This window comes from Peromyscus californicus, unplaced genomic scaffold (genome assembly GCF_007827085.1).
Source record: "Peromyscus californicus insignis strain IS unplaced genomic scaffold, ASM782708v3 Scaffold_17__1_contigs__length_78620276, whole genome shotgun sequence".
NCBI classification, from domain to species: domain Eukaryota; kingdom Metazoa; phylum Chordata; class Mammalia; order Rodentia; family Cricetidae; genus Peromyscus; species Peromyscus californicus.
This window is the reverse complement of record NW_026294469.1, coordinates 31940566-32012654: the sequence shown is the minus strand read 5'-3', so window position 1 is coordinate 32012654 and position 72089 is coordinate 31940566. Positions and strand designations below refer to the sequence as shown.

The 72089-nt window shown below is 39.9% G+C and overlaps 2 protein-coding genes across 5 annotated transcripts; one reads left to right on the top strand and one right to left on the bottom strand.

Moving 5' to 3' along the window:
* Positions 1-7321: 7321 nt before the first annotated feature.
* On the top strand, positions 7322-10813 carry Gpr151 (G protein-coupled receptor 151). Its single transcript, XM_052742102.1, has one exon. It carries the CDS (start codon positions 8180-8182, stop codon positions 9791-9793), a length of 1614 nt encoding a protein of 537 aa, XP_052598062.1. The 5' UTR covers positions 7322-8179; the 3' UTR covers positions 9794-10813.
* Positions 10814-12598: 1785 nt separating this feature from the next.
* Tcerg1 (transcription elongation regulator 1) lies at positions 12599-68436 on the bottom strand. Of its 4 annotated transcripts, XM_052742100.1 has the most exons (23): positions 68315-68436; positions 61275-61500; positions 58187-58339; positions 56862-57327; positions 53048-53290; positions 48450-48512; positions 47208-47408; positions 46610-46722; positions 45665-45753; positions 39553-39713; positions 37965-38021; positions 37754-37820; positions 36654-36704; positions 35278-35413; positions 34403-34492; positions 27161-27279; positions 24440-24590; positions 21477-21641; positions 20861-21043; positions 17053-17232; positions 16325-16408; positions 14772-14872; positions 12599-13623 (listed from the first exon to the last, which is right to left on the bottom strand). In XM_052742100.1, the coding sequence occupies exons 1-23, from the start codon at positions 68371-68373 to the stop codon at positions 13422-13424; spliced, it is 3360 nt and encodes a 1119-aa protein (XP_052598060.1). In that variant the 5' UTR covers positions 68374-68436; the 3' UTR covers positions 12599-13421. The 4 variants fall into 4 exon arrangements, with proteins under 4 accessions (XP_052598060.1, XP_052598058.1, XP_052598061.1 ...); XM_052742098.1 differs by lacking the exon at positions 36654-36704 and having other exon boundaries at positions 68315-68435; XM_052742101.1 differs by lacking the exon at positions 48450-48512 and having other exon boundaries at positions 68315-68435.
* Positions 68437-72089: the final 3653 nt, after the last annotated feature.

Sequence of the window (72089 nt, the reverse complement as noted above, 5' to 3'; positions counted from 1 at the left end):
TATAGTTTCCTTAGCAACCTTTTTAAGATAACCTTACGATCTCCAAAATGCTCTCTATGACTAAAGACAATGAGGTACCATTGTCTGAGAAGCCCACGGCCACGCTTTCAGGTGTGTCTTATTTTCTCCCCAGGTGTCTTCATTCTCTTAAACCTTCTGCTTCCAAGCTCTTTTTCAAAATGTCTTCTAATAACCTTCAGCTCTACTTCATACTGGCTTGTGCTAAAATTTTCTTCTGCGTGGACGCAAAGGATCTGGTTTTACCTGAGCCAGGGTGCCTGATTCGGGGAACTCCTCAGGCTTGTGGGTGACAGCTGAGCTGGGTCTCTATCCCTGCTCCTGCTGCTGCTGCTGCTGCTGCTGCTGCTGCTGCTGCTGCTGCCAACAGTAGAGAGTGGGATCCCATCAAAAACCATGTACAGGGGTAGAATGTATTTGGAAATATGCAGATGGAGAGATCTGGGAGGCATCACATCTCATCTTTGCCACAGAGCCTCGCCTGACAGGTACTCTCCTGCCTCTAGGCATTTAAAACTGTTTTTCCTTTGTATTTTATTTTTACATACAATTTTTGAGACAAATCTCATCTAGCTCAGACCAGCCTTGAACTTCTGCCTCCGCCTTCTGCGTGCTGGGATTCTCGGCTTGTGGCACCAGCCCCAGCTGCTTTTCAAGATTCTAGGAACCACGCAGCCCATTAGTTTCAGAGAGGGACTTTAGGGCCACAACAGTAGATGAGTGGGACTTCAAAAACAAGAGCTGTGATTCCACCTCGACACCTGTTTCACGTGGTCTGGACCCCGACCCCCACCCCTTTATCTAAATAAATTTCATCCGGGGAAGAAAGAGTTGTCTCTGTTCGGCAACTAATCAGTTTGGTAGCTATAAGCAGGTCACCAGCTCTGTGGCACCTGTTTCTTCTATAAAATGCTTATCACCCCCTCCTCTATCTAATTAAAAAGGTAGGAGCCAGGCATGGTGATGCACACCTTTAATCCCAGCACTCTGGAGGCACAGGCAGATGGATCTCTTTAAATTCAAGGTCAACCCGGTCTACAGTTCCAGGACAACTAGGGCTGTTACACAGAGAAAATCTGTCTTAAAAAAACAGGCCGGGCGGTGGTGGCGCATGCCTTTAATCCCAGCACTCGGGAGGCAGAGCCAGGCGGATCTCTGTGAGTTTGAGGCCAGCCTGGACTACCAAGTGAGTTCCAGGAAAGGCGCAAAGCTACACAGAGAAACCCTGTCTCGAAAAACCAAAAAAAAAAAAAAAAAAAAAACAGAACAACAACAACAAAAAAAAAGGTTAGGAAGATAAAAAATTTTTCAATTATAAGAGGATAAAATAATGCACAAAGTAGAATGTTGGTGAAACTGTTAGACTTTTCTGTCTGCTTCAACACACACCTGTACTGAAAAAAAAAGAGCTCTTTCAAACTTGCTTTGTTTCAATGAACTCAGCAGAAAGGGCGATTAACAAACATTTTGTACCCAGGTGGAAACATTTAGCACGAGGTTCTACAGCTTTTCTTCTCCATCAGAATAACTATTCTTTCTTTGAATTTTTTTCTGATACATTTTGTTATTGGCAATGCTGAAAAATAATGTTACCTATGTAAATGAATGCCAATCAGTAAAAAATGCTTCTGAAAAAAAAAATTTATTCATGAGGTGGCCACAGGGAGAGATGGGAGAAGTCACATCTTCCTCCTTGAGCGTAGGGTTTAGGGCTATTCTGAGGCATGGAGAAACTTCATCAGTTAATACCCATGGCCTGCACAGCAGATGGCATCTCCAGGTCACAAATGGGACGCACAGTCATCTCAAAGAGGGGAGTGTAACTTCCTTCTCGTGCCACCAAGAAATTAAAGGAGTGAACACTGAACACTTGGAGCTTGTTAAGTCTGCGGATGATGGAAATGTGTGTCAAGATGCCAGGGCCCCACTGGGTTTGGTAACCATGGAAACAGCTCCAGTGTGCCGAAGAGATCATCACACAGGCTGGCCACTGTGGCTAGGAAGGATAGGAAACTGTAACGTTATGAAACCTGGAATTATACAATTAGATGAGTGAATGCTGTGATATACAAACTATAACTCACTGAGGCTACTGGAAAATATGGCAACAATTACTACACAACAGGGGCGTATCGATGGGCTTTTGTGATCTCTTTTGTTTGCTTTTGTTTTTGAGACAAGATTTATTCATCAGGGGGTGGCTCAGTACTTCAAGAACCTGCAGCCCAAGCCTCTGCAACCCCCATCGCATCCCAAGAACCCACAGAAAGATGGAAGTGGAGAACCAACTCCAGAAGGCTGTCCCCTGACCTCCGCACACGCTCCACGGTACTCGATGCCAACCACCATGCTCAGAGTAATAAAATACATTTTGAAATTTAACTTAAAGTACAAATAAAAAGATTTATAAAGAGCGTGGTGAGATGCCTCCGTGACTGAAGGGTTCTGCTGCACAAGCCTGACAACCTGAGTTCAATCAGTAGAACCCACATTAATGTGACAGGAGAGAACTAACTCCAAAGTTATCCTCTGACCTCCACAGCGGTGCCAAGGCACGCCTGCACATAGCACGCGCACACACACACACACACACACACACACACACACACACACACACACACGTGAAATCCACAATTACAACGGAAATGACAGGCATGCGCACACAAACGTGCTCTGCATGTTGTCTTGTGGAACGGGGCACAGTGGGAGGAAGCTTACCCCCCACCCCGAGCCTGTCCCAGAGATGTATGGAAGGGTAAGATTTGTTATTCTTGTCCATTTGGTGATGTAACTTCTTTCAGTTATTGTTTTAGTTTTAATAAAGGGCTCAGATTTGAAAGGAGGTGGTATGGGTTGGGGGAAAGCCAACAGAAGGAGGACGCAATGTGAGAAAAGTCTATTTTTGTATTTGAATAAATGCTCAATTTTTGATTCAATGTCAGAAAAATAGTAAGAGCTCACTATGTAGCCCCGGCGACTCTTGGACTTGCACTGCTCCAGCCTCCAGAGCGCTAGGAATATGACCATGTACCACATTGTTCCGGCTATGGGTTGTTCTTAACAACTAGATTGGCCTCCAAATGATAGAATATACGTATCATTCTAGTAAGGTCACAAATAGAAAAACAAGACACCTATACCCAAAAATAAGTTTATTAGATATGAACCAGGACCATTCTGGGCAAATAAAAACATCTTAGCACTTGCTGAGAAGGTCCTGTTCTCCTAGGACAAACCTAAAAGTGACCCATTTCTTCTTCAGTGTGGATAGACCCATCTCCAAACAAGAAGATGATGCCAACGCTCCGATTTTCTATCGTTTTATCGCCACTTCTCAATTTTCAAGGGTACTTCTTGGCAACATTGAGGTAGGTCATGGAAAAGTTACATGGTAGTGGGGCTGGAGAGATGGCTCAGTAGTCAAGAGCACTGGCTGCTCTTCCAGAGGTCCTGAGTTCAATTCCCAGCAACCACATGGTGGCTCACAACCATCTGTAATGAGATCTGATGCCCTCTTCTGGCAAAAAGTTGTTCATGCAGACAGAGTACTCAGATACATAAAATAAATAAATTTTAAAATGATTAAGCCAGAAAAGCCAGGCATGCTGTCTACCAATTCCCTTCCTTCTAGATCTTTCTCTCTCCTCATACTTCAGAATAAAATGTATCTTCTGCCTGGGGCTACTTTGCAATCTAAGAGCAAGAAAAATCTTTACCTCCACCCCAAATAACTATTTTCTTAAAAAAATAAAAATAAGCCGGGCAGTGACGCACACCTTTAATCCCAGCACTCAGGAGGCAGAGCCAGGCAGATCTCTGTGAGTTCAAGGCCAGCCTGGTCTACAGAGCGAGCTCCAGAACAGGCACCAAAACTATACAGAGAAACCCTGTCTTAAAAAACAAAAAAAAAAAAAAACTAAAAATAAATAAATATTCACATTAATTAAATTAGCACATTCTGAATAAACAATCAAAGGTAAATTGGTACATTTAATTGCTCAGAAAACTCCACAATACAATTTTAGAATATTCTCATTACCAAAAGAAGGCCCATTGTGCCTAGTTATAGCTCAGAGGATCTCTTCCATCATTGGCCCTATCCACCACAATCCACCTCCTAGGTATGTGGGAACAGAAGCAGAACCCTAAGCCCGGCACCACAGCCAGCTTTCTTAGCCGATGGACTGTTGAGCACCAACTCAGGGTTTCGTTTTCGTTTTTTTAAGATTTATTGGTTTTTATTTTATTGTTTGCCTGCCTGTATGTCTGTGACTTCCAGGGTTTTTGTTGTGCCCTTTTCTTTCCCTGGAAAAAAACTTCAGAATTAGTACTAGGACCCAGGGGTGTGACTCACAGCCTGGCCATTCTGACCACTACTACTAGAAGTGTATGAGCAGTCACACTCAAGTGGGACACTTCTCCTGCTCCCACCTGGCACTGTCCTGTAGGCCTTGGGCGTTTTAGGTCACACTTTCTCCGTGGGCCTGTTAGGGAAGTCAGTCTCAGGATAGACTGTACTGTCTGCTTAGGGAAGTCAGTCTCAGGATAGACTGTACTGTCTGCTGTTAGGGAAGTCAGTCAGTCTCAGGATAGACTGTACTGTCTGCTGTTAGGGAAGTCAGTCTCAGGATAGACTGTACTGTCTGCTTAGGGAAGTCAGTCTCAGGATAGACTGTACTGTCTGCTGTTAGGGAAGTCAGTCTCAGGACAGACTGTACTGTCTGCTGTTAGGGAAGTCAGTCTCAGGATAGACTGTACTGTCCGCTGTTAGGGAAGTCAGTCTCAGGATAGACTGTACTGTCTGCTGTTAGGGAAGTCAGTCTCAGGATAGACTGTACTGTCTGCTGTTAGGGAAGTCAGTCTCAGGATAGACTGTACTGTCTTCTTAGGGAAGTCAGTCTCAGGACAGATTGTACTGTCCGCTGTTAGGGAAGTCAGTCTCAGGATAGACTGTACTGTCTGCTGTTAGGGAAGTCAGTCTCAGGATAGACTGTACTGTCTGCTTAGGGAAGTCAGTCTCAGGATAGACTGTACTGTCTGCTGTTAGGGAAGTCAGTCTCAGGACAGATTGTACTGTCTTCTTAGGGAAGTCAGTCTCAGGATAGACTGTACTGTCTGCTTAGGGAAGTCAGTCTCAGGACAGATTGTACTGTCTGCTGTTAGGGAAGTCAGTCTCAGGATAGACTGTACTGTCTGCTTAGGGAAGTCAGTCTCAGGATAGACTGTACTGTCTGCTGTTAGGGAAGTCAGTCTCAGGACAGATTGTACTGTCTCCTTAGGGAAGTCAGTCTCAGGATAGACTGTACTGTCTGCTGTTAGGGAAGTCAGTCTCAGGATAGACTGTACTGTCTGCTTAGGGAAGTCAGTCTCAGGACAGATTGTACTGTCTGCTTAGGGAAGTCAGTCTCAGGATAGACTGTACTGTCTCCTTAGGGAAGTCAGTCTCAGGATAGACTGTACTGTCTGCTTAGGGAAGTCATTCTCAGGACAGATTGTACTGTCTGCTGTTAGGGAAGTCAGTCTCAGGATAGACTGTACTGTCTGCTGTTAGGGAAGTCAGTCTCAGGATAGACTGTACTGTCCGCTGTTAGGGAAGTCAGTCTCAGGACAGACTGTACTGTCTGCTGTTAGGGAAGTCAGTCTCAGGATAGACTGTACTGTCTGCTGTTAGGGAAGTCAGTCTCAGGATAGACTGTACTGTCTGCTGTTAGGGAAGTCAGTCAGTCTCAGGATAGACTGTACTGTCTGCTGTTAGGGAAGTCAGTCTCAGGATAGACTGTACTGTCTGCTGTTAAGGAAGTCAGTCAGTCTCAGGATAGACTGTACTGTCTGCTGTTAGGGAAGTCAGTCAGTCTCAGGATAGACTGTACTGTCCGCTGTTAGGGAAGTCAGTCAGTCTCAGGATAGACTGTACTGTCTGCTGTTAGGGAAGTCAGTCAGTCTCAGGATAGACTGTACTGTCTGCTGTTAGGGAAGTCAGTCAGTCTCAGGATAGACTGTACTGTCTGCTGTTAGGGAAGTCAGTCTCAGGATAGACTGTACTGTCTGCTTAGGGAAGTCAGTCTCAGGATAGACTGTACTGTCCGCTGTTAGGGAAGTCAGTCTCAGGATAGACTGTACTGTCCGCTGTTAGGGAAGTCAGTCTCAGGACAGATTGTACTGTCTGCTTAGGGAAGTCAGTCTCAGGACAGACTGTACTGTCTGCTGTTAGGGAAGTCAGTCAGTCTCAGGATAGACTGTACTGTCCGCTGTTAGGGAAGTCATTCTCAGGACAGATTGTACTGTCTGCTTAGGGAAGTCAGTCTCAGGATAGACTGTACTGTCTGCTTAGGGAAGTCAGTCTCAGGACAGATTGTACTGTCTTCTTAGGGAAGTCAGTCTCAGGACAGACTGTACTGTCTTCTTAGGGAAGTCAGTCTCAGGACAGACTGTACTGTCTGCTGTTAGGGAAGTCAGTCTCAGGACAGACTGTACTGTCTGCTTAGGGAAGTCAGTCTCAGGATAGACTGTACTGTCTGCTGTTAGGGAAGTCAGTCAGTCTCAGGATAGACTGTACTGTCTGCTGTTAGGGAAGTCAGTCTCAGGATAGACTGTACTGTCTGCTGTTAGGGAAGTCAGTCTCAGGACAGACTGTACTGTCTGCTTAGGGAAGTCAGTCTCAGGACAGATTGTACTGTCTGCTGTTAGGGAAGTCAGTCAGTCTCAGGATAGACTGTACTGTCTGCTTAGGGAAGTCAGTCTCAGGATAGACTGTACTGTCTGCTGTTAGGGAAGTCAGTCAGTCTCAGGATAGACTGTACTGTCTGCTGTTAGGGAAGTCAGTCTCAGGATAGACTGTACTGTCTGCTTAGGGAAGTCAGTCTCAGGATAGACTGTACTGTCTTCTTAGGGAAGTCATTCTCAGGATAGACTGTACTGTCTTCTTAGGGAAGTCATTCTCAGGACAGATTGTACTGTCTGCTGGTTATTCCTGTCTGAGTGATACCAGCTCTTCTACTCCCCTCCAGTATCCACTGCCTGGGACATCCCAGTTCATCTGAACTTTACTTCCCCCAACCATTTTGTTACTGTGTATTTTTTCTGAGATATGTCTTGTGGAGGACCAGTCCCCACCATTATTTACCCCAGGGACTCTTGAGGAATGAGGGATAAGAGACTTAGTTAGAAATAGAGGGGAGAGAAACAGAGAGAAATGCAGGATAGACTCAAGTGAGCCTGGATCCTTATCCAAACAGGTCCAGAACTTTATTCCAAAGGTCTATTTATAACAATGCCAAGGGGTGGAGCAAAAGACCTCCGCCTTGCTAGTTACAGCCAAGTGTAGACCCTTACAAACACCTGCACTCAGGCCCGTGGTCCAATCATCCTCTCTATGCAGACCCACTGGGTACCGCCACTAGGAAACCTGAAAATGGGCTCCCACAATGTCTGTACAGGTAGGTGTGTTACCGTGCCTGTGGAGGACGAGGGCAACTCTAGGGAGTCCATCTCAAGTGACTCGAGTTTGCCAAGCAACTGGTTTTACCAGCTGTGACACCTTGCTGGCTTTCCAACTTTAAAATGGTACTTTCTTTCAAATCTCCTAAATGTCTTCAACATAAACACTCTGAAAACCTTATCACTTGGCTTCCTCGCCATTACGTGTTTAAGTCTTCTCAGTATGTAAACCAGTTCAGAGTTCCAAAAGAACCTCTAGAAAATTCACAATAAACTTGGGTCATCCACAATAGGGTTGAAAAGTACTTCTCCAACTTTTTCACTATCCAGCTGTGCTTGCTATCAGCCAGTTGTTCATGGAACCGATTCGGTAGTGAGGGTTGGGGAAAGGAATGCTCCTGTCTGCAGAGGAAAGTGGGGAGGAGAGAGCACTGGTTAAAGTGAGGTGCCAGTGGCAGCAGTAGCAACACCCCATAGGAACTTGGTAGAAGACTCTTGGGCCCTGTCTAGACCAACAACATCAAGCTATCAGATCCTAACGCATGTGAAAACTCAAAGGACTTGAATTAGCTGGAGTGTCTACTGAATTACAGACCACAGTCTGTACTTAGAAATCCAGTCAAGATTTTAGAAATACCTGGTTGAAAATACCTTCTCTAATGATCTCCCCTCACCCCAGGGGAACATCCCGACTTACTTGTACATTTCTCCTCATCTATCATTTATGGGAATGTGTTATCACTTTATGAAGCTGGTATTTAGTATTAGACTTGCTGATGAGCGGTATCAGCACACTCCTGCTGCCTGTCAGTCCATGCAGTTACAGATACACTGTGTGCAGCACAAATATCAGCACACTCCTGCTGCCTGTCAGTCCATGCAGTTACAGATACACTGTGTGCAGCACAAAAGCTCAGCAGCCAGCCTTCCATTGTCAGCAAACAAGCAAGGGGAGGGTCCAGAGGTGTCGTCAGTGTGGACGACAGAGGGCATTTTTTTTTTCTTATGCAAAAGAGCAAAGAGAAGGATCAACCTAAACCAGAAGCTAACCTCTGCAGGGAGGAGCTACATGGGAAAGGGAACGCTGACAGCTGTCTTTGCTGACTCCAATTCCAGCATCATGAATGTGTCGTTTGCTCATCTCCACTTTGCAGGAGGGTACCTGCCATCTGACTCCAAGGACTGGAGGACCATCATTCCGGCTCTCTTGGTGGCTGTGTGCCTGGTGGGCTTCGTGGGGAACCTATGTGTGATTGGCATCCTCCTTCATGGTGTTTGGAAAAGGAAGCCATCCATGATCCACTCCCTGATTCTGAATCTCAGCCTGGCTGACCTCTCTCTCCTGCTCTTTTCCGCACCTGTCCGAGCCGCAGCATACTCCAAAGGTGTTTGGGATCTAGGCTGGTTCGTCTGCAAGTCCTCTGACTGGTTCATCCACATGTGCATGGCAGCCAAGAGTCTGACAACTGTTGTAGTTGCCAAAGTGTGCTTCCTGTATGCAAGTGACCCAGCCAAGCAAGTGAGTATCCACAACTGCACCATCTGGTCAGTGCTAGTGGCCATCTGGGTTATAGCCAGCCTGCTTCCCCTGCCAGAATGGTTCTTTAGCACCACCAGACATCACGGAGGCGTGGAAATGTGCCTCCTGGATGTGCCAGCTGTGGCCGAAGAATTCATGTCAGTGTTCGGTAAGCTCTACCCTCTCCTGGTGTTTTGCCTTCCTTTACTTCTAGCCAGCTTTTATTTCTGGCGAGCTTATGGCCAATGTAAAAAACGAGGTACGAAAACACAAAACCTTAGAAACCAGATTCGTTCAAAGCAACTCACAGTGATGCTGCTAAGCACTGCCATCACCTCTGCTCTTCTGTGGCTCCCCGAATGGGTAGCCTGGCTGTGGGTATGGCATCTGAAGGCTGGAGGTCCGCTGCCACCCCAGGGTTTTATAGCCCTGTCTCAAGTCCTGATGTTTTCCATCTCTACAGCAAACCCTCTCATTTTTCTAGTGATGTCTGAAGAGTTCAAGGCAGGCTTGAAAGGTGTATGGAAATGGATGGTAACCAGAAAGCCTGTAAGTGCCTCAGAGGTTCAGGGGGCACCAGCTGGAAACACAGAGGCCCTTCCTGACAAGATTCCATCTGCAGAGTCCCAAACATCCATTCAAGAGACAGACAGACATGGCTTTCCCAACTCTAGCAAAGAGAAAACTGACAAGGCAGTGGCTCCCACCCTCCCTGACGTCGAGCAGTTTTGGCATGAGAGGGATGCCGTCCCTTCAGCACCAGACAATGACCCTATACCCTGGGAACATGAAGGCCAAGAGACAGAGGGCTGTAATTAGTGGACTTAATTTTCAAAGAAAAAATGTGATTATTGTATTTACTTGTACTGTTGCTTAGCCATATTGCTGATTTATAAATTACCATTAGAAACTGCAAAGATTTCTTTCTGCATTCCCAAACTATACAATCTGGTAAGCAGAATGGCATGAGGTGATTATGCTTCAGAATTCTCTTGTCTAAAGAACTCATTAGAAGTGTTATGTAAAGTAATGATTGTGCTCACAGTAACATTCCCCCAGGGTAGCCCCTAAACACACCCCTGTACTGCACTGGCTGGAGTAGTTTATCACTGTTTCTTCCTGAAACTGCTGGCCTCACGTCAGCAAGTTATATTTCACCTAAGCATAGCTCAAAATCTACATCTACTTTGGCTTTTGTAAAGTGTAAATTTGACTTGTAAGTTCTCATTTGCTAAGTACACGTTAATATACTTGATGAAAAGTCCATATAATTTTCCTGAGCAAAATTTACAAAATAATGAATACTTCTTCTATTCTGGACTAATTTCAAACCATGGTTCTTTGGGGCCAAATTTAAGTAAATTCAAGTCTTGCCTTACAGTATAAAAGCTGTTTCAATCCTTAAAAATCTACCTGAATTAAGTTTTGGATTCAAAGTCTGAGAATATTAGTAGCCTAACATGATATTCTACATCATAATGCAGAGAATTTTCAAACAAATGTCCCTTCTCTTCCAAAAGAGTATTCCCCAAGCTTAAATGTATTCTCCTTGCTCTCTGTTCTCTAAGGCAGACTGTAAGCTGAAGATGATACAGGTATTAACTATTGATTAATAGATATAGGCAAGGACAAAGGAGAATGATGGGACTTTTCTTGTATCATCAAACTTGGAACACCCTGAACTTTAAAAATATCACAGGGCTTCTAAGATATAAAAATAATCAAATGTAACAAAGTGTGGAATAGCACACATTGGGGGGGGGGGAGAGGGGAAGAGAGAGAGAGAGAGAGAGAGAGAGAGAGAGAGAGAGAGAGAGAGAGAGAGAGAGAGAAGGAGAACGAGAATGAGAACACCCAGCAGATACTAACAGGAAATTTAGAAAATAGAATGGTCACAAGGACAATGCAAAGCAATGGACAATATAAGAAGCTTCCGAGTTCCTAGATGTGGAAAATTTGAGTATAGCAGAATGCAGCCCTGCCAATAATGGTGCATTCCTCCCCTTTAAATATAAAAAGCATTATACACTTATGATTTGTAATTGCTTTGTTAATGGAATTTGGGGGTGTTCTCCTGTTGGGTACCTCTGAGAAGAAAAATGCCTCTAAAACAAGCAATGGAGGAGTTTGGAGACTAATGTGTACAGTACAAAGAGCTGTTTTACTATAAAGGTTGTTCAGCACAGCAAGACAAAGCTGCCTTCCTTTTCACTTGTTCCAGTACAAATTGTATTTGAAGTTCTCATATTCAAATAAATATTAGTTTAGCCGAAGAATCCAAAATAACTACTTTGTGAATCCAGTTACATGAGGGGTTGCCACCGACAGTGAAAAGCAGGAAGCAAGCTTTTGTTTTATAGACACAACATGTAGAGTATAAGCTTCAAGTATATGACATCTCAACCGGTAAAGAAATAAAAGCAATGTTTTACTTCTGACAGGTGTTAGAGACTTAAAGCTGTCTGTGTCTTGAATTAGCATTTCAAAACCATCACTCAGAACAAGAGAGCTTTATGAGGCAGCCTGAGGATGACAATGTCCCAGGTTTCTGGGTAAACTGCAGATAAAGTAACACCTTAAGCTACAGATAAAACAACATATAATTATAATGAATCATTCATTAAGAACATGAGTCCTGCTCTGATCTAAAACTCTGCAAGGGAAAAACTGACTTGTTCCTTCTAAGAACAGTCCACACAAAGAATTTATGCCCTAAGTAGGACACAGGAATGCCCGTCAAGACTTCTTTACTCTTTTCTACTGTGACAGATGGATAAATGTGCAGACACTACCACATGGAGCTCAGAATGAAGGCCTCAGGGAAGGCAGACATCTGTAATAGTTTTCCTTTTGACAAGCATTTCAATTGCACTCCTAACAAAACTTAAAAACACATAGTAAGTTTATAAATGTAAATTTCAAAAGAGGGGATACAAATCCTATCTGTTTACCAGCTTCAGACCTTAGTCTGCTCATCAGTACCAGTCTTCAACAGGTCCCATAATTTCTATGACACAATGTATGGATATGACTTCTACAGAACACAAGCACAGGTCAGTCACTATTTCTTTCTAAGTGTTGTTGCCATCATGGCAGGTGGGAAGATAAGCATATCTTCTCACACATCTTATTCATGTGGCACTCTGGTACCGGCAACCTATGAGAACAACATAGGATTTACAGAGAGAGAGAGCAAGAGAACGAGAGAGACAGAAAAGGAAAAGCCAGGAAAACTTAACTGAGCAAAGGTAAGTTCATGGTACATACATGACAGGTTGAAAGGAAGCCCAAAAGGCACAAACCTTTGATATGTTAATGAGAAAGAAACAAGAAAACAAAACAAAAATTACAATATTCTCGCTATTAAGCAACAGGTAACATTAAAAGACTGAACACACAGGCACACAAAGGAAAAAGGAAGAACAGGCTTTCTACAAAATTTCTTGTCTTTTATATTGGAAATACAATATTATAGTCAAGCCTTTAAAAACTATATACTATCCAAGATTCAGTTGTCTTAAATCGCATATGCTGCTTTCTTAAAAAACAAAAACAACAAAAAAAAAACAGGTTTAAGAGTTTTTATAAAATATATTGTGTAACAATAATCATTTACAATCCACATATATAAAAGGGTTGGTTTATTGTAGTTCAAATACATAAACTGAACATTCAAACATCTTAAAATTAAACTTTAGAAACAAAAGTTCAACATTCAAACAGGAGTAGTTTACAGGGAACACCCAGAAAGGTAATTTTGTTGTCTAATTGAGAATTTCGGTAAAGATCACTCAGTGGAGAATAAAGTATGTCTAACCAGGACTCAATTCTGGCCACCATGTTAGTTATGAATGTGTTCATACCTGAGGAGAAATTACTAAAGCAATCTTCTCCTGGGCTCCACAAGACTTGGCCTCTACTCAGAGGGGGAATCAAAGCACGGAAGCAAACACACAACTAAGCTGTTCCTTAGAGACAAAGGATGGCCACTAGAATAGTCATCGTCTCCCCAAGAATTCAATTCAGTGTTTTCTCTTTTACCCGCTTCAAAACGAAATCAAAACAAACCCCAACTTCAGTTTTCTTGGAGTCTGTGGTATTTGCAAGCTCCAACCACAAATGCTCCTGTCTTGCTGAGTAACACTGCTAGTAAGAACACCACCAAGTCACTGACTTCCACACCTCATAAAAGGATGATTTTTAGCTTCGAGATTTTAAATTTACTAGACAGCCTATATTTGAGTATGTACGTCAGTCATGCCACACAAAGAAAAGCATTAAATATTTTCAAAGTGTTCTGTTCAGAGACTGCTCACAATTGCTTCTCCTTCTGTTCATCAGGTGGTTTTGCAATAGGTTGACTAATGCACATATATGTAAAAACCTGAACTTTTGGCTCATGCAAGCGTTTTCAATTAACAGAGAGCCCGTGGAAGGGTATTTAGAATTATTTTGTTGATCGTCTAGTGGGCTCTGATGCTGTGGGAGGTGGTGGTGGACCCCGGCGATCCAGGTCATCAACGTATGCCACGATCAGTTTCCTCCTCTCCTCTGGTACACAGTCCAGTACTAGATATCGTTTGTCATTCTGCAAAATTTTTTCTACATCTTTCAGGTGCTGATCAGATTCTTGGATTAGCTTTTTGGATCTGAAATAAGAAAAAAAGCACAAGAATTACTGACTGCTGTTCCCTGGTCTTTCAGAAATGAGCTGGAAATGTCCATCTAGTTCCTAATTGTGTTTCCACTTTTTAAAGAAAAACTTCACTGCAGCAGTCACCTTTGTAAATCGCCTCAGCAAAGACTCCAACGAGTGAAAGGGCCTCAGAAGCTGAATTACCCTCCCACCCCTACTGGTGGTCCCTCCAGATCAGGGCTGAGGGTGGGTAGGTAAATCTTGCCCGTGCTGTACCTGTTCTGTGGATGAACAGAGGACTTCAGTCTGCGGGGCTGCCAATCCCAGCATCTTTCACAAGCTTTCACTTTCACATCTTTCACTAAATTAACTATAAAAATGTAGAAAGAAGTCTTACTTCACATCTAATTTAAAAGCCCAAGCTGATGCAAAACATTAAGGATCCTGACGAAAAAATCCAAATGACAAAACACCTGAGAACCACACCCTCAGCGCTATCTATCCTCCCGTGCACACCCTTCATCAAGGTTGTCTGTAAGGAAGAAATGCTGGAGCGGGAAGCGTACTGGTTCCCTGCACAGCACAGGACTGTAGGCAATACCACACTGTCTTCCTGATGGAAGGTTGCTAGTGGTGATGGGCTGGGTGTGCTACACCAAAAACTTCTAAGGGCTCTGAGTTTTCATTTTTTTAAAAAATAAGTGTATCCAGCAAATAGCTTTCCTGAGGGGGAAAATAATTTTTCTGCCTTAACAAGATGATTTCAGGCATTGACGATCTAATCACACTCAATAGTCCTCAGAAGAGGCAAAAATAATTCATAGTGAAGGATTCATTTAAAGTCTCTTTGCGAATTACAATTCTTCAAAGAGTTGAGGGTCCTCAAAAAAAAGCAGTGAAGTAAAAACAAAAGTGTATTTTAAAAACTGGATGTAGATAACACAAAATACAAACTGACATCTGGGCCCTTTCTTTAAAAAAATAAAAAATAAAACCAAAAAGGTACTGTGATACAGCCTGTATCTGCCCTCGAGGAACGCTGGCATCTTCTGACTCCTCAAATTCACAATGTCAACATGTGTGTGAGTGGAAAGTATGCTCTGGCCGCTAGAGCACAGGCTAGTGGAGACAGCTGCCAGTGGGACACCCGACGGCACTCACCTGTACGTTATAAATTTGGTCTCTTTCAACAGCGTCCTGAAGTCAGCTTTGGCAGTGATGTATTTGTCTCTGATGTACTCTTCAAACTCCCTTTGTTTTTTCTGCAGGGATGGGAAAAAAAGATTAAAGGGAGAACCCAGACAGACTCTTAAAACAAACGACTTCTTTATTAAAGCAGTAACCTGTGAGTCCTGTAATAAGAGTCAGAATAAAAAAAAAAAAAAACAAGGCAGGGTAGGGTTTTCTTTCTATACAACTTACTGTAGTATATAACCTGCAAAGCACATTTTTTTAAGGAGAAAAAAAGTCACAAGAATGTGAAGCACATTCAGCTAAAATGAAATCTGTCTTCCTAATGTCCTTAGGAGGTAAGCACAAGAGAACCACAGACTAAGGATCAAACAATCTTTTCCTACACTGTATTATCTTCCAGCTCAAAGACTGTAATGCTACATAATGTATGGATATACAAAGCAAGAGAACACTCAGAACATAAGTACATACTGTGCATTTGGCTTTCTAGTGAGGAAATTGTAATGAAAGTTCTATACTATCTATATAGACCCTGCTATCAATTCCTTCTAAGTAGTTAGGTAAATTGGGAACTGACAGTGGGTCTCCTTGCTATCAGTCTATCACTCTCACAGCCCTACATATTTTGTGGTTCACATCAAAAATGCAACTTAACAGAGTTTGAGAAATTTAGTCTTTGGGATCTCTTGGTCTGACATTGAGAAGCCCAATCAGTGACAAGACAACAAGGACAGCCAAAGGGACAGAATGGTGTTTTCCAGGAAACTATTTTTTGTATTATTCCCTGTATCAGACATTAGATGGGCTTGTTTCCTATACAGAGGCCAGTGTGCAAGAACTGGGCTCTGCTGTTAAAATCTCATACATTGGAGACTGTTGCTGTAGAGGCTCCTCTACAAGAACTTAGGACCTCACACCTTTGCCAGTGTGACTTAATAGGAAGGTCCTTCCATACCTTAGTACCAACTGCCAGCCTGATGTCCACCTAGCAGAAACTGGCTGTAGTTACATTCAATTGGTAAGACCTTAAACACAAACTTAACCTTTAGATTACCACTTTCTTGTTAATGTATGGAACACAATTTTTTAAGACATGTACTTAAAAGCCAGTTGTGGTGGTGCATACTTTTAATCCCACAACTAGGAAGGCAGAGGCAGGTGGATTTCTAGGAGTGCGAAGCCAGCCTGGTCTAAAAAGTGAATTCCAGGAGAGTCAGGGAATTTACAAAGGAATTCTGTCTCAAAAAACAAATAAATAAATGAAATGTACTTAAAGTCCTGGTTTATATTTCATAATGTAATTCACCTAAAATCATGTTTGGTAAAAATGAGTTTCATATTTGGTCAAGCTACTAATGACATGATTATGTACCCATGAGCCTTTATAAACTTCAGGGTGTAATAGTGCACATGTGCAGCCTCAGCACTCTAGAGGCTAAGGCATGAGGTTTATCGGGAGGCCATATCATTAGTTCCATGCAAACCCAGGTGTCATAAGGGGATGTCCCAAATCCTCTTACCCTGTCACTGGAGGAAAACTTAATGCACCGAGGATCTTCCTTAATTATTTTCTTCACTTCTTTCCATGTGGATGTTAAGGTAATCTTTGAAAAAAACAAGTGAAAAGAAAACATGACTACAATTCCCTTTTATTCAAGGAGTCAAACTCAGTACATATGGTACATAGTATTACACACTGACCTGCAATCTCTGGTAATGCCCAAGCGTAACTGGACTAGTTAGGGACAGGGAGCAGCTTTAATGCAATTTCTTTTTGCTGGCTTGCCACAAGAGTTATTTTCATGGCCATACTTTCAAGGTGGCCTAAGACAATCACCTGCAAACCCTGTATTTACATGGGCAAACATCATAACTTCTGTAGAAAGCATCACCAAAAAGAGCAGATAAATAGGAACAGAACCTGGATAACAAAGCGTACAAACTGCCAGGTGAGGGCTACAGCACCACACTGCAAACGGAGGGAGGGAGGAGAGCCCACTGGTAAGACACAGCTAAGGGCATTCTAGTCACCAAAGAAGCAGCTACACATTTGGAAGCTGCAAAAAGAACTAATTCCTGACAAGTGAGAGCACAGTAACATGTTTAAAAGAGGGGGAAATCAGAAGAGAATGTTATAAAATCTAAGGATTCAAATAATGGGTCTGACCAAGACACTAAAAATTGTGTCAGAATTTTCCATCATCAAATTATAAATGGAGATTCCAGAAAAGAAAGGCAGGCCTCTCACCGCGGACGTTTCATCCAGAAGCTGCCTGAAGTGCTCCCTTTTCTTCTTGGTAAGTGCTTCAATGTGTTCATTGAAAAGCTTCTCTTTCTCCTCTCTTTCCAATAAGGACCCAGATTCCCAGCGGTGATCTTTCCGGAGGGTCCTCCTAGTATCAGACCACGACACATCGGAAGAGCGGACCTAAAAACAAACAATGTGTGTGTGTGTATTTGATGCGTCCACACACCCACACACCCACATCCCACCAAGTAGACTTTGCATATTTACACAATAAGAAGTTCATACTGTAGTCAGGAATGATTAACTTCACCCAGGCTTTACAAAGGTAGTCACATTCAAAAACTAAAAACATTTCCTGAGGTAGTCGACCAGACTACCTCATAAATGAATCCTGTGTTAAAAAACCACTGTAAGTACAATGTTCAGTAAGTGAATTTGGTCAGGAGATTAGCTTTCCATCAAGTTATCCAACAAATAAGCAATGTACATTGCCAATAGTTTAAGCAAGAAGCTTATGGTAATACCATTTTAGTTAAGAAGTCTCCTAAAACCTACTTTAGAACAGAAATCTTAATCCTGGTGATCAATTACATAATGAAATACTCAGGCTGAGGGGCAGGGGTGAGGAGCAGATCATCTTCCAGTCATGACCACTAAGAAGTTTATAAATAGTACTTTATGTCGCTAAATGTTATGTCAATTAAAAGAAAGAAATGTTAATTTTGCCTTCTTCTATCACTAAATATCTCCTCTCCAAAAAGTGGTACAATAAAGCTTGAGCTCGAATCTGGACTTATAATACTTCTAACCCACAGCAAAAGCTCAAAGTAATATATGGAAATTAGTGAGCATGAAAATGCACATTCACAAAATAGTAAGGGTAAAAAGCGTTATGATTATCTCAATAGATATAGAAAAAAAACAAAACAAAATAAATTCCCTTTCATAACAAAAACTTAACAACATAACATGAGCAGGGGCCAGCAAGATGGTTCAATAGGTGAAGGCACTTGTTGCCAAGTTCAACGACCTGAGTCTAATCCCAGGACCCCACATGGTAGAAGAAGAGAACAGACTCCTGAAAGTTGTCCTGAGGTCCACACGTACAGCATGACCCAAGGGCACACACATACATTTACAAAAATAAATGTAATAGACTGGATATAGGGGGAATGTAATTCAATGCAATGAAGACTGTCCATAATGAGTCATAGCTAATCATCTCCAAGAGTGAGAAGTTGAACATTTTCCCTCTAAGACATGAGGTGTTAGGAATGTCCTCTCTTAGCCTTCCTTCTCAAAACAGTATTGCTGTGGGATGATCTGTATGTCAAATTGCTCTGATTGGTCAATAAATAAAACACTGATTGGCCAGTGGCCAGGCAGGAAGTATAGGCGGGACTAACAGAGAGGAGAAAAAGAAAGAACAGGAAGGCGGAAGGAGTCACTGCCAGCCATCACCATGACAAGCCGCATGTGAAGATGCTGGTAAGCCACGAGCCATGTGGCAAGGTATAGATTTATGGAAATGGATTAATTTAAGCTGTAAGAACAGTTAGCAAGAAGCCTGCCACGGCCATACAGTTTGTAAGCAATACAAGTCTCTGTGTTTACTTGGTTGGGTCTGAGCGGCTGTGGGACTGACGGGTGACAAAGATTTGTCCTGACTGTGGGCAAGGCAGGAAAACTCTAGCAACACAGTATCTATAGAAGACAAGAGGAAAAAGACATCACAACAGGAAGCAAGAGTTTAAAATGTCAAGAGTTGCTGATGACATGATCCTACATATAGAAAAATCTGAAGACTCCACCAAAACACTGTTAGAAACAATAAATTTAGTAAAGTAAAAAGGATACAAAAATCACCATACAAATGTCAGTAAGATTTCATAAGCAATCAAAATGTGAAGTGTGAGAAAATCTCACATGCAACAGCATTAACAACACCCTCCCAAAAAATAGTAGTATAAATTTAAGCAAAGAGCAAATTACTTGTATGCTAAAAACTATTAAACACTGACAAAAAAGAAAAACTGAAAGAAGTACAAATGAGCTGGACGATACTCTGTGCCCACTGATTAGAGAAACAGTTCTTACATTCCTATGGAGTCAAGTTAATCTTGAGCACAAAACAAAGACAGAAGCACCACACACTCTGATTTCAAAATGTAATTATGATAATATAACTTTGGAAAAAAAAAACAGACAATAACAGAAATTGTCACAGATCCAGCTGGTTCACCAACACCATCAATGGCACAGTACTAAGTTAAGTCACACTACAGACAATGACAGGAACCAGGAAGAACAAAAGACAGAAAGAGAAGAAGGAAAGTATACAAATACAGAATGTCTTTAACATTTACCAAACATCTAAATGTGTGTTGGCACTGGAACTACAACTAAGTAAGATGACAACTGTCACTTTTCAGAAGGTATATTTTCTATAGGACAAATGTAATAAGTGTGACAGTGGTGTATGCCGAACACAAGGTGCTGTGGGAGGGGAGCAGCTTCTAGGAGAGGTCAGTGTGCACTCTTTGTTTTGTCTGGTTTGTTTATTTTTGGTTTTGAGACAGTGTTTCTCTGTGTGGCCCTAGCTGTCCTTGAACTCACAGAGATCTGCCTGCCTTTGTCCCCCAAGTACGGGAATTAAAGGCATGCGCTCTTCCATAATGAGAAAGTGTGTCACTGCGGTGGGAAGGTGAAGGACTGCCACAGACAAAACAGGTGGTCTGTCTGTCTACTTTAATCAAGGTGCTGCACCCCTGTCAAGGTAAGAGGATCAGTGCCTTAGATTAGCCTGGGCAACAAAGGAAAACCCTGTCTCGGAGCAAACAAACAAAGGAATTGAATTCTAAAACAAAAAAAAAAACAACAAAAGAGTTGAATTTGACTGGCAGGCAACTGCTGGGAGTATGGAGAGCCTTAACCTCCTTCAAGTAACCAGGAGAGACAAAATGAGGTTTGCTCTTCACAAAAATCACTGCAATTGCAACTAACGGAAAAGACTCAGAGGAATGTCAGGAAGGAAAGAGATCTCAAACTACTAAGATGTCCAGATGCAGAGCACAAAAATGCAGCAGCAGAAGCAAGGAAGATGTGAAGTAGCAGCAGCAGCAGCAGCAGCAGCGGTGGAGAGTCCAGCTAGTAGAGGAGACAGTGACTAAGAGGGATGATACTGCAGAGCAGCCCCAACACTCCTTGTTTCCCTACACACCTCAACAACTCTAGGGCTAAGTCTCAGAGCTGTCTCTTGGGTCAGTACCCTTCACCATCTACGGTATACCTGATCATCACAATGATCCTGAACAAGTGGTTCTCAACCTGTGGGTCGTGACCCCTTTGAGGGTCACATATCAGATCAGAAATTTACATTATGATTCGTAACAATAGCAAAATTACAGTTATGAAGTAGTAATGAAAATAATTGTATGGTTGGGAGTCACCACCACATGAGAAACTGTATTAAAGGGTCGCAGCATTAGGAAGGTTGAGAACCATTGGCCCTAAACATCAAGAAAAAATCCAATTATGCTCAGCACACTTTATTTCAATGGCAGGTATGTAAGAATTTAAGATGGCTTTCACCAAAAACTATCCTAAAAACTAAATTTTGGAGTTATGAATTTTCATTTTTAAAAACATCTAACTTGGAATTTCTTGTGTTTTCCTATGCCAGTAGTACTAATACCAAGAATTCAACTTTTAAATGCTTCACAAGTAACAAATTATCTCATAATCAATTTACAGAACACTGGTAATAAAATGAACTTCCGACGTCCAGTATTCAGAGAAAGGAAAGTACCATGTCAGACAGAAGAGCCTTGAAATTCTGGATTGCTTCTTCTCGTTTGTGCTGTTCTCTCTCTCGGTCAATTTCTTTAGTTTGCTCAGAACGTGCTTTCTGAACTTCTCTTTCCCGTTCTCGAAGGCTTGCCTCAATGCGGGCTTGCCTTTCCAGCTCCTTTTCCTTTTCGGAGTCTAAATTCTGTAAAAATAAAATTACATTATCCTCCTTACCAACCTCATTAAGATCTTTTCAGAAGTCGGGCAGTGGCAGCACACGCCTTTAATCCCAGCACTCTACTCTGGAGACAAAGGTAGGCGGATCTCTGAGTTCAAGGCCAGCCTGGTCTATAAAGCATGTCCCAAGACAGCCAGGGATACACAGAGAAACTCTGTGTCGGGCAGGATTTCTCCCCCATAAAATACCTTGCCAACGAAAGTGTTCAAAATGTAATTTCCCCCCAGAACATTTATAAACATGTCTTCCCAATCAACTGAGATTTGTAATTTCACCTTCCCCATCAACTATGAGAAAAATTCCACCCCAACATTCAAGCAACATCCACCCTTAAACAACATTAAGTAATACAATATTCAAAGGTTAACACCAGTGAGTTTAACAGTCAGTTAGTTACCTTAGCTATTTTGTCTATGTACTGTTTGAAAAGGTCTTCTCTCATTGAAGAACTATCCACCGCTTTGTACCGTGGGTCACTTTCTACTTTATCTTTCACTTTGCTCCATCGAGACTGACTGTCCAAGTGATGATTGGATAACAGCTCAAAAAAATCCGATTTAATCTACATTTTAAAACAAGTGAGGGCAGAATGATACACTGTGAGAAACTCTCCATGTCTAAATAATTAACAACCCAACAACCTACTTCTTACCTTAAACATGATCATAGTAATTTTTAAAAGTCACTTACTTGGACGCCAATGAATCTTAGTGAAAGAGAAATTCCCCCATTATTAAAAAAGATAAAACTCAAGAAACATACGGACTATTTAAAATCTGCCAAATCCCCACCATCATATTTAAAACTACACAGACAACAAACAGTATTTAGGTTGCTTACAGCCTTTGAATTCAGGGCTGCTGTGTTTTCATACAGAACATCAACTTGAACTGAGCTGCACATAGTTTTAGCAAGATCCAGGCTTATGAGGTGACAGCAAAATAATTTAATATGAAGATGGTAAGAATGATTCATTTTAAAAACTAGATGAATAATTTTCGTTCATTAAAATTAAGAGAAAATCCAGAAAATCCAGAACACAAATACCAAGTTTTTATGACCTGCTATCAAATGTCTAAAATAAAAGAATTTTAACAACTTCTATTTTAATATTTATTTATAATATATTATATAAACTACATAAAGTAGTTACAGTTTTTAACATGTGTGATACATGAACAAATATTATAAATAAACTCGGGCTGGAGAGATGGCTCAGCCGTTAAAGGCTAGGCTCACAACCAAAAATATAAATAAACTCTTAAAATCTTTTCATTGTGGGCATTACCATGACGAGCTTTGCTAAAGCTGCTAAGCATGAAAAGTAGACAATAAACGGCAAAAAATGAAATTTACCAGCAGCTTAACAGCCCTTCTGTTTTCCATCCTTACCACAGCAAAAATACTTAAGCACTGTACAGTACAAAAGTTAGAAAGCCAACTTTCTAACAGGGTTAACTCCATTGCCTGCACCTTCAAATGTGTACTTCTAAAGGATGAAGTCGTTCCAGGAAGCAGCAGTAAACAGAAGCTTGAGTACTGGTTTTTGCAAACAAAATGCATACACGTCAAGTAAAAGCAAACCAACTCTAAGGGCATGATTTTTACAAAAGAAAAGCTGCACTGAAGCAAACCCTTATTATCCCTACCCTGCTACTGCTGCCAGTCTTACAAGGTTACAATTTTTTTAAGTCTAAGATTAACAAAAACATAACAGAAGAAAAGTGATAAAATTTTCATTAACCAAGTATTTCACAAAATGTGAACATACAATCTATTACATTAACCCTTATAAATTCTCTGATGGTCTGGTAATCTGTTTTGTATCTTTTAAATTAGCTCAATCTATCTTTATAGTCTAGAGGATAAGGATTTTATAGAAGTCTTTACTTGGATTTATTTGATATCCTGTCTATTCAATGTTCTTCCGGGGACTCCAGCAGGAAACTAAAAATAATACATGTAAGGACCAGAACTGCAGGACGCTAAAATAGTAACAGCACAACTAGGAAATTTGCTGATACCATGGGTACCAGTGATGGCAGCTGTTAAAACGAAATTGACTGACAGACCACACAGAATCCAACTGCAAAGTCTACCCATTTATTATAAAATAAAATTCTTAAGTTATCCCAAACATGTTTAGAAAATTAAGTTATTAAAAAAAATTTACATTCAGTGCAATCATACACTATCAAATGATCAAATACATTATTCTAAAAGTCAAAAGTAGGGACTGGAGAAATGGCTCAGAAGTTAAGAGCACGGGCTGCTCTTCCAGAGGACCCGGGTTCAACTCCCAGCACCCACATGGCAGCTCATACCTTTCTGTAACTCTAGTTCCAGGGCTTCTGACACCCTCAGACATACATGCAGGCAAAATACCAATGAACATAAAATAAAAATTAAGAAGAAAAATTATATATTGAAAAACCAAAGTCCAGAGTAGTAATTCATTGATGTGATTCTAACAGATATATGAAATATTCCTAATTTTTGTTTAGATGATTTTTTTCTGCACATTTCTTTTAAGAAGCATAATCATTTTAAGTCATCTGTAAAGTAATTCTATAAAAATTTACTTTGAAGCCCAACATATCAAATAATCAGAGTCCTCCTATTACTATCAAAAGCTGTTTCATCTAATACTATTTTAACTAAAAGAGACTTCTTAACAATGAGACTTAGGATTACTTCCTAAATATTGTTAACCTTTCTTAACAGCAGTAAGTAACCATAAGCAGTAATTCTGAAGGTCAGGAATGAGGCTCCAGAGGCTTTCCCCCATTACAGAGAACACTGAACACTCCGGAGAGTGACTGTTTTGATGGCTCACACACCACTGGTGCCATCTCCCTACTGTTCTGTCTCCACAGTGGTGAGCTCTCTATTCCTGACACTGCAATCAAATGACATTTCAGACGCATTAATCTTTAATAGCTGACCTTTAATTCTGATAAGCAATAATTTATATGTAAGATACATTTACTGAAAGATTAGAAACTTACTAAAATGATATTTTTTAGAATACAAAGATTAAGAAGTTCTTTGAAATTCAAATGTTAGCATCTATAAAGACTTCTGAAATCTTAACACGCTTTAGTTACCATGGAACTAAACCCCGTTCCAGGTTTACCAGATATCTTATTTAATAGAATTTAAAGCAATTCTAAATAGTTTACTGAGGTTTCTAAAATTAGGATTATGAAAATATATATGCATAATCTATGTAAACCAACAATTGTGCAAATGAAACGAAAACATGGATCCAATTGCTTATACCTACAAACAAGGTTAAGAAACAGTACACTCATTAGTCCTCACCCCACCAAACAGGCCACTAGAACTAAACCATCTTACCTTCTCACCTCTGGTCTTCGAATCTTCTTTTTCTTTCTTCCTTGCAGCTGCCACAAATTCATTAAACAATGCTTCTCTATCTTTCATCTTTTCAATTGCTTTGAATCTTGAATCTTTAGCATGTTTGGCAGCAAATTCACTAAAAGTAGCTCTGTAAGAAAATGGTCAGCATGCTAACTTCAGTTGACTATTTGTTTCTAAAACAAGCATAAAAGGAATATACCATTTTCTTAGCAGGAATGTGTGCCACAGACGTGTAGGTCCCAAATCTGAACAGTGACACACAGGAAGAAAAGGAAAGCAGCACTAACTGAAAACGTGGTTAGTGGTTATATGCCAACCAACTAAGATTAGGGGATACAGTAAATAACTCATCCACTACCCAAGTGTGTAGCCATGGCTTGCTTCAAACACAATGGGATAGCTTATCTGACCGACTCTCCCTAAACTGAACGAAGCAGATAGGGCACCTGATTTAAAGCAGATGACAACAGGCAGAGTACCAGTGAGGTACCTGAAAGGAGAGAATTCAGGAGGTACACCCGACTGTAACTCATCTTCACACAACCTCCCAAGGTGCAGAGCTAGGTCACATGTAACATAGTGGCTACAAAAGTTTGGGCACTAAAAGAATACAGGAAGAAGTCCTAGAGACAAGGGAATCCTGACTCCCCAGAAGACTCACTGTGGGGTAATTCCCAAAGGGGCCTCAAACACAACCAAACTGTTGAAAAGCGTGGCACAACCATCTTCCATGCTATCTCATCACAGTAAGAGTGAAAAAGCATCCCTCACCACTTGTGAGGCAGAGGCAGGTGGATCTTTGAGTTCAAGGCCAGTCTGGTCTATACAGCAAGTTCTAGGACAGCTAAGGCTGTTACACAGAGAAACCCTGTCTCAGAAAACCAAAAAGGCAGGGCTGAAGAGATGGCTCAGCAGTTAAGAGCATATACTGCTCTTACGGAGGACCTGAGTTTGCTCACAACCACCTGTAATTCCACTTCTAGGGAATCCAACACCCTTTATGATCTCTGCAGGTCACTGCACTCATACCCTCACATAGACACATAATTAAAAATAAAATCTAAAAAATAAAAAGCACAGAGATAATAGAGATTCAAATATGCCAAAAGAATAGTATCAAGCAAGTCCGTAAAAGATTTACAAGGGAGATAGCTCCATTTGCAAAGATCCACTCTAATAAGTCATAAAGTCAAGCCTCCAGGGAACAGCCAGTAACTACACCGTCTGCTTAGCAAATGGAAGATATAAGAGTCTAGAGTTTGTAAATGTCCAAAATGCTAAATATTTAAAAATATCACAATATATACAAAGAATTACATACGTTACTTTGGGGGAAACAAACCCTAGATAGACATCCAGACATTGTTCTAAGAAGCAATGTTTTCAAGCTCTTGTAATTACACTAGAAAATTAAATGAAAATAAATTCAAAAAAACTGAAAATTATCTTATTGAACAAATAAGAAATTTCAACAGACAGGCTGGCTTCAAACTCACACAGATTCACCTGCTTCTGACTCCAGAATGCCAGGATTAAGCATGCACACCCAGACCAGAAAAAAATATTTACAAAAAATTAAAACCATTAAGAAAGATTAACTGAGTGTGTTTAACATTATAATGGACACACTAGAAAGATCATTTATGTGAAAGCTAGATCAGTCACTATTACCTAATCGAAGGATGACCCAGAGAACTGATTGGGGGTGGGAGCCAGGAACAGAACGCTAACACATGAACAGGGAGAACCCAAAAGAGCAAAGAGTACATTGAGGGCACAAGATAACTAGCCAAAATTCCCCAAATTTGATTAAAAATACCAATTTGTAATTCTAAAAGTCTCTGTCAATCCCAGAAGGTCAACAAATACAAAGACAATGACTGACTCTACGCTAATGATGCAAGGTGTTTAAAAGATAGAGGCAGTTCCTATAAGGCAAGCTATGATGAAGGTCAGCTGGGCTGCCCATGTTTCTCAGGCTTAACAGAAAGGTGCTACTTTTCCGTTGTTCTATTTCTTTTTTTTTTTTTTTTTTTTTTGGACGCTGGCCAGAACTGAAGTGTGCTTTTACTGGTCCTTCAGGCTTCCTTATTCTTCCTCTAAAGTGTCTCCCTGTCATGTGCTACCTGTCTAACCAGAATCTGACTTCTGAGCCTGCTCACATGGCATGGATCTTTTCATTCTCTTCTCCATTCTCCTCCTCCAGGCAGCTGCTGAGATTTACAGCTTTCCTGGCCTGGCATGTTTAAAGGAAAAAAAAAAAAAAAAAACTCCAATGAAACCATCCTCAAACTTCAAAAATAGGAAAAAGGTAGTTTTTCCATGAATACAAAGCATTCTTTATAAAGCTTATACAATGAGATTTACCCCTACAATAAAACACTTTCGTATTTAAAGGAAAAATAAGGTTTATTTATCCCTTTAAAAATCATGTCAACACAAAACTAAAATATACTACCCTCTGTGTTAAGTAAGACAGCAAGCAGTCACAGTTAGCTACGAGCCATTCCTCCTGTTTATACTATTCTCAACAATGCTGGACTGAGTAAAACTCCTGTCACCACCACCTAAGCTGCTTATGTGACTGTCCTTATCTACAAAACAGGGATAACTTCATCACCTAAATCACTGTTGCACACACACACTTGATTTCAGGGGGAAACGCATACTCAGATGTGACTGGAGTCAAACACGTACCTGGGATTAAACTTTGCTTCTTCCATCATTTTTTTGAAATCTTCCTTGGCTTGCATTATTTTGTTTTTCTTTTCCCTGCGTTCTTCCTCTGCTCTGGTCTTGACATACTGATCAAATACCTATCACAAAAAAATATACCAATTTGATAATATAGTCTTTCTAATAGAAAATTACAAAACAATGTCTCCATCCAAACTGTAACAGGAACCATATACTAAGTATAGATAATTAACAGTAGATTATCTCCAGCAAGTCTCACTTTATCAAAATAGTACACAAGTATATGACACTCCACTTAGCATTCCAGGACTAAACAGAAAAAGAGAAACAAAGAAAAGCCCTGTATTTCATAATTTTCTCCCAATGGTATAGTATGTATTTCAAACAGACATACAAGCTACACCACAGTCCTCTGGAACTCGTTCTAGAAAAGTCAGCAGCAAGAGGCCATAATTTAATTCTACTTCAATACCTAAATCTATTCTACACTACTTCCCCCTCCTTAGTACTGTACAACCAAGATAAGTTAACGGAAACTTCAATGTCTGGGTCTAGAAAGCTTTGTTTGAACAGTCATTCTCATTGCTTTACATATTGTCTATGATGCTTCTACACTAATAACAGTTCAGAGTTGCAACTGGACCACAAAACCCCACCTATTATCCGACCCTTATAAGTCTGCAGATCCCTGTTCTAAAAGCTAAACAAGTGTCTCCTACCTTGAGGCAACATCATTTCTGAATGCAGCTACTAGACTAAGAACCACAGTCTCAGAACTGAGGCACAGTTCTCTAGGAAGTATATGGGCTGTCTCCCATCTCAATTAGCCCAATCTAAAGAATCCCTCACAGCATGCATGCCCCGGGGCTTGTCTTCCTGGGGAGATTCTAGAGTCTGTCAATTGACTATCAGTGTTAACCCTAACCAGTGCATCTTTGCAGATGTCCCAAACCATGGCAGCCCACCCAAATGTCAGACTGGTCTACTGCTTCTCTCTTCACCGTGAGGCAAGAGTTCAAAGGCATCTGATTTAGGACTCTGTCAAGAAACAAAGTTCAAAAGGAAAGGGAGCCGGGTGGTGGTGGCGCACGCCTTTAATCCCAGCACTCGGGAGGCAGAGCCAGGCGGATCTCTGTGAGTTCAAGGCCAGCCTGGGCTACCAAGTGAGTTCCAGGAAAAGGTGCAAAGCTACACAGAGAAACCCTGTCTCAAAAAACCAAAAAAAAAAGGAAAGGGAAAAACATACAAAACTCAAGCAACTTATGAAACTAACTCTAGAAGAAAACCCTAAACAAAATCTTACAGATTGAAAAGGGAAGAAGTAAAATAGAACCAAACAGGTTAGCTGACAATGGTGAGGGGGGCAAAAAAATTCCAGAGAAAAGACCAGGAATTTAAGAATGAGGGCTGGGGATTAGAAGCTGGGGTTCAATATCTAATACAACAAAAGAAAAGGGGATAAAAGGGAAAAAGTGCAAGGGAGAGACTGGGGATGAATGATGAACCCAGAACCCAGAGCCCAGGAAAATAAATTCTCTGCTCCAAAACAAAACAAAACCAATTTGGAGAACCTGCGGCTCGGAAGCTCACGCACCATACGGAGAACCTAGTACTATTGTTTTGTTAAACTGCCTTCTAAACACTTAACTCTATACCCACAATTCACTCAAGCTTTCCAGCCCTCATCACAGAACCTTCTTTTTGCAGCCAATGGCTATTTATTAATAAATGATCATTTAACAGCTGGTCAAAGTGTAGAGAATGAGTAGGTCTAGAGTGCTCAATCCTAAATGAGACATCTGTATCACACTCCTCCCCACATGGCACAGAAAACACTGTGCGAGAGTGGAAGCAGAGGCTAGGACTGCCTGAAAAGACCTGTATAAGATCAACCCAGTGCAAAGTCCAGCACAGAAGAGGAAGGACTACAGTAGTTCCATAAAGATGAAGATTGTTTAGCAATTAAGGACTGCCAGGTAGAAAAGCCCATCATGCTGCCTGTGATCCAGTGAGTGGCATATACCCATGCATATAGGCTGGCACTGAACTGGACTCGGTGGGCTATGGAAAGAGGACACAAGCTAGGAGGGCGTTGTGGCAGGGGAGGGTCTAGGAGGAGCTAGGGGTTGATATGATCATAATACATTGCATACATGTATGAAAATCTCAAAAAATAACAATAACAGCAACAACAAAAGTAATGGAAGAGAATTTCCCAGAACTCAAAGACAGCAATTTCCATAATGCTCAATGTAATATTCTACTCAAACATATCTCACTGGAACATCAGATCACAAAGGATTAAGAGAGAATCCTAGGGAAAAATCAAAAACATAATAGGTAACAATACAGCTTCAAAACTATCTGAGTGAGTGTTAAAAGCAAAGTAAGCCGGGCGGTGGTGGCGCACGCCTTTAATCCCAGCACTCGGGAGGCAGAGCCAGGTGGATCTCTGTGAGTTCGAGGCCAGCCTGGGCTACCAAGTGAGTTCCAGGAAAAGGTGCAAAGCTACACAGAGAAACCCTGTCTCGAAACCCCCCCCCCAAAAAAAGCAAAGTAAAACCTTTAAGAAACAATACAAAGAAAGGCCCCAACAAAGCTTCCTTAAATATGTAAAACTCAGTAAGTTATCGACACCACCACCACCACAACCACCCAACTACTTTTTTAAGTTATAAAAGGGATGAAAGCAGCAAAACTAAGTACAACAAAAACCACCTGTGACTGGGCACAATGGAGGTGGAGGGAGCACAATTCTGAGAGCAGCCCAGACTACATGGAAAGATTCTATCTTAAAATGTAAGCACCATGGATGAGTTCGGTAGCAGAGCACTTGCTCAGCACATAGAACACCTTGGGCTTCATCCACAGTACTACACCAACCAAAATCAAACAAAAATCTCATGATGGAGTCAACAGCTGACATCTCCCCAACCCTAAAAAGGATGAAGGAAGCCTTCCAGATGATGGTGAGTTGTCATCACTGAAAATGACAGTTGTAGAACAGGTGAATTTAGAAAGCTGTGGAGGAAATGTCTCACTTCGGCATCAGAATGTCTATAAATGCACACCAGCATGTCTACATGTGATGTTTCCTAAAATGCCTCTATCCAGGCCAGTCTACATACACCATCAACAAAACTGTACTGAAACTTCTAGATTACCTTACCCTGCCACTGACAGACAACACCCCTTAAGTCATAGGAGAGCCTCCTTTCTCCTACTATCTTCCTAATCACCCAAGTATTACATGCTATACTAAAGGTAACTTCTTTCCTTAAAGCAGCAACATCAACTTAAACCTCTGTATCTCTGAGTGTCAGGAACACCACCATGACAGCCTCTATCCACTTTTTTCCCCTAAGATACTAGAAAGAATTGTATATCCCTATATATCCCCTCCTTTAAGATAGTCCAGATCAATGTTATAAATTACTGAGATGGACATCATAGAAAATAAGGGTTCTCTTATGCTTACAAATCTTTCCTTATTCCTATCATGCTTTCCAATCATTTTCTTTTAATTTCAACTCACAAATGCAACAGTTACAATGAGAGTAAGGTTTTAAAAGCAATTCCTAGCTAAGTTCCTTTTATAAACATAAGCAAAAATACAATAAAGGACTATACCACCTAGGTCTTTAAGGTAGTTTCTGGGATACTGGTAATATTTCTTGATCTTAGTAATTTACATGCATACACGTTCATCTTGTAAATATTCACTCCTCATTTTTGCTTTTCTGTGTGTACCTTTTTCTTGAGAAAATAAGTTTATGGGGCCGAAGGGATGGCTCTATCAATAAAGTGCAAGCATGAGTACCCAAGTTCAGGTTCCCAGCACCCACAGAAAAGCCAGAAACAACGATGTACATCTGTACCTCAGTACTGGTGGGAGGGAGGAGGCAGAGACAAAAGGATCCATAAAATCTGCTGGCCAGCCAGTCTAGTCAAACCAGTAAGCTCGAGGTTCAATGAGAGACTGCCAAAACTAAGGTGGACAGTGAGGAAGACACCCAACCATACCTCTCATCTCCACTTGCACACACATGCACTCACACATGCACATCACACCTACAAAAACATGTACAAGTTTACTAAAACATGAGACTATCTAATTATCCTATCAATATGGCCTAGATGCATAATCCTAAATAAGCATGCTGGTAATGTGATCATAACAGTCAGTCTTCTAAAACTCTAAATTACATACATTAAAATAACAACTCATCCAAATGTTAGTAATTATCTACACCAGAGCCTAAAATCCTGCACAGAAAGTCTGTTCTGTGAAAAAAAATACTATTTTATAATTTGTCACAACATATAATAAAAACTTCTAACCCTTTAGGATACCTCTCATCCAAAACAAGATTAAAGAAGACAAATCATAAGCTAAAATATGTGGTTAGAACTGAAGGATGCAATTTCAGATTAAGACATTAAACCGAAATTATTATTATTATTTTTTTTTTTTTGGTTTTTTGAGACAGGGTTTCTCTGTGTAGCTTTGCGCCTTTCCTGGATCTTGCGCTGTAGACCAGGCTGGCCTCGAACTCACAGAGATCCGCCTGCCTCCCGAGTGCTGGGATTAAAGGCGTGCGCCACCACCGCCCGGCTGAAATTATTTTTTTAAGTGAAAGCACACTCAGATAGGAAATTATGATGTGAAGCAAATCAACTATTTGCTTTATCCTTTATTTTTATTCACATGTAAATAAAACCAAGTACTTAAGATATATATTTATACTTGAATGCCAAATATGAATTTCTCTTTCCTCTCAATTTTAAGAAGCTAATTTCCTTAGAAAGCATCGTCTCCACACAGAGGCTCTGAAACAGTATTCTCACTGGTGTAGTACAACCCTAGGAAGGCCCTCAATCTCTACCAACTTGGCAACGCTCCCAAAGTTGAAGAACTTAAGTTCTAAAACAATACTTGGGTTTCGCTCAGACTGAAATTTTAATACTCAGTAACATAAAAATGTGCCATAGTTAAGTCTTCTAGAGTTTTTATAACAGACATTGATCAAGACACCATACAGAGGAAGGAACAAAACTGCTGTGCTGCCCTTACAGAGGTTACATCCTGTAGGAGAGGGAACATGATAAACAATGAAATTTTATTTTATTTCCATTTATCTATTTGTATGGATATATGTGTATCTATCTGTGGAGTATGTGCGTGGGCATCTTTACCACAGCCTATGTATGAAAGTCAGAGAACAACCTGCAGGGACTTGTTTTCCTCTTTCACCATGTGGTTTCGCAGACCAGACTCCGGTCAGATGTGCCAGAGGTTCCTTTATATGCCGAGCCACCCTGCTAGACCAAATCCATTAATGTCAGATAATTAGCACTACCAGTGCTATTCAAAAACTATACCAAAAACCACAAACGGTAAAGAGGGAATATTAACAGAGACTGACCAGGAAAAGGAAAAAACCAGCACCAAGCGTGCTGCCTTATTCAAGGACTGTTGGTGTGGCTATAATACACAGAAGAACTTCAAGACGTACACAGGAGACCACATGTAAAACATTCCACGTCAAGAATCTGTTTTGTCTTAAATGAAATGGGATGCACTAGACAATTTTAAGACTAGCAACTTAAATCTGATTTCTCTTAAACCTTAAATTACTCTGGCTACTGTGTAGAAAAACTTGACTACAAAAGAAATAGAATAAAAGAATAAGAAAGACAGGAAGAAAGGAGGCTACAAGATTAAGAGTTGCTCTTAGTGGCTTAGGTTAGGGCATTAGTGGGGAAAATTGTACGTGAGAGGACAGTTACAGAATGTTTGGAGATCAATTCACTGAATAGAAACAGTGAAAGTAAAAATTCAAATTTATGGCTATAATCTTAGCACTTGGAAAGTAGGAACAGGAACACCCAGTTCATGTTTTAGACTCTGGCTAAAAACAAATCAAAAGCCAAGGTTGATTCACAGACTTTGATGGAGCTGTTGTCTGAGATGAGGATGATGTGATCACATGTGAACAGTTTAAAAATAGTTTAAAGCAGCCGGGCGGTGGTGGCGCACACCTTTAATCCCAGCACTCGGGGAGGCAGAGGCAGGCGGATCTCTGTGAGTTCAAGGCCAGCCTGGGCTACCAAGTGAGTTCCAGGAAAAGGCGCAAAGCTACACAGAGAAACCCTGTCTTGGGAAAAAAAAAAAAAATAGTTTAAAGCAAATACTTCAAAACAAAATAAAATAGCTACAAAGCTTAAAATGCAGATGCAAATACACTTAGAAAGCTATGTGTTTTATTCTAAGTATCAAAGCATGGACACTACAAATAATTCTTTCTTCATTAATGTTCACAAGTAAAAAATAACATAACTACGGAGAATTATTCCAACCATTACACTACAAATATTCAAAATGAATAGCACTGTTACCAAAAGAAACTTCACAACTTCACAACTCAAGTGTACTATGAGGATGTAACTCAAACACCATTGTACAGAGACCACTGTCTGGATGGTTCAGATAATTTAATGTTTATATAAAATAGAAGTGTGCAATGCTTTAGAGCAAGAAGCAATTACCATGAGGTGATACTGTCCCTGAATCATCATGAGAATGACAGTAGCATTGACCACTTCCTTGAAGAGACCATCATTTCTCTACACTTAGGAGATAAGCACTTTAACACATACATAAATGTTGACATGTGGGATGCACAAGATACAAACATGCCAACTACTACACCTCCCAGTATTTACACACTTACATAGACAAGTTGGCACCCTAGCTAAGGCGGCAATGAACATTGGTCATATCTAATGGGAATTAGAGATGGGTGTTTTCTTTTTTTAAACTGTATTTTGCTATTTTCTACTCTAAATTTGCATCATTTGCACAAACTGATAAATGCCTTAGAAAAACTTTTACAACCACTGCAGACATTACTTCATTAAGTATGAAGCACAAGGACAACATGTTCATATGAAGTAGTAAAAATTATCTTGTTTTAAGTGGAAGAGCCTCCCCACTGACCCATAACTTACTAAGCACTAAGATGCAAAAGTATGTTGTGGAGTACTGTTAAGAAAAAACATACAGATGGTAGCTTCAACACTACGCTGTTGCCAAGTGTGCTGGTATGTGCTATAACCCGAGCACAAGAGAGCAGGGGCAGAAGGGCTGCAAGGCCAGTCAGTCTAGGAGCTTCCGTCTGAAAACTTAAACATTCAATCCCATTTAAGTAAGTAAGTTTTCACTGTTATATTTCCCTTTACCTGTTTTCTTTCTTTAGGATTGAGAAGCAAGTACCGAGGGTCAAATACTATCTTGTGCAACTCCTTCTCCCACGTTGAAAAAGCAGACACCTTTAAAATAAAAAGAAAGCATTGCTTCATAATTAAGATACTCTAATAGTAGAAAGGTCATAATTTTGCTTGAAATCTACAGGACATCTGTTTATAAAAGAGACATTAAAACCATAGTGAAGTTTCCATCACTAATAAATGATAAGCAGTGGGAGGCTAGCAACAGCAAATTTCCACATTAATTGGCTCTGACCATTTCTTTGTTATAAAAGAAATAACACACACTTCATTGCTCATTAAAATAACCACTACTGTGTGACATTTTAAACTTAGTACATCAGAAAAGGCCTTGAAGATTTACATTTTGATTTCACACACTTAACTGCAATCTTATAAGCAATACTGTGATTTAAAAATAGTTTACTTATTCAAACACATCTGTGAATATAACCAAAGTTTCTTTCTTATTTAGGCTTTCAATATCATAAAGTATCAGTTCCTTCACCAAAAGCCATTCTGAAGATATTAGAAGAATCATATATACCTTACCTATCCGAAGTACTCCGCAATTCTGTAATGTTAATACTCATACACGTTACCGAAATTATATGACCCCACAAAATGTTAAATGCTATTTTACTTAAGGACAGTAAAATGCCACTTAGTTTAACATGATATAAACCAAGGCAAAAGCCACTTCAAAAAATGTACAGTAATTTAACAGGTTCCCTTATCCTTCCCACCCCCATTTAATGAGCACTAACCTTAAATTTGACCTTTTAGCAAGACATATTTATATTACTTATATAAAACAGAAATATCTCCCCCAAAGATTGTTTTCTGACCCCTCTCTCTAGCAGCATGTCCTTGAACTGCTTCATTCGAGCCTCCAGAGGGACAATGGCCCTTTCTCGGGCAGCTTTAATTTCAGCTTCCATGGCAGCTTCTTTCTCTGAATCAATGTCTTTATTATCATCTCTCCTAGAAAAAAAATAAATCATAAGGTGATATTAATACAAATCTTACAAAGTTCTTAAAATCAGGGTAATGTTCAAGGCACTACTAAGCAGCATATTTTTGAGAAAACAAATCATCCTGAGGATCTCAAATAAATTATATGGCATAACTTTCATTCTAATAATAATAAAATTACAATGCATTTCTATAACGTTACAATGGCTATACTGGTCAAAAAAAATTAATGTTCTGTCTCTCTTACTCCAGTTGATTTATAAGATGAACTAAAAAGAAAAAAAGCTTTTCAGGCACTGCTTGCAAAACTATGTTAGAACTAAATAGAACAGAATATATTTTTAGTTCTTGATATGAAAAAGAAAAAATTAGCATTTCCCCAAATATTTTACTATTAAAACCCATTAAAAATTTATACTAAAGTCTTTGTAATTTCAAATATTTGTTTTAAGAATAAAATTAAAGTATGTTCTAACTTGGCCAAGTACAACATATCTGACATTTTTTATTACTCATTTTCTGGGTGTCAAGTTGAAATTTAAGTTGAAGGGCAGGTTGCAGAGAGCAACAAGGGCACAGGAGTAGGTAAGTGGGAGGGAGCAGTAGGAAATAAGAGTGGTTCACCAATGGCTTAACTTACTTGTTTATCCAAAAATGCACTTCAGGGCTAAGGTCGGGCCTATTACTTGTGTGTACACAAGGAGACTGTAAACATGAAATCAGGTCACCTCTCAAAACATATGCACTATGAAAAAGGCCTATATTTGTATAACTAATCCAAAAAATAAAACCAATGTACTCAAACGTAATTGAACAAATCTTCCTTCTTAAATATGATCCGCTAAGTATATAAAGCTAATAAAATTCATTTATATTCCCTACACAAGTTACTGCAAATTCAAAAGCATGCTACAGGTAGCCCAAGAGCTACAAAGATTAATGATGACATGTAATTAGCAATTTGAGGAATTAAGGAATGCCTCAGAAGAAATAGAAAACGCAATCAAGATAGTCTGTGACCTAAAATATGCACAAAATAAACAGGTAAAGCCATTTGCCAGGCAATATACCTTCTTACTTTACTGAAGAACTATTTAAATAGTTAAAGAAGTTCAAAGACAGCAAAGAAATAAAATAAAAACCTTTACAGAATTATACTAAATGTCACAATACAAACTATCACTATCTATCTCAATAAAGTAAATAAAAGGAAAACTAAGCCAGGAAAAACAGGCTTTTAGCTTTGTACCTAAATAGAGAAGCTCGGGCAATCCACATAAGGGACTTCTTTGACATTCTCCTGATAAAAGCAGTTAAAAACCTTACAAAGATGTCTATAAGAACAAACAATTAAAAACAACCTAAAAGTTTAACATCACAGAAATATCTAAAATTATGGTACATAAACAGAATGAATACAATCATTTACAATAATTAAGAAAACAAATGTCTTATTCTACAATTTTTAAAAAGAACATAAAATTACATAACCATAACTAGTAAAAATACATTTGATTAAGGAATGAAAAGGTCAATCATGAAACTGAGAATAGCTGCCTCAGTTGCACATGATGGGAATTCTCTTTAACAAGACCTTAATGTAATACTGTTGGCAATAAACAAATGTGTATTTAAAAGGAACCACTCTTTACAGGAATTGTTCTACTCATCTCCTTGCCACAATCAGGCTGCAGTCAATCTGTCCTTAAATCAGAACTATTATCAACCAGTCCCTAGTAATGACCTCAAACTTCCTTATTTGCTGCAAAATAATCATTCCATTTACACACATCCTCTACTCCAACTTCACTCCCCCCCAATAAAAGTAACATCACATTCTGCCCAGTCCTAGAGGACTACCCACACCAATGCTACAACCCTCTACCAATGTCTCTCATAGTATTTTCTAACTAATGACATTCCCCACCAGGGAATAATGACCAGTCTCTAGGAACAGGTAAATAAGCTAAGCACATATAAGGAGAAGGTGTCCACTTTTATGACATCCCTTGAATGGCATTTGTGTAGGTTGATATAAGAGAGAAATTTTATTTTTTAATAACATTTAGACCTACTAAAGCCTGTAGAAAGTTAATCAACGAATTCCAAAATGTCAGCTACCTTCATAATATCTATTTGTATAACCAAGTATTCTGAACTTTAACAACAGAAAGGATACCATCTCTACATTACAAAACAAAGCTAATTAATATCAGGCCCAAGAAGGCAATTATGACCACTGTTTCCTAATCACACAATCCTACACATTACCTTAAAATCACAAACTGACCACCTCATCAACTCTATACTGTAAATGTACCTGGATATGCATAACTATGTATTACTTACTTCCGCTTTTTTGCTTTAATAGGCTCATCTTCATTCATTTCTTCCATTAATTCTTGTTCTTCTTTAACTGTAAGATAAAAATTAATTAAAAGACTGAAGAAACCTAAGCAGGCAACTACTGAATTTTCAGTCACCGATTCTTCTGCTAATGACTATGAAAACATTCACATTAACGCATGGAAAAGCTGCCATTTACAGTTATTTCACTCACTTGCACTCATTGAGAACTGCCACTTTTGGATGGACAGCATTGTTGGAGCCGGGTGTCCTAGCAAAGACATTTCAAACACTGTTATCAACAGTTACACACGTATATTCACAATGGATAAAATATCTACCTAACAGTCACTCTTATCAACCACTAAGCCAAGTAAGACAATTCTATACTTTATCTATCCTCCCCCCTTCACAGTGAAGAATTCTTTTGATGTTTCCTGCCTGGCCCTTAACTTAAAAAATGTGCAAGTAAAACTTCCCAATTTTGGGCTGGAGAGATGGCTCAGAGGTTAAGAGCACTGACTGTTCTTCCAGAGGTCCTGAGTTCAATTCCCAGCAACCACATGGTGGCTCACAATCATCTGAAATGAGATTTGGTGCCCTTTTCTGGCCTGCAGTCATACATGTTATATACATAATAAATAAATCTTTAAAAAAAAAACTTCCCAATTTTAATTTTACAAATAAATAAAACTCCTGATTCATAATTCATAGAACCTTTTTTGGATGCATACTATGAAACAAATGTGACTCAAATATAAAGAAAATGTTCCCAAACACCCCCCCACACACACACAAAAAATCACCTATTTTCTTGGCATCATTCACTACTATAATTATAAATATCATCATCATGCCTATAAAGTAAATATTATTGAAGGTGAAAAAAACTGGCACCAGAGCACCAGCTAGGCAGTTATACTAATCAGCAAAGAATTTCAAAGCACAAAATGCCAGGAAAAAAATATACAATATATATATATATTCCATGTAAAGTTTTGACCACTTTAAAGACCTTATCAGGATTTATTACATTAGAAGCATTAAATGATTTATTTACCATGTTCCTACATTATTCATGAATAGGAGTTCCATAAAAACAAACTGAATAAAACACTCTGAATAAACATAAGGGCAATTAAGAAATATATAACAAAAAGTTATACATAAATGTCTGTACCCAATAGTCTGAAGTATGAAGTACTATTAGAACAGGAAATAAATTTCAAAACATCTCTTAAGAGATAAGAATTTTGTTATTCAAGAAGAAGTTATTATCTAGTTCAAATGATGGGGGGGTGGGATATAACAGGGTCTTACTATGTATGTAGCCTTGACTAGTCTAGAACTAACTCTGCAGACCAGACTGGCCTGGATCTCAGAGACTCACCTGTCTCTGCTTCCCACGTGCTGGAACTAAATGTGTGTGCCACCAAACCCAAGAGATTTTTTTAAAATATTTTTATAAAATAAAAATATTCTGCATACTTAGATTATTGCAAAATATATCCCTAGTAACAAAGGAGGTGAAAAGTTCAATGTAAGCAGTGTTTCCGTGGCATTACTAAGCACTAAGCCAACAGCAATAGTTCCAACATCTCAGACTAACTGAAAACGTTAGTAACAAAATTAAAAATGTTTTACAAAATAAAATCTTATCCAAATTCTTTACACATTTCTTATTGTATCAAACCAGAATAGCAGTCTATTTTAAAAAATTATTCTAAATGTCCTTTAATACTTTCCACCAAAGAGTAAAAAGGGGTTAAATTCAGAGGATGAATTCCTAATTTAAAACTTACTTAGCTTCTTCATGTCTTCCAATCCTTTCTTATGAGGGGGCTCTTGAATAATTTTGTCAACGTCTGCCCTTCCAATCAAATCATCAGGTCGGTCCCACATAGAAAGACGAGTGGTAGGATTGTAAAAGAAGACCCGCTCATCACCAGTCCAAACAACACACCTACAGATGAAGATAAAATATCATTTTCCTGTAGTACAAAAATGCACTTTGATGACTATGTCTTTTAATGTTAACTCTCGGGAGGCAAAAGATCAGGCAAGTAGTAAGAAGAGGAAAGGTCCTAATTAGTAATGGTTTTCATACGGCTTTCAGAACAAAAGAGCTGAGTAGCTACAGAAATGCAAATCAATTTGTGGTCAGAGTTTAAAATGCTTAGGAACTGAATTCAGCACACCCAATCTGACAGCACTAAATTTTAAACTATTTGGAAGTTCAAAGGCAAACTCTATAGCTTACAAAGCGAACCATAGTACTCAATACCTTTTCTTAATAAACCAAAATTACATATCAAATATAAACATGATCTAATTATAGGTGATGTAAAATACAAAGGACGGACTACACTAGAACCCCATAAACCACTGCAGTCTACTAATCCTGCTTTAACAATTAGAAAATTCAAGCCATAACAAAAAACAAGTGTATGAAAGGATTTATAAGTTTAACATTAAATATATAAAAGTACAGTGAGTCAAGACTGACAGAGACAACTATAAGGAAGTAGGTGACCATTTCTGCCCTTTTACAAGTTCTAGTCTGAGGATGATTCCTATTGCAGCAGACAGCTAAAAGTCCAAAGGAAACCAGATCTTCTCTCTGGCTAGACAATCAAAAATTGAAAGTTGTCAAGCTCAAAATGACCTAGACATTGAAATGAGAAAAAGATCCTATGTTGAAATAATCAAAGATTCCAAAGTAGCAACTAAGTTTCATGTGATAAAGAAAAACATAACTGAAATTAATGAAGACAGTTTTCAGAGTAGGAATAGAAACAATTTAAAAGATAAACAGGAAATTTATTAACTGATACTGGAGTTGGAGAGATGGGTCAGCAATTAAGAGCTCTTCAGAGGTACCTGGTTCAATTACCAGCACCACACGGTAGTTCCCATTGTAAACCCTTTTCCATTGGATCCAATGCCCTCTTCTGGCCTCCCTGGGTACTACACACACAGTACATAGATATACATGAAGGCAAAACATCCACATACATAAAATACTTCCAAAGACTTATATAATGGACAGACATTTCTCAACTTGCTCTATGAGGTATAAGCTCAGTAAACCCCATACAAAATAACTTCAAGAAAACCTAACCTAGACACAAAAGGACAGCTATAAATAAAATATAAAGGACAAAAATCATGATAGCAACTAGGGATGGGGGAGAAGGATGACAAAACTTGTATGAGGCAACTTTATTCCTTACCAAAGGGAGGCTAAGAGGTTCCAACCCAGAAGATCTGTCTGATAGAAATATTCTCCAGGCTGAGAACTCAACAAAGCCTGCCTCTTTATCAATAAAGAAAATGGCAGGAAGGATCAATATAAAAGACCATTTTCTTCTTATGTTCTTTGAAATTCTACCTGCCTGCTGGAATTTTAATGCACACAGCAGTTATGTCTAAGATAACTAAGACATAAGTCAGTGTGTACAGGTTTAAAGGGACTACCAGCAGCAGGGTTCATATACACAATAGTACATTCATTTTAAACAGAATGTGAAGTTACGTATGGGTATTATAATTCCTGAAGTAACAACTGATGACAAAAGAGATGTCCTCAAAAAGCCAATAAATTAAACAGAATGCTAAAGAAATTTAAAAAATGGAAATTAAGAGAACAGAGGAACAAAAGGTCAGAAAAGACAAACAGTAAATAATTATATACCAAATCCAACACTATTAAAACTTACATTAACTGTTAATAGTTTCAACATACCAATAAAAGCAAGTAGATAAAAATGACACTACAAGCTGTTTGTATAAAACCACAGTAAAGTTGAAATATAAAAATATAAAATCAGCTGGGTGGTGGTAGCACACGCCTTTAATCCTAGTACAGAGGCAGGAGGACCTCTGAGTTTGAGGCCAGCCTGGTTTACAAAGCAAGTTCCAGGATGGCCAGGGCTACACACAGAAACCCTGTCTTGAAAAACCTAAGCAATAAATAAATAAACAAACAAACAAACAAACAAACAAATAAAGTCGGTAGCTATATACACACACCCCATAATAAACAGAAAAATAGAGCTGATGTGGTGCTTTAAGCAGCACTCAGGCTGTTAAGTCTCAAACCCTGGGACAAATGGCTGAAGTGCCTATTTAACTTATCAAAGCAGACCTGCTGCCAGGTTCTCCCTGCATACCTCAGTACTTACCTGTCAGAGTATAGCTGGCATACCCTTCCCTATATAATCCAACCATTTTGGTTACCTGGCTTTTCCGTCTACCCTTTACCCTCAGGGTTTCAAACTAACCACCTCCTCAGATCTACATCAGCTTTGGGCACCACTCAGATGCCAGCACAGCAAACAGATGCAGGGTATCTTTCTGGGCTGGGCAATAAAGTGGAGAAATGTTGATCTCATGGGAAGGTAACACTGACTATTTCTGGGAGTGTCAGATGTTCCTGCCTATAAAATATTATTTGATAGACACATAAAAGCTTTAAACAGGCACTCTGGCAGCAAACTTGAGCCTGCTACAGTCTAGGCCTACAGAACCAGAAGAGTGCACCAGAGAGCCAAGTGGGTAATTAACAGTCTATCTAGGTTGAAAGGAATCAGTAACAGAGGTATGGGTCCAGTACAACAACTGAAAGATATACCATAGTTAGAAGAAATGCTACAAGTTGACTGAGGCATCATGAATAAATTAAATAATAAAAGCCCTTTAAGGATCAAAGTGCATGAAACCTCACACAGCTCAAGCTTCAGAATAAGACTTTCTAAGCTGATATTCTGGGTGGAATTAAGATGGTCTTTACTGTTCTTAAGCAACAGGAAGGCCAGAAAGGTGATATGTATGCACTGAGTACCCAAAGGGTTGGGGCTAGGAGTAGGACAGATGGCTGTTGGTGCTTATGGTGACAATAGGCAGTGGTTCTCAACCTCTCTAATGCTTTGACCCTTTAATCAATACCTCATGTTGTAGTGTCCCCCAACCATAAAATCATTTTTGTTGCTACTTTATAACTGTAATTTTGCTACTGTTATGAATTGTAATGTAAGTATCTTGTGTTTTCTGATGGTCTTAGACAACTCCTGTGAAAGGGTCATTCGACCACTAAACAGGGTCGAAACACATGTTGAAAACCTCTACCTTAAGGGATGCATTAGACTCCTAAGGAGTATGGGCAGACTGTGGTCATGGGGAGACCATAGGCCCAGAATGCTTAAACCCCTCACCCACTGTCTTGCTTTTAGATCTGCCCTGCTGAGGATATCATACTGAGAGGACCTCTTCAGACCCTCCCCACCCTCAAGCCATACCCCCGAAAAAAAAAAAGTCACTACATAACTTGAAGGTCAACGAAAGGAGGGAAAAAACAACCCCACAGATATAAATCATAAGAAAAACACTTAAGGGCTTGGAGGAAGACTAGATCCAAACGTCTAGACATATAAATTACAGCTGTTCCAGAACAGGAAAAAGAAAGAAGCAATAATTACACAAAGTCTAAAAGAATGTAAAGCTATTCTAAGGACAGGTCCACATGTAAACATGAAGCCCTGCTGTGGGATGATCCTGCTGTACACTCTGAATATGTATTTCTCTCACTGGCTGATAATAAAGCTGTTTTGGCCTATGGCAAGGCAAGATCCTTAAGGTGAGGCAGTACAACCAAACTGAGGACTAGGATGAAGAAGGGCAGAGTTGAAGCAGATGAGGGCCAGCCTCCTCCCAAGGAACAAGGTGTCAGAGCACCAGTTAAGCTGTGAACCACATGGCAATAAATAGAATAAAAATGGGTTAATTTAAATGTAAGAGCTAGTTAGTAATAAGCCTGAGCCATCAGTCAAGCATTTATAATTAATATAAGCCTCTGTGTGGTAATTTGGGAAGTGGCTGCTGGGTATTTGGGACCAGGAGGAAGGGACAAAAGGCTCCGTGCCTCTGTTTACAAAGCCCCAAACAGAGAATGAAGTGTGAGGTTGGTTACTAGTTTTATTATGAACACAGAGAAGTCAAACTTAGGAGCATGTGTATTAAGTAGACTATTTTAATAACTCTGATTTTATATCAGAAACATTTTGCATAATTATTGTTAAACAAGTTTATTAAGTCAGTGAAATATATACATAGAAAAACCATACCTAGTGTCTTTAAAACACATTTTTACTACAAGCCTTACTGATAATCCCTACACATAAAAGTAACTGGAAAAGTTTAAACTTCCTTAGCAATGACATTAGAGGTAGTGTTGGTACTGATAGTGTGACCTGTGTGAGAAAGGCAAATAGCAATTATGCTGCCATCATTGAGAAACAGCCATTTTCACAGCAGAGGAACTCAGTAGTATGTCAGACAGATGATGCATTCAGAAAAAAGGTGCTATAAATCTCAATGGCACAAAATGATATAAAGTCATATTGTACCTTTAAATGTGTATCTTCCACCTCAATCTACCACAGTATTTGTAAAATAAGAAGAATTCAAAAGCAGCACTATCCCTAGATTTAACATTTTGATCTATAAATGCCACTTCTCATAAAAATGAACTCCATCTCCTTGGGAAAATACCCAAGTCCCAAACCAGAAATATACAAAGACAAGCTTCAACATCTTGTCCCAATAGAAAGAAACAGTAATATGAAAGAATCAAAATAAGATCAGGAGTTGAGTCTTATAAGAGCCAGAGATGAGACATCAGTAAAGATAATACCTCTACCAGACAGAAACATAAAGACATTTAAATCAACTATTCTGGGACTGTAAGTTCTTTCTAACATACCTTTGCTTTAACATACCAATGCTGATGAGGGTCTCTCTCCACAGATATTTCCATTAATAAAGTAAAAAAGAGTTAATACAAGGACATACCACTATCAACTCAATAATTTATAGGATCTGGTCTAGAGATTTGCCATCTTGCACTAAGGACATGCCAGGCCACATAACTTCTGCAGGGAGATGTGCATTGAAGAGCATACCCACCACTCATCTACTACAAGCCATTACAATCTCCAAGGTGTAACAACCAAATCTGTCTCCAACATTGCAGTCATGTCTACTAGAGAGTAACGTTACTGCTGACTGAAAATCACTATGTGGACAACAGTAACTGACCTGATCATCAGTAACAGCTACTCACATCACTCACACACGAATGACTAGAAGCATAAGGAAACTATCTTACTCGAAAGAACTTCCATCTCATCACTCTCAAGATCTGTTTGCTATTTTGTGGGAAATGCAGAAAGTAAAGAACCTATTCAACATTACCTCACAGACATGGTTTTTAAACACAGATGCTGGGTGACTACAGGGAAAAGGGGGAGGGGAAAACAGCAAAGAGGAACAGGGACAAAGGCAACAAAAGTAGTTGGAAAGGACTCTGTGTTCGTACACAGCCTCAAGAACAAGTCCCTGTAGTACGCAGCAGGAATGGGTTAAATAAGCAAGAAACTGGGAAAGAAAGAGACATTGATATGGCAGGGAAGAAAGGGAAAAACCAAACCCAAGAAGAAAGAGTAGGGAGATTATTCCATAATTGGATTAAAAGGCATAATTTTACAGAGTTCTGTAATAATCCCATAGTGGGAGCCTATATATGCATATTTACATGTACATATAAATGAACTTAAAACATTAAATAAAAAGCAAGTTCAAAATTTCACAGTGGTTCAAATACACAACTATAAGCAATACCAGGGCAGGATCATGAAGGGAAGAAGGTATTTGTCTGGTAATTACGGAAAACTCTCATGGCAACTGAATTTTAGGTTTGCACACCCCAACAGTAACAAACAAGAATCAAAATATTGAATAGTTCAAAAACATATCTGACCTATACTTTTAAAAATCCTTTTTGTTCCTACAGAAGTCATTTGAATAATCAAGTATAATAAAAAAAAAATACATAAAATTCATCAGTTAAGTACATACCACGGAGTGCCAGGGATCGGAGTAGTAGCTACTGGCTTTGCCTTCTGGGCAGCCTTTTCTTCTTCGGTCATCTCTTCTTCTTTGGGCTCCTAAGGGAAATAGTATTGTATTTAATAAATAGGGCAATACAAATGAAAAATAAACTATCATTATAAATACCTCAAATGGAATTTCTGAGTAGGAATTTCTAAAAAGTTCCACATCCTTGCCCTACGTTAAGAGCTGAATCGCACAAGAGCAGCAATCAGCAGCAGCAACTGGCCCTATATCACAGACATGCTAGCCATGTGCTACAACAGAAATAACTAGAGAGAAAATGAGGAGACCTCTTCTTTTAACATGGTTTCTTACTTCTACTAACTTCTGGAGTACTGAAACATGGCTCTCACTGTCATCTTAAGAGAATAAAAGAAGCTCCCCAACCCAGAACTCAGTGCTAAGGGACCACTCCACACAGAGTGGACAGTGGGGAGGGCAGATGAAACACATTTAACATTCCCCAACTAATAAGTTGTACTTTTAACTTTAACATCAAGTCAAAATGCTGCAAGTCAAAATGCTGTAGATTAGGTTCAACCTCTGGCTTAAGATCTTTCCTTTAATGGACCTCAGTTAAGTATAAAAAGGAAGGGGCTGGAGAGATAGCTCAGCTGTTAGGAATGTGTACTGCTCTTCTCAAGAACCTGAGTTCATTTCCCAGATCAAGCAATTCATAACTGCCTGTAACTACAGCTCCGGGGATCTGATACCCTCTTCTGGCCTCCAAGGGTACCCACATGTATATGCAATGAAAACAAACACACACACACACACACACACACACACACACACACACACACTTTAAAATAAAATCTTAAAACAAAAATTACATTTAAAAAAATTAATGAAACTTTGAAAGGAAAAAACTCAGGTTGACCCCCAGTTTAGCATGCCTTGGCCCTTTACCTCCTTGATCTCTTTTATAGGTTCTTCCTTAGGATCTTCCTCCTCTGTCTCCATTGGCAGTGGTTCCTCAGATGCCTCCTTAATTGGCTCTTTAATCTTCTCATCTAATTTTTCTGTTAAACAACTAAGACGATGTTATTCAACAGTTTTCTGTACTTTTTAAAAGAACTTGCACAGAGTAAGCAACTGAGATGCTCTATTTCTAAATGTTAACCATAAACATAAAATGCCTTTCTTGGTCCTGTCTCTACCATAATCAGAAGTCTTTAACCTTCTGATTTCAAGAGAACATAGTCTCAGGTCATGTCTATGGCCTGCAGCAACCATTCATAAAATACTGAACTATGCTGAGGAGAAGCAGGGACTCACACAACAGAGCATTATAAACCTGCCGCATACTCGATGCCAAGGACCTAAATTTTGTTGATCAGTGTTATCAGTCTCCATAAGGACAATATAATTACACAACGCCTCATAACAAAATGTGTAATATACACCAACAGTTCAAAATTATTTTTTAACTTAAAAAGTATGAGTTCCAAATAGTGTTCTACTTATTACAATATATACTATGTCCTCAGTTACAAAACAACTATACCTTTTTCCTTCAGTTCTTGGGGCTTTTCCCATGTTGATTCTAGTGTTCTATTATTATAATAGTATGTCTTCCCATCTGCCGTTTTATATTCAGTCCACTCAGACACTGCTGTTGCTCCAGCTAAGGTAGCAGGTGAAGCTGCAATAGCAACCTGGGGATGTATCATGGGTACTATAGGAGGGGCCATTCCTGGTAATACACCTAAAAAAAGAATAATAAAAAGTTAGACCCAAATATTAAATTATAGTAGAAAATAAAAGCACGAGCTAAATCCTCCTAGTAAATACTAATAAATACTTAGAACAAGAATAATATCTAAAAGGTGATATAAATATTGACTCAATTTCCTTGCTCTTTGACTCTAATGCCTAAATTCAACTGGATGTAGGAAATGGATCCAAGATTTACCTTAAGAACAGTCAAAAGTTTAGGTGTCCACTACGACAATGTCTAAATACCATGATATACTAAGAACAGAAATACACTTTTTTAAGTTCTCAAATTCTAAAGAAATAACAATCCACTGAGTGTAATTCCCAACACAAATTTCCTACTTCTAAAATTCTTAAAAGGGTCAGAATAAAAATTCTTAGTTTTAAAGTAAAATGACTTATCAACTCCAAATGATAAACCATGTAAACTATCAGATTATCCTTTTCCTTAAAAAGGCAGACATCTATTTTTAAAAGACAAGCCACAATTTTTGGGTTTTTTTTATACTGCTAAGTAAGCTGGTATTGTTTGAAATACTGTTAAAATAAGGATACAAGAATCCAAATGGAAAACAAAATCCTAGAGTCTAGGTAGTCTTACTTTGGTAACCTTAAAATGCAAATGTATGCTATATACAAATATCACACGCACATAGTCACTTGCATGCAAGCATAATCACATCATTTTACACATGGAAATGACATTTTATATTTAACTTAAAAACACATCAAAAATAAAATTAAATGTTATGAATATGAGAATGAAGTTGTTTACACTTATTACATAAATTAAGATATATAAAGTGATCTGACCTCATTTGTTTTTGTGAACCAAAGACGCTAATACTACAGGCAATTGGGAAATTAAGTGTTGGCCAAATATGATAACTGCATTTAAACTGCTCATTAAAAAGGAAAATATTTTTTAAGCTCCACTCACTAGGGCAAAAAATAAATAAAAGGATAAACAACAACATTCACTACCATGCCAACTTACAGACAAAACAAACTAAGATGGTTTTAAAATTACCGGTCTTGGTGGTAGCGACTGTCTTTACATACGGGCAGCTGACTATTTGCATCATTGCTACACCTGTAAAATGGATAAGCAAGCATTGGTTGGAAAGCTGCCATTGTATGTCGGCTACCACTGGGATTCAGGGAAAATAATTTACCACTACAATTTAGAATCTAGTTCTAATGAGAAAGACCAAGAATGGAATAAAATAGTCGTTGACATTTTGTGGGAAGTGGTGCCAAATCCAATGATTCTACTTCTAAACTATAACACCAATTACCTACCAGCTCATATCTGAAGGAGTCTCAAAGTTTAAATTCGACAAAAGAAAACCCCTTTGTTACACATATGTAATAATTCTCATGTGGGACCTTTTCCCAGCAGACACCAGACCCAGCTGCGGTTGCTTACATGCCAGTAAAAGGCAGTGCACGCAGCACTGTGCTGACAAGGTACTTCTGCTATGCTGATGCGCATCTGAAACTATAGGCTGGGGCTGAAGAATAGGGCACAACTATGCAAAAATAGAAAGGAAAAGACAAGGCAGAGGGGCAGGGAGAATAAGAAAATAAGGCACAAAATGGACTCAAATATCCCACTGCAAATAATAGTGAAAACAAAAAAGCATAGATGGAGAGAGTAGCATTCAAACAGTGTCAAAACATCTGCTCAGTGGCCACTCCATGGAATGGCATGAATATGGAACACTGTGGAGGCAGGCCAAAACTACACTTCATCCCTTCAATGTTCTCAGTCACTGGCTGCTGGTAGCTGCAGACACCTCTATCCCTTGGGCTGGCTAAAGGAGCACTTGTATTAAGGAACAGATATTACGTACAGTTTTGAGAGGAATGAAGACGCATCATGATGCATTAGAATGATGGTAAAAGAATGAAAAGAAAAGCTGGAAAACTGAGGAAATTCAAAAGTGAATGTGAATTTTAAAATGTTTTAAAAGTAAAAGTCTGAAGAATGTAGGGGAAATAATTTTTACTTTTTTGTACCCGGAAAAAAACTCAGCTTAGTTTGGTATTGCAAATCTAAAAAATTGAAAATACTGTATTAAAAATAAACTTTCGTACTGAAGGGTGGGAAAAGAAGTCTCTCCTAATCCAGAAAGTAAAATCAAAACTCTGTTTTCAAATAATTTAAACTGTACACACACACACACACACACACACGCACACACGCATACACGCACATACATCCAGGCACACACACACATCCATGTACCAAATTTTGAAGTGTCTTTAATTTCTTTACCATTTCACATAAAGAATATTAACACTAAACTTTCCACTAACTTTAAACCAAAGTAAAAACCCTGAATTATCAAAGCATGCTGAGTGAAGAAAGCTGTATGTATAGCTTTTTTTCCCTAACGTTGAAACAAAGCAAAGAAAAATTCACTTCATTAAAGAAGCTACAGACTGTAAATTTAAGTTAATATAAATACTGCCATCTACAGGATCACCAAACATATTAAACCACCACTTCCCTTAGAATATATATACTTTATTCCAGTGTCTCTTCTTCTAAACTATCCTCCAAAATTTTTTTCACTATGTAACTGAAAATGAATCAAGTATCTTCATATTCAGACATAACTGCCAATGATAAATCAACAGGGCCAACTCTGGTTTTTCCACCTGTATTAGGATGTTTCTTCTCAAGCTAAACAGATAAATCTAAGGCTTTCCCTGAAGATATTACAAGCATATTATGAATATTCACAAAATAGCCACATATCTGAAATACTAACCTTCTTTAAAGGGGGGAGCTTTTGTCCAATTTTCCTACAAATTATGCTGTCCTCAAAATATGCTCTATTAGGAAATTAGAAAATTCCACTTAGCATTTTGGATAATTCTGATGTCAGCGACAGTAAATTTCTTAAAATTGCAGTTAAGATTTCAGTTTTAGAAACATGCCTCTAATCCTCATCTGGTACCACCCTCAAATTCTACCTCTTATTCTTTTACTTCATCTAATTCTTCCACTACTTTCCTTCATCTTGTTTATCTCACTCTTACTTAATCATCTTCATCACAACCAGACAATGCTATTTCAAAGAATTTCAAGGTGCAAAATAAATAATATACAAATAAATCCTTCCAATTCAGCCAGGCAGCGGTGGTGCAAGCCTCTAATCCTAGCACTCAGGAAGCAGAGGCATGTGGATCTCTCTGAGTTCATGGCCAGGCTGTAAACAAAGTGAGTTTCAGGACAGCCTGGGCTATACAGAGAAACCCTGTCTCAAGGGAAAAAAATCCTTCCAATTTACCTTAACTCAGAGTCAACATAAAGAAGGGGGGAAGACAGGATCTAATTGCACATAATGAAAAATCCAGGGAGGAGAAACTAAGTGCTTTGGTCATTTTCACTAAGCCAACTTGTAGAACTTAAGAAAAGGGTAATGAGAAAAAAAAAAATGAATGCTCAATCAGAAATACCTTAGTACCAACAACATTACTGTTACTTTCTGTAAGACATCCTCCAAAGAGTCTTGGTATCTTGGACAACCCAACTGCTAGCCAGCTGGAGTTTTCTTGGGCTGGAAATACAACTCAGGAGTATAGCTACAACACATGCCTAGCATGCACAAGTCCCTGAGTTCAATCCCCAGAAGTGTGCTCCCACATATACACAAACACACAACACACAGAGAGACAGGGAGACAGAGGTCAAGTTTTCTTCCAGTTAACCTACGAAATGTCTTTAGCGGCTGCCATTTATTGTCTTTTATTGCCAAATTTCACAAGTACTATCTTGATTTTACTATCCTAAACATTTAGAAAATGAAATATGAAAATGAAGAATCTGACAGACTTCAACTTTCCATAAAAATTTTACTAGTATGTATCCTCTTGCCTTTTCTCTGCTCCAAGTAAGAACATTAGAACAAAGAGAACATCCTTTCAGAAGACAATGGTCTTTCAAAGTATTTTTATAGCATCATCATACTTCCTCTCAGTCTGTTCTCTACAAATTAACAGCTCAGCACTTTCACATTCAAACCCTAGAACTGGCCTTGACACTGTCCTTAACCATAATAAAGGAGACTGCCATTTCAAGGTTTAAGACTAGGCAAGTGAACTCTAGGCTAGGATGGGCTACACAGCAAGACACTCTCTCTCAATAATAATGTTTCTAAAAACAAAAAGAGGTTTTGACAAGTGTCAAAACTATTCCCCATTTGTTACTTTCCTACAAAAATAAGATGCTGCTGGGTGCTGTCACATGTCTTTAATCCCAGCACTTGGGAGGCAGAGGCAGGCAGATCTCTGTGATTTTGAGGCCAGTCTGGTCTACAAAGTGAGATCCAGGACAGCTGGGTCTACACAGAGAAACCCTGTCTCAAAAACAAAAATAAATAAATAATAATAATAAGCAGCAGAGGAAAGTACTCAGCTTGTCTTAAATTTAACTCAAGAAAAAAGCAGTCCTTAGTACTAAACAACTTCTGTTTTTCTTATTTTTAAGTGACTAGAGTTGTCACTGTCACATATAGGGCATTTACTTATTTAGCACTACATTAATAATGTATAAAAGGTTTTTTAATAGAATAAAAAAAACACTAATTCCTAAACTTTTGGTACTTGTAAATGTTTCCTATTTAAATGTAGTTGTAGCACACCTCTATTTTTACACAGAACGCTACAGAGTAAAATGGCAGTAGCTTCAGGAAAAGTATGAAAATTAGGGACAGAAGCCAGGGTTCTCTTCATCCTCACCACAAACTAGCCTTGTAAACTTGTCTACGGTATCAATATTTTCAACTACAACAGATAAAGAATGGGTCAAGGATTAAATACATGCATTTGACAACAGCAAACGCACTCAAATTAGAATGCCCAACACTATTATGTAATCCCTAGTGGAAGACTTATCCACGAGTCTTTCAACTCCTTCTCTAGTCTTCATAATTTCCTGTATAATAACACACACGAATTTGCCATAACAGACTCAAATAATGCATGTTAGACTTTACTTGACAAATGTTGCAAAGAAACCTTCTGATTTGTCTTACATCAATCAGTCTGTTCACACTTAAGAGTGACTCACATTTTCTTCCCAAAACAACATAATTATTAAGAGCTTGGTACCTGATCTGGAGGGTACCAGATCAATACCTAACCCTATCACTTAGCTAGGTGACAATGGACAAGTAATTTAACTTGACTGTGCACCTACCTCCTAAGATGGTTGCAAAACTTAGGACTGAATGCATACGATGTGTTAGAACAACATGTGTGTACATTATTCAACCTGTGCTAGCTGATACAGCTTGTAATTTATCAACTTCGTAGACTCAATCCCTTTAAAAATTACATTTAAAACATATTTAGAAACAAAATGATCTCATTCACTGAGGCTATTATACAAAATAAGTGTAATTTTAAAAGTGACTCTAATTTTAAGATATGTAAACAACAACAAAAAAGGACATTTACCAAAACTTAGGAAAAAAAATATTGCAGTTAGCCATGAATCTTTCAAAAACATTTCAAACAGGTGAGATTCAAGGCAAATTTCAAACGCAACAGACACATGAGAACAAACTGACAATGTGAAAACAGCTAGAAAAACAACTGTAATCTGTTGTTTACCTGGAAGTGGGATTGGCATGCCAGGAAGGGGGACACGGAATGGAGGCACCATTACTGGTGGAAAGGCAGGTATTGCCGCTGCTGGCTGAGGTACTGAATGAGGAACAGCAGGAGGTAACGTCTGTGGGTGCGGCTGGGGTACAGTCTGCACAGGTGTGGCTGTAGGAGCAGGAGTTGAAACACTAACTGTAGGCGTGGCAACTGAGACAGCAGAGCTTGGGGTCTGGTCTTGTGTTGTGGGTGCTGACAAAAGAGAAGACAACATGCGTCACTCCTTCATGAGCCTTTCTACTGCACTCACCGTCACTCCACTCATTCAGGATTTAAAGGCCATGGTCCCATATACTGGAGGAAATGCTTCCCATTTCCCCAAGAAGCTTGAAAACAGCTAGATGAAGTTAAACAAAAACAAAAAACCAAAACTAAAACACAAAATAAAATGGGGTAAATATACAGAAATGTAATCAGAACCCAGTTCATTCATAGATATAGGGAGTGTACAGAGAATTTTATATTGAGATAATAAACCTCAAAGAGTCAAGATTTCATCAAAGAAAGAGGAGCCCAAAGAGGAAATAAGCAAATGGTGAAAGAAACACAAGTAAAGGTAAAGGGTAGAGAGCAACAGAAAGTGTCCAGAATCACAGGTGAGCACTCAACTCATAAGACATGCGGCATACCAACAAGCCTTGAGCAAGAGCCAGGAAGTCAGTACTTTGCTGGGTAGGGAAAGGGCACTTATGCAGAGAAAATGGGGTAGGAAAATAGACACACCACTGTATATACAGTGTCTTCTCACATTAGTGGCATAATTTCATAAATGTAAACAAAGGTTTCATGTGATGAATTAGATACAATGGAAAAAGAGGAAGGGAAATCAATTACATTACTGGAACTGTCTAAGCAAGTAAAAACAGAGAAAAAGAAAATGCAAACAACTAATGTCTGGATATGAATGAATGGAACAGAAAACATTTCAGGTTTTTCTTTAATTATTTCAAAATTTAAGAAAATGTTTTAAGTGCTTTCCATAGTGTAACCAGGTGAATGTACAATTCAGGGTCATTTGGGTTCTGCTAACACTTTTTTAACTATCTAAAATAAAACACTCCATCTCTAGAATTTAAATTTAAATTCACATTTAAAATAGAAATGATAAAAAAAAATCTATATTTCACATTATTAAGGTTTTAGCTCTTATTCAATGAAACATTTTATAACTTTACCTAGTTCTAAATAAAATCCACTATGACAATTCACTGGATTTTCAGTGATTTCTTTTTTTAAAGAAAGGGAAAGTATCAAACTCTACCTGTATTAGACTAAGAATAAACTTGAAAAATTAATAACAGTGCTTTCCCAATCTTTAAGCAACTTCATTTTTAAATAAAAGCACAGAGCTGAATACAAACCACCCAACTGTATTGTCCACCTGACAACAAAAATCTGTCCATTAACATCTTCTACCTTCTACAAATTTTGAAAAACTCACTTAGGCTGGGAAGATGTGAGTAATTTCATACTTGTCAATGAGGAACTCACCTTGGCTAAATAGACAGCAGGGCCAAACAAGTATCTTCAGGGGCCCAGGAATGAATTGTTGGTCTAGCATAGACCTAGCCTTAGGGTACAGTATCATATTAATATAATTTATAACAGTGTGAAAAATACAAAGTACATGCAACATTTGCCCAGTCCCATAGATACACCATTCAGCAACTGTAGACCACTATAATGTCTGAAAGCATATTAATTCTTCCCAATTTCCCTGAGAAGTTGACTTCATGATCAGTTTCCATAAACTTGCAAAAAATGAGCTTTGCTCAACTTCAAGTAAAATAAGTGGTTTGAATGTTTACTCCCATATACCCAGATCTATACTGTAGTTTACAAAACTAAATTTTAAAGTATTACTGGTATTCATATTACTAAAATTATGGTTCAAAGCACCAATGCCAGGAAAATGAGTTTATAGGAACATAAAAGTTCAAGTAGAAAAGACTGCAATCAAGGAGATGGCAAAAAGTATTCACTCAACTCACTCCTACTCTCCATAGCAGGGTATTTTGAAATTGCTTAGAGATAATGAATCTGAGGAAAAGGATAAAGGCAATGCCAGAATCAAAGAGGAACCTGGAAGAGTAACGCCAATCAATGAGCAAGTTCCTACAAGTTCCATGTGCTCAAGTAACTGCTAAAGCTCTCCATCTCAACCCACATGGGATTCTAACAAGAACAAGTGACCATTTATGGCAGTACAGAAGGTGGAGAAATAGTACGACGAGAATCACAGTACCAGACAGACTACTCAGACACACAACATAAAAAACGGGTACTCAAATGCAGCCAACAGAGTGTGACTTTGTTACCTTATGTTTAGATTTTCAGGACGATTACAGCAGGAAGGAGAGGGCCACTTACAAACATGGAGCACACACAGGGCAACTGAAATACCGACATAACCACATCCCTCAAAGCAAACCAAGTACCACCCTTCCCAAGTCATCAGAGACCTTAAGCAACAGGAGCCTCCACACAGTGGTACACTGCCTTTAATACCCTGCTCCCACTACCACCACCATGTGCTCCATAAATCAATGGCAGGTTTCTGCCTTGGACCCTCAAGCATAAAAGCCATAAGCTAAAGATCACAATATAGTTAGTCAGCACAACTTTCCTTCCATTTACATCTTACACTTGTAAAAGACCTACGTTTTCCTGTTTCATCTATTTCTCCCAGTTTGTCTAAAAAAAACTAAATAATGTCTAAAAACTGTCTCCAGGATGGATTCAATCACCAGGGCTGGGGAGAAGGTGGAGACACATATGCCTATACATATACCTTACTTCTTCAATCAATAAGGTTAATTCTAATTTGAATCCATTATGATTACATATTTCAGTATTTCTTACACTACTGATTCCCAAGTTTCTGAAGCTACCAAGCAAAGTGTGGTTTTGTTTTTTTTTTTATTCATTGTTCAGACAGTAAATAATAGGAACACCAACCACCCCATAAAGAAAACCAGTCAGTGCAATGCATTAACAATGATCACATCCAGATCATTTCAATAATCTGGGCTCAGTCTATTTGCAATGATACCACCAACACAGAGAATAACTGTTTAAAACAATCTGTCTTCAGCCCTTACATCTGATATGTATACATTCTCACTTTTACTTTTTTAAAGTTCTAAGTCTTAGGATGTAACCATATACTTGAAAATTCTTTCCTTATTGTTTCTAAGCCAATCCCCACTGCACTTACGTATAACTTACTCCAGGACCCACCATTTCTAAAAGAGGTTACAGAAAAATTCCTAAGAAAGTCTTCTGACTTCAACAACACCCAGACCCGCTACTTAAAAAACATTCCAGAACATCTGCTTGATTTTTAAAACTATCCATCCCCAGGGCTTGCTCTTAAACAGTCTACTGACCAATATAAATTGTCCTGCCTCAGAACTTCCCTGTCAATCCCATAAAATACATCAGTCCTCACCTGCTGACCTTTGTTCAAGCCTCAATTAGAAAACTGTAAAGTAAGGTCCAACACACTTAATTTTGTAACTCCTACAGTATTTGTCACTAGTGTCTGGTCAATAAATAACTACACTTCTACAGCTTAGCTGCATGAACTACACTTGGGCAAATTTCCTCTACTCTTACAAATGCCCAATTTTCTTTAACTCAGAAATTTTAATGTCAAAACGTATTTTAAATAATGTCAAGGGTAATGCCAGAAACTACCCTTTTAGACTACAGGATTTGGTTTTCACACCCCTAAACACCCACACAATAGGCCAGTACTCACTTGATACTGTCTGTGCAACCGAAGTAGCAGTTGTCGTGGTGGCTGTGGTAGAGGATGGGGTAGACGATGGTGTTGAAGTAGACACTGCAGGTGCTGGGCTACTGGTTGTAGGGGTGGGAGCGCCTACTGCTTGTGCTTGCACTTGTGCCTGGACCTGAGCCTGGGCCTGGGCTTGCGCCTGGGCCTGAGCCTGAGCCTGGGCCTGGGCCTGGGCCTGGGCCTGAGCCTGGGCCTGAGCCTGGGCCTGTGCCTGTGCCTGGGCCTGAGCCTGAGCCTGGGCTTGTGCCTGAGCCTGGGCCTGAGCCTGGGCTTGAGCCTGAGCCTGAGCCTGAGCCTGGGCCTGGGCCTGGGCCTGAACCTGCGCTTGGGCTGCAAGCATAGGTGTCAGTTCTGATTGCTGAATAACCTTTACTCCATCTGGCTTGGTCCACGCAGATTCACGTGTCCGAGCATTATAATAATAAACCTGCAAAGGAAGGAAAAAAGTAGTAATCACAAAATCTGATACTAAAAAAATGTTATATTTTGTCTTAAAAGGTATTTTAAAGTAGCTTTAGAGGTTACACAATATTCACGTATTATGAGTCTATGTTTCTATAAAACAGAAAAGGAAAACTAATGTAGTATTTTGCAAAGGAAGTTAACGAAGGCCTAAGACAAGAAAGCCTTGCTGACAAAATTGGCCTTTGGCTAGTGTGTGAGAACTGGACTTGAGAGTACTGCACCCCTCTTCCTAATAAGAATTGGGCACTGTGCCTAAACTGTGTATGCAAACGATGCAGCTCATGCTGAAAGTCTGTTTTCCTTCTGAGAGTGTGGAATTTTAGTTTATGCTGGACTGATGGTACTATACCATCTAATGAAAACCTCTAGGTTCAGGTGAGTTTGCTGCTAGAAAAACTTCTCATGTGTGGTCACCATTCTACTCTGAAGAAAATTAAGCATGTACAGTCTCATTCCTTAAGAGGACTTTAGGAAACTCAGGTCTATTTTTCTTCCTATCCTGCCTCAGGCACCTTCTCCTGTTAGTTTTGTATCCTTTCACTGTAGTCTAAGCTACGAGGTCAACTACACAATGATCCCTACTGATGATTCCCAAGCCTGAAGATGGTTTTGAGAATCTGTGATACATCATTAAAAATGCAAGCCTCCATGCAACCTTGTAACTACAGCAAAATCTAATGCAGCAAGTTCCTCTGGAGTCATACCCTAATCCCTGTTTGAAGCTCAGTCTTAATGCATAGAGGTACCAGAATCTCAAACTACCAAATTTTCACTACTTTGCCACCACGGAAATAACAAGTTGAGCATATTTTGTAATTTACCTTCCCATCTGGAGTTTTATTTTCTACCCATATCTCCTCAGTGGGAGGCAGTGCTGGAGCACCAGGAGCAGTCCCAGGAGGCATTCCTGGTGGGAACATCATACCCGGAGGAGGAGGCATAGCTCCCATGGGTGGAGGCATGAAAGGTGGTCTCTGTGAATGCACAACAACAGTTACGGTCACTTATAAACGACCTTATTTCTTCCTTCAGGTTAGTATTAAATTCTACCTCGACACAAAAGCAAAGAACTACAAAAGCAAACAGTTGTCTGTTCAAACACATCTGGCTACTGCATGAGCAAAATTATTAATCTGTAATAAAAATAACAAGAATGTCAAAATACTAACAAGAGCTAATTCTAGGTTATGCCATCATGAGTAAACTTTATGTTTCATTGCATTTTTCATACACTGGGTTACTTTAAAAGAAAAAAGTTGATTTTTAAATATTCTGGGGATTTTTTTCATGTTTTTGTTTTTGTTGTGGTAGGGGTCAAACCCAGGGCCTTGTGAATGTTAGGTAAGTGTTCTATTCCTGAGCTACATCTCAAGCCCCTATGTTTAAATACCACGCTTATCCATGACCTAAACTCCTCCACAGTAGCCACTAACAATAAACATTATTTTACAAAATCATACAGCAATAACCCTTATTATTTTTTACTTCAAGCAAAAATGTAGTTAAAAACATATTTTCCCATCCTATTTTTTATGTAGTAGCAATAAAACTCATTTTAAATGTCAATAAGTGTGTGATATTTTGTTTGTGTTTTGACAAACAAAGCTTGCTTGGAGTCAGAAGGTGGAGCTAGCCACTAGTTAACCATAGAGGTTTGGAGGACTGTAGAGAGAAGGACAGGAAGTGATAAGGCAGGGCTCAGATAGGATCTCAGCCCTTTTGTTTGGAGAAACTGGTGAGGTAGGAAGTGACTGTGGCTGCTCCCCTGCTTCTCTGATCTTTCAGGTTTTTACCCCTATATCTGACTCCTGGTTTTTATTGATAAGATTAATTAGAGTTATGCTTCAAGTGAGTTTCACAAATACAGAAAACAATTATCCACTCTATCTTCAGGCTTCATTTATTCTGGTCTGGTCTGGTCTTGGCACTGGTCTCAGCCCTTGCACAAGCCTGTCATCACACCTTTTAGTGGAAAGCTTAGAAATCAACCCAGCATATAGGACACCACTCTTGTGAGTCAACAGAACCTGAAAATTCCTCCACCATCCTCTTTAGTGACTACTAACAAGATCCCACGCCAAGCTGTATCAGAAGCAAGAAAAGCTGCAGCTTCTGATACTCAGGCCTGGTAACTTCAGCATAACAAAGGAGTCTTCAACTAAGTTTGCACTGTACATTAGTTTCAGAAGTAAAAATATAATGAATATTGGGGCTGCCATTTTGAGCAAAGATAAAAAGATGTTCTCTATAATTTGAATCTAATATAAAAATTCAATTACCAAAAGCACCTTAAGTTGGACAAAGGGACTGAGTTCCTTCCACTTTCCTGAAAGTACTCCCTGCCCTACACCTGCTTTGAACTTGTTTCTGTTCCTTACATAGGCTCATGTCTTTCCAGCACCAATAGACTCCATTTATAAAAGATCTACCCTAATGTCTCATTAACCCTCAGCTACAAATAATTCAGAGGATTTAATGTAAAGCAACACAATTATCCATCAAGACTAAAAGCAGCATCACAGCATTTGAGACATGTCACCCACACTGAATCCTTACTAGAGGAGCACACTTATTGAGTACAAACTGTAATTAATATTCAACTAATAGTTTTAATCAACTGCACTGATCAAATGTACATAGTAAATGTATAGTCACTAAGAAACTGGATTTTTGTAATCTTCAAGTAAATACAATACCACATCACTTCTAGATAAGCCTCCAGTTAAAACACGAGTTTAGCATATTTTATATGGTGGTGTATGTCAACAATTCCAGCACCCAGAGGCTGAAGCGGGAGAACTACTGCATGCTCAAGGCCAGTCTGGGATACACAGTGAATTCAAGTCCAGCCTATGCTAAACAGCAAGTCCCCATCAAATTTAAAAAACAAAAACAAAAAAACGGACCATAATAAATGTTTTTCTAATATCAAGATTTGGGGGAAGAAAGAAAAAAAAACACTTAAATCCAAATCTACTATCATTCTCCAAATTCTGCCCTAGGCATCATTTCTGCAGTGGAAAACTACTCAATATTACACAGTCTACATCTATTATATACTTGCTAGCAATATAGACCATGAAAGAGAAATATCCTCCAGTCAGTACATAAAGATTTGAAAGTCTTTTCCCATACTGAAGACGGTTACAGAAGAGAATTCGCCAAGTTACTGAGAGAAATACAACTAGTCATTAAGGCAGGGTGTGTCAGTAGGCTTCTGCCACCACCTACATCCCTCTTCTCCCTCCCATATTAATAACTTAAGAAACAACAGCAACATTTGTCTCCTTAGCTGTCATTTTATTTCAAACTTGAATTTTTGCTGGATGAGGTGTCTCACACTTACAATCTCAGCATTGAAGAACTAAGGCAGGAGGATCACAGTAAATTCAAGGCCAGTCTGAGCTACAGAGTGAAAATTTGTCTAAAAAAAAAACCACCAGGAACTGAGTCAGTGGTTAATAATGTTTGCTCCTCTTCCAGGGAACCCAAATGTGGTTCCCAGTATCCATGTCCAGCGGTTCACAACAGCTTGTTAACTCCAGTATCAGGAGGGATCTGTTGCCCTCTTCTGGTCCGTGCACATACATACATACATACATACACACACACACACACACACACACACACACACACACACAATTTAAAAATGAAATTAAATCTTTAGGGGCTGGAGAGATGGCTTGGTTTCCAGTATTCCAACTCTAGACTCTAGATCCAGGGTATGGGGTGCCCTGGGCCTCAGTGGGTATCTGGCACACATACACATACATGTAGGCAAAACTCATATACATAAAACAAAGAAAAATCTTTAAACAAAAATAAACAGAATCAAGTTTTTAAGGCAAAACTTATATATAAAATTGATACTGATGCCAACTAAGCAATGGCAACCTCTATATCCTTTACCTGGAGGTGTGGTGGGCCCATGGGTGGAGGTATTCCTCCTGGGGGAGGCATTGGTGGCATATTAGGATCGAAAGGAGGCCGTCCAAAGGGGGGTCTGGGTGGTGGAGGAGGGCCTCTCATCATGCCGAAAGGAGGAGGAGGTCTCATGAGAGGTGGCGGGCCTCGCATCACTGCATTTGGTGGGGGAGCTGGGCCTCGGAACCGCAAGGCCTGCTGCTGAGCCATCCTGTGTGGAAGAACAGTGAACAGGTTCTCAAACTTGCAAAAGTAGCTACTCACAACTGAATTACAGCAATTTTTAAAGGGCCCAAGTGCAAACAAGAGTTGGAAAGCCATTATTTTTGCAATCCCATGGTAAAAATGAGATGAGAATGAAGATGAGGGCAAATATTTAGATGATTTTAAAATATCTTCCCACAATAGTATATAGTCACAAGGTAGAATGAAAACCACAATCAGAAAATTAAGCAATACCAGATTGTCATAATTAATGTTGTCTAAGGGTATGACTGAGAGGCATACCCCACATTGTGCAACCAAGAGTATACAACCTCAGTCTATAACGAATACATGAGAAGACTCAACAGGTAAAGGCACTTACCGCCAAGCCACAAGGTAGTAGAGAACCAAGTCACCCAAGTTACCCTCTGACCTGCGCACACGCGCGCGCGCGCGCGCGCACACACACACACACACACACACACACACACACACACACACGCGACGCGCACACACTTTTTAAAAAGAATGTTCCAGCCGGGCGGTGGTGGCGCACGCCTTTAATCCCAGCACTCGGGAGGCAGAGCCAGGCGGATCTCTGTGAGTTCGAGGCCAGCCTGGGCTACCAAGTGAGTTCCAGGAAAGGCGCAAAGCTACACAGAGAAACCCTGTCTCGAAAAACCAAAAAAAAAAAAAAAAAAAAAGAATGTTCCAGACGGGTGTTGCTCAGAAATATCAGTGGTATACAGACAAGGTTAAAGAAAGCTGAAGAAACCATCTGTGGACTAGGCTTCACATACCAAACAGAAGCAGTACTATATAAGGTGACAGGATCTGTCAGAGAAGGATCAAATTCAGACATTGATTCCTAGGCTACTTCTGTAGTCACAGAAAATAGACACAAATGTATTTAGCGGGAAATGTTCCAAGTATCTTAATCATAAGCAGTTCGGAGTTAAAAAGAGCATGCATACATGCAAATAAAGCAAGAGGTAAAATATCAAGTGTTCCATCTTCATTGCTTTAATTTTTTAAAGTTTGAAATACTTTTTTGTTTTTGTTTTTTGAAACATGGTGTCTCTACAGAGCCTTGGCTGTCCTGGAACTCACTACATAGACTAGAATGGCCTCAAACTCATCTGTCTCTGCTTCCTGAGTGCTGAGATTAAAAGCACACACGCCCTAAGTTTTTAAAAGAGGATGGAGGGCTGGTGAAATGGCTAGCAGGTAAAGGTACTTGCTGTAAAGCCTGATGACCCGAGTTTGAGCCCTGGGATCTATATAACAGACCTAAACTCCTGTAAGTTGTCCTGATTTTCATGTATACACCAAGGCACACACAAAAATATTCCGTAAAAAGAATTTTTGTATTAGAAGAGAGTGGTCACAGCCTAAGACACTTCAAATATTGTGCACCTCCCCTTCAATGCACCCTCCCCGACAAGCTCTGACCAAATATCTTAGTGTATTCTTTCCATGGCATTTGACTAAATAACCAATGTCATAAATAATAGCATTAGCCAGGCGGTGGTGGCTCCCACCTTTAATCCCAGCTTGGGAGGCAGAGGCAGATGGATCTCTATGAGCTGAAGGCCAGCTTGGTCTACAGAGTGAGATCCAGGATAGCCAGGGCTACACAACACAGTGAAACCCTGTCTCAAAAATAAATAAATAAACAAACAAACAAACAATAGTATTATTTACCTTTGCCCAAGTGATTAGTGTGTGTGTGTGTGTGTGTGTGTGTATCCCTAAAAGTGCTGACTACATGCCAGGGAATATACTACATATGCTCTTTTCAAATATTGTTTATTTAGTAACATTTCTATGAGATTATGAGGTGAACACCATTGTTAATCCCATTTTATAGGTAAGGAACGAGAGCACACAAAACTGAAATACTGTGTCCTGTCCAAGGCCTCACAGCTTGTTAGTGGTAAAGCAAGAATTACAACGCCAATGTCCTGCAAGTCCTTTCTTTCAAAGGAATTTTGTTCACTCATTTCTCCAGCACACTGTCAAGTCTAGACATAGTAGGCCCATTAAATACTCATGAGAGGTCGGCGAGATGGCTCAGCAGTTAGAAGCACTGGCTGCTCTGAGAGGACCCTGGTTCAATTCCCAGCACCGACATGGCAGCTCACCACTGTCTGTAACTCCTATAACTCGTTCCAGGGGATCCGACACCCATACACAGACATAAATGCAGACAAAACACCAATGCGCATAAAGTAAAAATAAATAATTTTTAAAAATACTTATATGGCTGGACATAGTGGCACATGCCTTTAAATCCCAGCATTGGGAGGCAGAGGTAGGTGGATCTCTGTGAGCTATGAGGCCAGTCTGATCTACACAGTGAGTTCCAGGACAGCCAAGGATACATAGAAAAAAACCTTGTCTCAAAAACAAAAACAAAACAAAAAACCTACTCATATAAACCAACACATGTATACCTTGGTGATACTGTACGAAAGCTACCATACAAGGACAAGACACAGAGCCTACAATAATTATTTTTATTACAGCCAGACATGGTGGTTAATGCCTGCAATCCTAGCTATTCAAAGACAGAGGCAAGCTGGGAATAATGATAAACGCCTTTAATCCCAGAACTTAGGAGGCAGATGTAGGATTATCTTTGTGAGTTCAAGGCCAGCCTGATCTACAGATTAAGTTCCAGGACAGCCAGGGCTATGTAGAGAAACCTTGTCTCAAAAAACACCAAAAAGAACTACATAGTGAAATTGTCTCAGAGGGGGAAAAAAAAGACAGAGGCAGGAGGGTCATAAGTTTGAGGCCATTCTAGGCAACCCAAGATTCTTATCTCTAAATAAGTAACTAAAAAAAAAAAACCCTATTACCGGGCGGTGGTGGCACACACCTTTAATCCCAGCACTGGGGAGGCAGAGGCAGGCGATCTTTGTGAGTTGAGGCCAGCCTGGTCTACAGAGCGAGATCCAGGAAAGGCACAAAGCTACACAGAGAAACCCTGCCTCGAAAAATAAATAAATAAATAAATAAATAAACACCCTGTTATTAAACTTCAACTTGCCAAAGTCAATTAGAGCACCTACCCAGACCTTCTTACATAAACTAAGAATGTACATTACACAAGATTCAAATTTCCATACTCAAAAAAAACTAGATTAATAATAACATTCTTTCTTTCTTTGGAGAGAGGGGTTGGCTTTTTCTATTTGGTTGAGCACACCTTTAATCCCAGAACTCAGGAGGCAGAGGCAGGCGGATCTCTGTGAGTTCAAGGACAACTAGAGCTGTTACACAGAGAAACTCTTGTCTCAACAAACAAAAAGAAAAGAATGTACCTTAATATTAGGTATCCTTTTTGTCAGTTTTTCCTTTTCCAAAAAATCTACAGGTTTTTTTTTTTGGAATTCATACCTCCTACTTCTAACTTCAAGTCAAGCACTTAGCCTCTAGAATCACGAAGCCATACCTGCTCTGTTCTTCATCAGGTTAGTTACATACATTCCCAAGTCTGAATTTCCTACCATGTAAAGAGTGTAGACTTCAAAATGTAGACTTCAAATAAAAGCTACCTCAGTTCTGTTCAATGAGATAATCCCTGTCACACAATTTAAGGTAATAGCCAATATACAGTAAATTGTATTATCACTTCCAATTATTCCCAATACCTCATAGAGTTTTGTCTATATAAGGCATTTAGTTAATTTTCCAGATTTCTTTTTAAAGTCTGCCACTAATTTCCTGCTGCTAGTTATATGTAGAGCATATAACTGAGATCTTTATCTACACAACTTCAACACTTCCTCACCAAAATAAACAGATAAAGCACCTGGAACGGCAACGACCAGAAATGCTTGTGAAGTACTAGCTACTAAGGACTGTTACTACATTAACATTAGTGTTCCGTGCTATTAAAATTACTGTTATTAATATTAATGTCGGGTGTTATTACCCAGCTATTACCAGGCCGTTATCTGGATGTTGTGGACAGTTTATTCTCCAGTATTTCTGATCTTCAAATACATCAACTGCATTATGTTGAAGCCTGTGCTTACAGTTTCCACTGCTTGGCATGTTCTTCCCACCCCTTTCTATGACTGTCCACTCTTCATTATTCAGACACAGTCCAAATGTCACCTCAATCTGCTCCCCACCTCTAGGGTCTCACAGTCCCTCTCTGGACCTTTACCCAACTGAGTTTTCAAGTACAACAAATGAGATAAAGCACTCTATCACCTACTTTTACCCATCACTGTACAGCTTTTAATATATTGACACTGTGCACTACTGTTTAATAATGATTATGAACCCTGAACACTTCCTATTTACCAGGACAGTTACATGGGCATTTTCTGTACTCTCTTAATTCTTACAACAACCTAAGATGAGTTTAATGTCATTTTTACAAAGGAAAAATAGCTTGTTAAGGAAGCTAGTTTATAGTAATGCCAGAGTATTCTCATCCTGTTTTCACCAGCAAAGAAATCCAGGTTTCAAGTACCTTGACCTATGTATTATGCATAAGTAGTAAACAAAGCCCCCTGGGCGGGGGGAAGCCCTAGGGTAAGAGATCTATACACAAATCAGTCTGAAAGTTACTTTCAGGGCCCTCAACCAGAAAATGACAAATGGATCTCTGAATTTCACTGCGGCTGCAAGCAACTTGAGATCCCACAACTTCCAACATTTTGGGGGAAGTCTACATGCATGAAGAAAAAATGTCTTTAATTTTCTTCAAAAGAACATCCTGGAAATACAAATCTATTTTTCTAGAAGTAATCTACCCAGATACGCAAACTCCTCAGAGAAAATACTTTAGTTGAATGGGCAGGAAACTAAAGATGCTACCTTCTTACATATAGGAGGCAAATTATGGAAACAATGAATCAGCTGGGACCCAGGTTTTAGTTCCAACCCAGCCAACTAGCTCCATATGTTTCACACCTGTAGGCTGATCCTCATTTGATGGAGTTAGTTTCCTTTCAAATTTAGACCAACCTCAATTAAATAGAAGGTCTTTGGGGACAAAGGGCTTTCCCCTTTATTGCCAGGACCTGGGCCAGTAACTGTCACAGATTGCCTAAGTGTAGTAGGATAAGGTGACCACATCTCAATATCGGTTTATTACCACATTATCTACTAAACATGGCATTCCTGACTCTATGAAGCATATATGAGATGCAGATACAAAACAAAGCTCAGTTTCTGCCATCAAAGCAGCCAGTTTATCGTAAATCGAGAGCAATGCTAAACCCTCTACAATGTGGGGCAAAGAAACGAGACAGAGTCACATGTAATAGAGGCTGTCCTGAAATTTACCACCCTCAACTTCCTGAATACAGGATTAACAAGCGTTTGCCACCACACATAGCTCCACAAGCAACCTCTAAGCCAAGAAGCTAAGGGACCAAATACTTGCAGCAGGCCATCTAATTAAAGCCTTATTAGGATCAGTTTTGCAATAATGTCTAGAGTCTAGACAATCAGTAATAAGTCTACAGGGCTACTTACTGTGAAGTTGAAGACACTCTCCAAAACGCTCCGCTAAGACCCTGAGACTAGCTAAAGTAACCTCTTGAGACCAGAATCAAAAATGCTTTTTATCACTAGTACTGCAAGATCCTGAAATGCACTCCAGTCATTCAGCACAAATGTATGGGGGTGAAAGGATTCAAGAGTCATCTCAGAAATAAGACAAAACCTTGTTCCTACCAGAGAGGGAATTTTTGCGTGTGACATTCTGAGCCCGAAAGCCGTTATTTTCTTCTAAGCAAGGCTAGTCTCCATTTCCTTAGAAAATTTCAATCCCTTACTCTAGAAAACACGAACCCTCAAAATCGGCACTGCTGTTTTCCTTTTAACACATTTCAGAATGGGAACTGAGTGGCTGAAATGGCATTTTCCCTTCCAAGGGGATTAAAAAAAAAATGTACATACACAAAACGTAAGTCACCTCTTTTTCTCTTCAAAAACCACCTACAAAGAGATGGCATTTCCCGGTCACTCCGATCAAACTTTAATCACAAATTGCAGAGGCACTGAGTGAGTGAGGAGGTTCCAGAGGAAGAAAGGTCACTCACTGCCTCTGTAGGGCTAAGGCGTGGGTAGAAGAGAGCGAGGTCGCAGGCTAGGGACCCGGACACATCAAGTCACTTCCTGGATTCACAATTCCAACCTCGACTCGTTCTACCGCCCCAACCCCTCGGAGACGTCCCCTCGACCACTGAGCGGGGGACGGACGGACGAGGGACGGGCCTGGCACCGCCTTTTTGGCCTGCGAAAGGAGCCTGCAACTCGTCCTAAAACCCGGGTGGAGGATCCGGGAAAGAGAGCCTTTTTAAAGCAGCAGCCTCCGTGGCCCCCAGCAAACGGTCGGGGCTGCGAATCTTGACAAAAGAAACGGAATCGCGAACGAGGGCCGGAGTGAAAGCGAGAGAAGCTGAGGAAGGTGGGGCGGGAGGCCGGGCGGCCCGCGCGAGGCCGCGGACGGCGTGGACGAGGCCAGAGCGGGTCCGCCGGTGCCGGCCGGGCGGCGGAGGGGAGCGGCCAGCCGAGCCCGCCACGGTAGGCCGGGAGCGGAGGCGCGCCGCCCAGGCCTGTGGGCCCCGCGAAGGACGCGGGTGCGCCCCGCCGCGCGCAGGAGGCCGCAGGCCAGCCCCGGCCCGGTTCTCATTCAAGCCGCCTTCCCTTCCCCCTTTCGCCAGCCCCACGCGGTCCGGCCTCGGACCGCCGCGACTCCTGTCCCCCACCGTCCCCTCGGGCCCCCGCAGCCTGCCCCAGCCGCTGGGACGCCAGCGCGCCGAGATGTGAGGGAAGGCGGCGCCCTTTACCTCAGCTCCCCCGGGTTGAATCGCTCGCCTTCCCCTCCGTCCCCGCCACGCTCCGCCATTACAGACAGTCGCGTTCATCCACCCGCCGACCCGGCGTTCCCGATTGGTCGGAAGAATCGTCAATCCCCCACACAGAAGGCGGGACTCGCCGAGATCTATAAGATGATTGGCGAAGCTCGCCATCAATCTTGGCGTTAGGGACGGCATTTGTTTTGCTATTGGGCAAAGGGCCCGCCGACTTTGAAAGCGGTATGGAGACGGTCCGTTGATTGGCCGCTCGTAGGCTTCATGGGAAATGAGACATTGGCAAGGAGGAACAGGTGGCGCCCTCTTGCGGAAAGAAAAACTAGGTCCTCCCAAGTTCCGCCCAGCCTAACGTAGCCACGTGTCGGCCCGGCTTGCAGGAGCTTGCAGGAGCCAGATGTGGAGCCATATTGGCCACTAATAGCTCAGGCCGGGATCTTGGGCGTTATATGAGCCAATCGAAATCGACCTGGGTCGCACCCAAACCAATTATCAGGTTGCAAGGGAAAGCGGTATTTCCTTGCAGTTAACAAGAGGCGTTAAGTCACTACGCTGTGTGTGCTTGTTCTGAAATAATTACAAGCATGCCTTCCAGTTCACCTAATCAACAGCAGGCTGAATGTTATATAATTTACTGCATTAAAATAAGTAGATTGGAGAAGGGAGGTCTCTGCAATTTACAGCTTTAGCATTTCTCCTTCAATCTCAAAATAAAGCTGTCTAAATTAGCACAGCCTGATACCAGAAGTAATTATAAATATGCTATATTTTTAACTTTAAAGGTGGGGAGGGGCAGGGATTTCAATGGAATAGTGAAAATGACCACTGTCATTACTGAACTCAAATTAATGATAAATTTTACACAGACCTAGTGCTATGCACCATTCTAAACACTGGCCATGTATTGTTTCTTTTAGACTTTGAAATCCACTAACAGGTAAGTACAAATAGGCACAATTTATAGGTGAGACTGAGGCACAGATGTTAAATTAGTTGCTCAATATAGGCAGCTAGTAAATGGTAGGTCTTGGCCTTAGGCCCACAGCTGTGGTGATATTGTGTCCCCCAATATATTGTGCACCCTAATAAACTTATCTGGGGTCAGAGACAGAACAGCCACTAGATCGACATAGAGGCCAGAAAATGGTGGCACTCACACCTTTAATCCTAGCATTCCAGAGGCAGAGATCCATCCAGATCTCTATGAGTTCAAGGCCACATTGGAAACAGCCAGGCATAGTGACACACACCTTTATTCCCAGGGAGTGATGGCAGGAAGCAGAAAGCAGAAAAGTATATAAGGCATGAGGACTAGGAACTAGAGGCTCTTATGCTTTCAGGCTTTTAGCAGCAGTTCAGCTGAGATCCATTCAGATGAGAACTCAGAGGCTTCCAGTTTGAGAAAACAGGATGGACTGAGAAGTTGGCGAGTTAAGGTTAGCTGTGGTTTGTTCTGTCTCTCTGATCTTCCAGCATTCATCCCAATATCTGTTTCTGTTTTTGTTTGTTTGTTTTGGTTTTGTTTTTTTGTTTGTTTGTTTTGGTTTTTTGAGACAGGGTTTCTCTGTGTAGCTTTGCACCTTTCCTGGAACTCACTTGGTAGCCCAGGCTGGCCTCGAACTCACAGAGATCCGCCTGGCTTTGCCTCCCCAGTGCTGGGATTAAAGGCGGGTGGCGGCGGCGGCGGCGGCGGCGGCGGCGGCGGCGGCGGCGGCGGCGGCGGCTTTAATAAGACCTTTTAAGATTCATGTTACACATGGCAGTGGGACATTGAAGTCCCATTGTGGTCCAAAGTGATTCTACCAACTAAAAAACTTGTACACGAATGACCATTGTCCCATTATTCATAATGCTAAAAGAGGAGGTAACAAGCTGATAAATGGCTTTAAAATGGGATATAGTCACATGATAAAATATTTTTCACCTTTGAAACAGCTACAAAAATGGATGGACCTTGACAGCAGTATACTAAGTTAAGGACACTAGACACAAAAGGCCACTGCTGTATTGCAATACAATCCCCCTTTTCAGTATCAGCATATATCCTCAAGTCCTAGCCACCTATTCTGAAAAATACTAATATAAATACCTCGCTTCGCCAGGAGGTGGTGGCACACACCTTTGATCCCAGTACTCAGGAGACAGAGGCAGGTGGATCTCTGAGTTCAAGCCCAGCTAAGACTGTTATACAGAGAAACCCTGTCTTGGGGGAAAAAACAAAAAAACAAAAAAACAAAAAAAAAAAAACCTCACTTTATACTAATCCATTACACTGAAAAATAATCCCAAATAGAGACCATTGCCATATAAAAGATAAACTATTGGTTTAAAGAAACTTTTAAAGGGAGGAAAAATTTTAATATCTGATAGTTTTCATTATTTATATTAGAACTTTTTTACTTATTTACTTTTATGTGAATTGATTTTGCTGGCAGGTAAGTTTGTGTGAGAGTGTCAAATCTTGGAGTTACAGACAGTTGTGAGCTGTATGTGGGCTCTGGGATTTGAACCCTAGTCCTCTGGAAGAGCAGTCAGTACCCTTAGCTGCTGAGCCATCTCTCCAGCCCCCTACGTCTAGACTTTTAAAAATTATAGATAATATTGTGTTTTTTAAAATATTTATTTGGCTCTAATTGTCTATATGTAGCTGTATATAAGTATGTGCACATGAACATACATGCCATCTGGAGTCCGGATGTATCAAATCTCCCAGAGCTGTAGTTACAGGCAGTAGTGAGCCGTAATACATGGGTATTAGGAACTTCATGAATTCAGGTCCTATGCAAGACAGGATGTGTTCTTAATTGCTGAGCCATCTCCCTATCCCTATATCATCTCTTTTCATAGATTAAATGCATATACATGTGGGGCCAGTGAGATAGTTTAGCAGGTAAATACTCTTGCTACAAAGCCTGAGTATGATCCTGCGGTATTTTGAATAAAAATGGCCCCCACAGGCTCATATCCTTGAATGCCTAGTCCTCAGTTGATGGATAGCCACGTGGCTGTCCAGGGCCCAGCTTATACATCAGTTCCTCCAGTAAACCCTCTCCAGAGAGAAGATCTGGCCTGATGCCACAGTTAGCTGGCTTCTCCTGTCAAATTCTCTTGCAACACCCTACATGTCTTTCTGACATTCCAGCAACATGTTACTACAGTGTCACATTGAACATTATTTGGGTGACATTTTCATATTTTTCTCTTAGTTTTTCCTGTGAACTTATCTTACTGTTTTTAGGGTTGAATAATTTTGAAGCAAATTATAGACATCCCAACATACCCCAGTCTGTGCTGGCTAGTTTTATGCCAACGTGACACAAGCTAGAGCCATCAGAGACAAGGGAGCCTCAATTGAGAAAATGCATCCATAAGATCAGGTTGTAGACAAGTCTGTAAGGCATTTTCTTAGTGATTGATGGGGAAGGGTTCAGCCCATGGTTGATGGGACCACACCTGGGCAGGTGGTCCTGAGTTCTATAAGAAAGTAGGTTGAGCAAGCCAAGGAGCACAAGCCAGGAAGCAGCACTCCTCCATGGCCTGTACACATCAGCTCCTGCCTCCAGGTTCCTGCCCTTGTTTGAGTTCCTGCTCTGACTTCCTTTTTTTTTTGGTTTTTCGAGACAGAGTTTCTCTGTGTAGCTTTGCACCTTTCCTGGTTCTCACTCTGTAACCCAGGCTGGCCTCGAACTCACAAAGATCCGCCTGCCTCTGCCTCCCAAGTGCTGGGATTAAAGGCGTGAGCCACCACCGT

Bases quoted from the DNA above. Each gene is read 5' to 3' on its own strand.
- Gpr151 (XM_052742102.1), top strand. From the start codon at position 8,180: ATGGGAATGTGTTATCACTTTATGAAGCTGGTATTTAGTATTAGACTT.
- Tcerg1 (XM_052742100.1), bottom strand. From the start codon at position 68,373: ATGGCGGAGCGTGGCGGGGACGGAGGGGAAGGCGAGCGATTCAACCCG. The intron at 45,754-46,609 runs GTAAAGGGCCAA...TATTTCCCTTAG, and splicing joins CTATAAAAGAGATCAAGGAG to GAGCCCAAAGAAGAAGAGAT. The intron at 27,280-34,402 runs GTAAAGGGAAAT...TTTTTGTGATAG, and splicing joins ATCCTAAAGAAAGAAAACAG to GTATTTGATCAGTATGTCAA.